The sequence below is a fragment of the Lathyrus oleraceus genome, chromosome 4 (assembly GCF_024323335.1).
Source record: "Lathyrus oleraceus cultivar Zhongwan6 chromosome 4, CAAS_Psat_ZW6_1.0, whole genome shotgun sequence".
Taxonomy (NCBI): Eukaryota; Viridiplantae; Streptophyta; class Magnoliopsida; order Fabales; family Fabaceae; genus Lathyrus; species Lathyrus oleraceus.
In genome coordinates this window covers 61,325,608-61,381,216 of record NC_066582.1, presented here as the reverse complement: position 1 = coordinate 61,381,216, position 55,609 = coordinate 61,325,608, and the positions used below count along the sequence as shown (strand labels likewise).

The 55,609-nt window shown below is 37.8% G+C and overlaps 2 protein-coding genes across 2 annotated transcripts; one reads left to right on the top strand and one right to left on the bottom strand.

Annotated features, from left to right (window-relative positions):
* Positions 1–3,282: 3,282 nt before the first annotated feature.
* On the top strand, positions 3,283–3,627 carry LOC127136022 (ethylene-responsive transcription factor ERF086-like). The gene has a single exon (XM_051062629.1). It carries the CDS (start codon positions 3,283–3,285, stop codon positions 3,625–3,627), a length of 345 nt encoding a protein of 114 aa, XP_050918586.1.
* Positions 3,628–5,645: 2,018 nt separating this feature from the next.
* LOC127136021 (uncharacterized) lies at positions 5,646–43,640 on the bottom strand. Its single transcript, XM_051062628.1, has 2 exons — positions 43,286–43,640; positions 5,646–6,148 (listed from the first exon to the last, which is right to left on the bottom strand). The coding sequence occupies exons 1-2, from the start codon at positions 43,638–43,640 to the stop codon at positions 5,646–5,648; spliced, it is 858 nt and encodes a 285-aa protein (XP_050918585.1).
* Between the last annotated feature and the right edge of the window lie 11,969 nt (positions 43,641–55,609).

The following is a 55,609-nucleotide window of genomic DNA, read 5'->3' as shown; positions in this document are numbered from 1 at the left end:
CTAGTTAGTTACATTTAGGCTAACTAATAACCAGGCCCCACCATTACGTGTGTGTGTGGGAGAATGTAGTTGTCTTCATTTAGAATCTATAATTGGATTTTACACTTTAACTGTCTAATGTTAATAGATGAGTATGATGCTAAGAAAACAGATGTGAGTGATTGTGTCTGCAGCATTTAGACAAAGAATAAGTAGCCCATTTCACAGGTTCTGTTTCAAAACTATTACTAACATCTAGCTCTTTTGAGAACTATTAACATTTGGCTCTTTTCCTAGTGTTTACAAATTTAAAATTTAAGAGTGTCTCACACTTGGACTAGTACAATGCATTTAGAAAACTCAAACAAAGTTTCTAACAATAGTTTAATTTTTTATGATATTCTTTAAATTGGTGTTAGACACCTGTATGACATTCATATGACACGTGCTGTACAATTCTGACAAATATTTCAATTTTTTTCTTCTTTGGTTCGACACACCATATACATTTTGTTTTGGTCTTGAACTAGATTTGATAGGAGAAGATGAATTCCTTTCTAGTGGTTCGCTGTTTTCCATGTGGTCGAGAGGGGCCTGACATGCAAGGTTAACACTATAATGCTAAAGTCAGTAAGAGAATAAGAAATGAAATTTGAATGAAAAAGAATTTGAATACCTGGAAATGGTGCACTCTCTTCTTTAAATAGGAAAATTTGTTACCAATAAAACGCGTGTGATGAGTTGTGCGGTCAGTCGTTGGATAAATCTTTACGGTTAAGATTACACTTGCTTGGGAGATTGTCGGTTTGAAGGGTGAAATTAAAAGGAGTCCACCTTTTCTTCGTTGAACATTAATCTGTTTTATTATTGGGTTTTTGTATCTTTGGGGTTCATGGGTGGCCCATGATAGTTCCCCCAAGCCCTTGTTTTTGCTTTACAGTATGAGGGTTTGCGATGTTAGACAACATGCCTAGATCTAGAGGGGGGTTGAATAGATCACAAGTTACAAAATTTATTCAAAAATTTGATTTAGAAAAGTTTATGTGCGGAAACAAGTTTCAAATATTTCTTGAGTCAAAAATTGTCTAACCGAACCTACTATTGAATAACTTGGATATCCGTAAAGGTGTCAATGTTATGATAATAATCCACAAGTCAATCAACAATAATTAAGCACAACTAATTGAATACTCCACAATAGTAAAAGTCTATCTCCAATGATAATAGCACATAAAAAACTAATTGAAACTATTTGTCGAACATTATGCCTGCGATTAACAAAGTTTGGATATTTGTATAGTGTTTGTAGTTCTTAGAAATCCATTCACTACCTAATGACATGTAATTACTACAACAACACAAATTTCACAATGATTCAAAAATTATTATCCAAACAATGTTGATCAAGAGATCAAAATAATCAACAATTTGCGAACCAAAATAAAAGAAAGAGAGAGAGAGAGAGAGAGAGAGAGAGAGAGAGAGAGAGAGAGAGAGAGAGAGAGAGAGTACAAGGATTTGTTATGGGTAGGTCTTCCCTCAATTGAAATTCGAATTGAGATATTATTATAATAAATCTTACTTTGCAAATGTATGTATATAAGAGATGAGAAATCAAATCCCACAAACTCTAAATTTGTTCTTGAGTCTAGCACCTCCAAAAAACTTGATCAAAGATTGATCAAGACACCTACAATGCCGCTTCAATTCACCTATTGTTGTTACTCCTTGTGTCAAGGCTTTCACCCGGTTGAATTAATCTCAAGCACACACTTGTTGAACCAAATATTTATCAATATGATCCATTGTTTCACGTTACTCCCTTGCACGACACCCCTAGTCCGAAGGCTTTCACTCGATCAAATCCGAATTCTACAATCTTGTCTAAATCCTTCAAACCCTAAAGATCTTGAAGGAAAACCCCATATCGGTTTTCTAATTTGAATCTTTCAAAGATCTCAACACAATATTCTAAGTTAACAAACCTACTTAGACATTATCAATCCTAATCTAGATGGCACATAATCAAAAAATGATTATGTGTAGTTTAATTGTGTGTATGCATAGATTGAATTGAAGATGATGAGATGCTTTAAAATCCTGGATTCATGTAGGTTTTACTCACTCTAGAAACCTTACTAAAGAATGATGCATGTATGATATATATATATATATATATATATATATATATATATATATATATATATATATATATATATATATATATATATATATATATATATATATATATATATATATATATATATATATATATATATATATATATATATATATATATATATATATATATATATATGTATATGCATGGGTGAATGATATCAAAAATGAATGCAATTGACTTTGACAAAATATGAAAATATGTACACAAAAAAATCATCATATAGGTCGACCTGTTGAAGTCATGTGTCAACCTGTTCGAGGCATAGGTCGTTATGGGTAGAAAGTAGATAAAGAAAGATTTTAATTTAAAGTGGGTGGAAAGTAGACTATGGTCTTTCAAACAATGGCATTTTATACAAATATTGTTATTATATTTATTACGCAGTTCGATTCAGCATCTATGTCATATCTGAAGTTATTCGTGAAAGGGTAAGAAATCTCTTCAAACTTAACTAAATATTATGAGTTCGAACGCAATCTAGAATATATTGTAGTGTTAGATTTTCTAGAAGGAGAAATTTATGCACAAAAGATATTTAATTTTTAAGGAAAAAACTACGAAATAATTATAGATTATTATTTTAATGAATTAAGAAAAATTTCAATATTAGAATTGATATGTATAATATTACAATTAAAATTTATATTATAAGAATACTCAAACTCTATCATTCACTTGTTTAGTCGCTCCCCAACAATCAATTGGGCCTAATTCACGTTTGTGGTCAAACGCATGAACGTGAGCCGGGTTGAGCTTTCGACTCCGTATCCTTTACTGGTGACTATGAATCATACTCAACATAAAATTTGTCAGTGGATAATATATAAATATTTTTGTCAGTGTTCTTTAAACTTTGAGGACTTATTGAATTTGTCGAGTACAAAGAAATACCTAACTTGTCCCAACTTTATTTTATATATCAAAATGTAAGAGTCACTGTCTTTAAAAGACCCTTCAAAATGAAATCATCTACCATTCATACATCATAACAGAAACTTATCATCTTCTGCAGCCTCATATCAATCCATATTTTCTTTTCCATTTTGTCAGCCATGTTAACCTCTAAAAAATCAACATCAGATTCATCTTTCAAAGCATATCATGAAACAAATCATATACAAATGTGTCTGTCACTACTTCAAAGAAACACCAACACATTACCTAGTGTTAAAAAAAGAGGTAGAAGAAACCAAACCGAACCAGGAAGGTTTCTTGTTGTTAGAAGAAGACCTTGGGGTAGATACGTTGCTGAAATCAAAGAACCTGCAACCAAAGAAAGACATTGGCTTGGTACTTTTAATACTACTCAAGAAGCTTCTCTTGCTTATGATAGAGCTGCCATTTCCATGAAAGGAAACCAAGCTAGAACAAATTTCATTTACACTGATACTATAAACTTTCACTCTCTTGTTTCTTCTCCTATTGATGTTGATAAAACTGCCTTTTTTTATGATGACAAAACTTGAGACGACGCGTTAGTAATGATAATCTCCCCCCCATGAAGATATGAATCCTTAAACTTTATCTTGCTTCTCCCCCTATGACAAGATCAAAAAGAATCGAAGTAGCTTATGAGAAGTATCATAAAACACGCATAAACGAATATAAACCACACATAGGCAAATTGTAAAGATAAGAGAAACAATACGATAGCACTCACATAGAATCATTTTTATGTTGAATAAGAAAGCCTAACATAAATAAAAGCAAAGAAAGCAAGAATATAATATAATTCTTATATCAAATGCTTAAAAATAAACAAAAAAAAAGCATGAATAATGAAGGATACAAAGTGAACACAAAATACTTGACATGCTACAAAAACCACACGATTATGTGACATATGCCTTTTGTGCTCCCAAAATGCTGCATACGCATATGCTCTAGCAAGGCGATAAATGAAGTACCACCACACAAACAAAAAACAGAGATGAAAACATAATAATGACACACCATCAAGAATATTGTTAACAATGTAATATGTTCAATCATAATTAATGAGAACATAGATATCAAATTGATGCACCAATAACTATATTTCAAGTAAAATAAAGATAATATAAAGTCATTATAAGTATATAAATTGACACACATCAATTAGACATTTTTGGAAGTGAGCATACATGAACTATCTGATATGTCAAGAACATCAATTTTATGGACCATAAACAACACACGAAAGAAAAAGCTTACACAAAAATGGAAAATGAAACGATAGTACCTTGCTTGTGAAATGATGAGGAATGCACTCGTATGAAGTATGCCTTTTAAGGAAGGTTAGATGAACAAGGTATATTCAAAGTGCATTAACATAATATTTAGGCAAGTCTTTAGATGTCAAGAATCCCTAATTCTCGTCGAATGTTTAAGAAGGGTTCGGTCGCAAGTGATTTTGTAAAAATATCGGCAAGTTAATATTTACTATCAACATGCTTAAAAACGGCATCACCTTTTTCATCATGATCATGAAGGAAATGATGATGAATCTCAATATCCTTAGTGCGAGAATGTAGTACCGGTTTTTTAGTTAGGTTAATGACACTAGTGTTGTCACACATAATTGGAATATGGTTTAGTTTTATATCAAAATCAAGTAATTTTTGTTTAAGCCACAAAATTTGAGCAGAACAACCACCAGCCACTACGTATTCTGCCTCGATAGTTGATAACGTAACCGAAACTTGTTTCTTGCTATGTCAACTAACTAGGAATTTGAAAATATGTGACAAGTTCCACTAGTACTTTTCCTATCTGATTTTCAACCGGCAAAATCGGAATCGCTGTAACCAAATAAGCTATAATTACTTCCTTTGGAATACCAAAGCCCATAATTTGAAGTACCATGAAGATACCTAAAAATGCATTTGACGACTTTGAGATGGGATTACTTAGGAGCTGATTGATATCGGGCACACATACAGACACTAAACATGATATCTGGCATAGATGCAGTGAGATATAGAAGAGAACCGATCATACCTCTATATTTCTTTACTTCCACATCCTTACCATTTTCGTTTCTTTCCAAGTTACTATTTATAGCCATCGGAGTGTCAATTGACTTTGCATCAACCATGCCAAATCTCTTTAGCAAGTTCTTGCAATACTTGGTTCGACAAATAAATGTGCCTTCATTAAGTTATTTGATTTGAAGACCTAGGAAGTAATTTAACTCTCCCATGAGGCTCATTTCAAACTCTCCCTGCATAAGCTTAGAAAATTCTTTGGCAAGTTGCATATTAGTAGATCCAAAAATAATGTCATTAACATATGCTTGAACAAGAAGAGTATTATTTCAATGGCGCTTAATAAAAATATTAGTGTCAACCTTTCCCCTTAAGTATCCTTGATTAATAAAAAACTTTCTTAATCGCTCATACCAAGCCTGAGGTGCTTGTTTGAGACCATACAAAACATGTTTTAATTTGAAAACATGATTGGGATACTCGTGATTTTCAAAACTGGGAGGTTGAGCAACATATACCTATTCATTAATGTAACCATTTAGAAACACACTTTTCACGTCCATTTGAAATAATTTGAAAATCTTAGAGCAATCAAAGGCAAGAAGAAGGTGTATGACCTCAAGTCGGGCGACCGGAGCATAAGTTTCCTCATAGTCAACACCCTCATCTTGGTTATACCATTGAGTTACTAGTCGAGCCTTATTTCGGGTTATCACTCCATCTTCATCAAGCTTATTCCTAAAAACCCATCTTGTGCCAATTACTTGATGATATTTTGGACACGGGACAACGTCCCAAACGTCATTCCTTTTAAATTGATTTAGCTCATCTTGCATTTCCACGATCCAATGATCATCAAGTAATGCATCTTTAGCATTTTTAGGCTCAACTTGTGACACAAAAGTGAAGTGATAACAAAAGTTACTTATCTTAAAGCATGTTGTAATGCCTCTTGTGATATCTCCAAGAATATTATCAATAGGGTGATCTTTGGATGTTATCCAAGTCAAAGGAATGTTATCTGTAAGAACAAAAATTGTGATACAAACAGATTCCTTGATTTTGATGATAACAAAGGATGAAACCAAAAATGGCACCCTAACGAAAAGTTTCTAAGTGTGCAGGACTCTGATGACATCATCAGATAGAGTACCAGATCAGAAGTATATTATCAAATGATCAGAAGCTCTGAAGAAGAAACAAGTTCAAGAAAGTCAAACTCTGAACTAAACAACAAGTATCAGAAGCATCTTAACAGGAAGTAAGTCCTAGAACCTCTGACTCTGAACAACGCTTTCTGAAGAATCTATTTAGATCAACATCAGAAGCAAGATTCCAAGGTTCTCCAAAACACAAATACTCTGATTATGGATTTGCTAATCATGAAAGAGTAACGTTGAAGACAAGTAAAGATTTTCAAATGGATTTCCTATTTGAGAAAGAGACGTTAATCTCCAATCTCAATAAAGAAAATACTACTTGTGGTAAGAAGTCATTTCAAGAAGAAAAAGTCATCCTGCATTAGCTAATTATGTGATGGCGTAACTTCATCTCAATATCCACCAGTTTCAACTACTACTTCAACTGATCTATATAAAGGATTGAAAATCAATTTTCAGTAACACAGATACGAGGAAAAATCATACTGAAACATCAACAAGAAAAACACTCTTGCTCTCTATCTTCACGAAGCTTTTGCTTATTACGTGAAAAACTCTTGTTCTTAATTTTGTAATACTTGCTTTCTTAGAAGCACTCTAGTTTACATAAATCCTTCTTCTATTGTTTGTTGATTTCCTCAAGTGACTCTGTGTAGTCTGTATACTTGAGAGGGCTAAGAGATTTTGTATCTTAGACGTTGTTTGTAATCTTTCAAGATTAGTGGATTAAGTCCTTGTTGAAGGCGAAATCACCTTGGCCGGGTGGACTGGAGTAGCTTTGTGTTATAAGCGAACCAATATAAAATCCTTGTGTGATTTTCATTTTGAAAAGCGCTTATTTTTCCAAACAATTCAAACCCCCCCTTTCTTGTTTTTCTCACCTTCAATTGGTATCAGAGCTCCGGCTCTGTTATTGATTTTCTAATCAAACACTTAACCGTGTAGAGAGATCCAGTACGAGAAAAACAATGGCCCACTCAAATGAAAGAGATTCTTACAATGCCAAGCCTCCTGTTTTTGATGGAGAAAAATTTGATTACTGGAAAGATAGAATCGAAAGTTTCTTTCTTGGTTATGACGCTGACCTCTGGGACATTGTCACAGATGGATACACACCTCCAGTCTTAAATGGAGCTGAAGTTCCCAGAAGTAAGATGTCAGAAGATCAGAAACGTGTCTTCAAAAGGCACCACAAGGCCAGAACAATACTTCTAAATGCTATATCATACAACGAATATGAAAAGATCACCAACAGAGAGACAGCCAAAGATATACTTGACTCTCTGAAGATGACCCATGAAGGAAACTCCCAAGTCAAGGAGACGAAGGCTCTGGCGCTTATCCAAAAATATGAAGCCTTCAAAATGGAAGATGACGAAGCTATAGAGGCTATGTTTTCTAGATTTCAAACTCTTATTGCAGGTCTTAAAGTGCTAGACAAAGGATACACGACTGCAGATCATGTTAAGAAGATAGTCAGAAGTCTGCCAAAGAAATGGAGACCTATGGTTACTGCTCTGAAGCTGTCAAAGGATCTGAACAATATCAGCCTTGAAGAACTTGTTAGTTCTCTCAGAAGTCATGAGATAGAACTAGAGGAGGATGAACCTCAGAAAAGGAACAAGTCCGTAGCGCTAAAGTCCAGATCTGAAAGACGGAAACCTGACAGAACCAAAGCTCTCCAGGCAGAAACTGAAGATACTGACGACTCTGAACCTGAAGACTCTGATGATGAAGAAGAGTTGTCCCTACTAACCAGAAGAGTTAAGCAACTCTGGAAAAAGAGGAACAACAACTTCAGAAGACCAAGACCTAGAGGGGATCGATCAGAGTCAACTTCAAAAGGTAAAGCTAACAAAGATATTACCTGTTATGAATGTAAAGAAACAGGTCATTACAGAAATGAATGCCCCAAGTTGAAGAAAGACAACCCTAGGAAAGAAAGCTTCAAGAAAAACACCTTCAGAACAAAGAAAGGACTGATGGCCACCTGGGACGATAGTGAATCTGGATCATCAGAATCTGACTCTGATGAACAGGCCAACGTAGCACTTATGGCTATCACATCCAGCAGCTCAGATGAAGAATCTGAAGAGATATCCTATGCAGCAAAGTTCAGACACCAGTCATGGTACCTGGACTCTGGATGCTCGCGACACATGACGGGAAGAAAGTCTATGTTCCAAAGCCTGGAACTTAAAGATGCTGGATTCGTAGGTTTCGGAGGAGATCAGAAAGGAAGGATCAGAGGCTCCGGAACTATTGGTAATGGTACTCTTCCCTCTATATCTGATGTTCTTTATGTAGAAGGATTAATGCATAACTTGTTATCCATAAGTCAATTAAGTGATAACGGTTATGATGTAATCTTCAATCAAAAAACATGTAAAGCCATTAATCAGAACGATGGCTCTGTCCTTTTCACAGGCAAGAGGAAAAACAACATTTACAAAATAAATCTTTCTGATTTAAAAGATCAAAATGTTAAATGTCTAATGTCAGTTCACGAAGAGCAATGGGTATGGCATAGACGCTTGGGCCACATTAGCATGAGGAAACTTTCTCAGCTAACTAAACTCGAGTTAGTCAGAGGCCTACCTAAACTGAAGTTTTCTTCAGATGCTCTGTGTGAAGCTTGTCAGAAAGGAAAATTTTCAAAAACATCTTTTAAAAAGAAAAATGTTGTTTCTACCTCTAAGCCTCTGGAGCTTCTTCACATTGACTTATTTGGTCCTGTGAAAACAGCATCAGTTAATGGAAAGAAGTATGGACTAGTCATTGTTGATGATTACAGTCGCTGGACATGGGTAAAATTCCTAAAGCACAAGAGTGAGTCTCACTCTGTATTCACCAGTTTCTGTTCCAAAGTGCAAAAAGAATTTGACTCTAAAATTATTAAAGTCAGAAGTGATCATGGTGGAGAATTTGAAAATAAAGATTTTGAAGAATTATTTGATTCTAATGGAATATCCCATGATTTCTCCTGCCCTAGAACTCCACAACAAAATGGAGTTGTAGAGAGGAAGAATAGGACACTCCAAGAGATGGCCAGAACCATGATCAATGAAAATAATGTAGCAAAGCACTTTTGGGCAGAAGCTGTAAATACAGCGTGTTACATTCAGAATAGAATCTCTATAAGACCTATTCTAGAAAAGACTCCCTATGAATTGTGTAAAGGAAGAAAACCCAACATCTCATATTTTCATCCTTTTGGATGCTCTTGTTTTATATTAAATACTAAAGAACATCTGAACAAGTTTGATTCCAAAGCACAGAAAGGTATTATGTTAGGATACTCAGAACGCTCTAAAGGCTATAGAGTATACAACACAGAAACCAAAATTGTGGAGGAATCAATTCATGTCAGATTTGATGATAAGCTTGACCCTGAAAAGTCAAAGCTAGTTGAAAAGTTTGCAGATTTGGAAATCACTCTTGTAGAATCTGAGAAAACTCCAGAAGCAACTGTCACTCAAGACTCTGAAGAAATTAAATCTCCAGAAATTCCAAGGAAAGTTAAAAGTCGTATTAACGTATCTGAAGATTTGATTTTGGGAAACAAAGATGAACCTGTTAGAACCAGATCTACCTTCAGAACTTCTGAAGATATTCCTCTGGGACTAGTGTCTCTGATTGAGCCCACGTCCTGTGATGAAGCTCTTCAAGATAACGATTGGGTGGCAGCCATGCAAGAAGAATTAGATCAATTCTCCAAGAATGATGTCTGGGATCTTGTTCCTAAACCCAGAGGCACTCATGTCATTGGAACCAGATGGGTTTTCAGAAACAAGCTGAACGAGAAAGGAGAAGTTGTCAGAAACAAAGCACGACTGGTAGCTCAAGGTTATAGTCAACAAGAAGGTATTGATTATAATGAAACTTTTGCTCCAGTCGCGAGGTTAGAATCTATTCGTCTTCTTGTATCTTTTGCTATTAATCATTCTATCAAATTATACCAAATGGATGTCAAGAGTGCATTTTTAATGGTTATATTTCAGAAGAAGTGTTTGTCAATCAACCTCCAGGTTTTGAAAATTCAAACTTTCCAGAACATGTTTTTAAACTTAAGAAATCCTTATATGGACTTAAATAAGCTCCCAGAGCTTGGTATGAACGTTTAAGCAATTTTCTTCTGGAACAAAATTTTATCAGAGGGAAAGTTGATTCTACACTCTTCTGTAAAAACCTTAATAATGATCTCATGATATGCCAGATTTATGTTGATGATATTATTTTTGGTTCTGCTAATATCTCTGTTTGCCAAGAATTTTCTAAGTTAGTGCAGGCAGAATTTGAGATGAGTTTAATGCAAGAACTAAAGTTCTTTCTGGGAATTCAAATTAATCAAACTCCAGAAGTCACGTACGTCCATCAAAGTAAATATATTAAAGATGTTCTGAAGAAGTTTGACATGACTGAATGCAACTCTGCAAAAACTCCCATGCACCCAACTTGCATTCTGGAGAAGGAAGAGGTAAGCAACAAGGTTTGTCAGAAGCTCTATCGAGGTATGATAGGCTCTCTCCTCTATCTGACTGCTACTCGTCCTGATATTCTCTTTAGTGTCTGTCTTTGTGCCAGATTCCAATCAGATCCTAGAGAATCTCATTTAACAGCAGTTAAAAGAATTCTTAAGTATCTGAAAGGAACTCCTAACCTGGGCCTGATGTATGAGAAAACATCAGAGTATAGACTCTCGGGTTATTGTGATGCAGATTATGCAGGAGATAGAATAGAACGAAAAAGCACATCTGGGAATTGCCAGCTTCTGGGAAACAATCTAATCTCCTGGGCTAGCAAAAGACAGTCAACTATTGCTCTATCAACTGCAGAAGCAGAATATATCTCAGCGTCACTGTGCACAACTCAGATGCTCTGGATGAAGCATCAGCTAGAAGATCTACAAATCTTTGAGAGTAACATTCCTATCTTTTGTGATAATACTGCTGCTATTTGTTTAAGTAAGAATCCCATTCTACATTCCAGAGCCAAACACATAGAAATAAAACATCATTTTATCAGAGACTATGTTCAGAAAGGGATAGTAACATTGAAGTTCATTGATACAAAACATCAATGGGCAGATATTTTTACTAAGCCTCTAGCTGAAGATAGATTTCTTTTTATCTTAGAACATCTGAACATTAAAAATTGCCCTGAGTGAAATATGGCTCTGAAAATGTAAAATGTGACTCTGATGTAAACATATGTACTTCTGCCTCTGACTCTGATACTTCTACCAAGTTAAGAAGATATCTGAGTTAGAAATCTTCAGAAACCAACCCTTTGGTATTCCTGAAGATCAGATACATCAACACGTGGAACTCCAAACGTCTAACCCTAGAACTTCTAGACAGCTGTCAAAAGAAATCAAAGGTCAGAACGTTTGAAATCTCCTAGAGCAGTGTGCGTACTGTTGGGATTAGACATTCATTTATTAGCTGTAATCATTTTTCCCCCCAAACGTGCTATTTTGATTTTTGTGCTAACGCTGGAATGTGTGTCGTTTTGCATGTGTTTGAACTTAGGGTATAAAAACACTTTCTCTCACTTTTCACACTTATCACTCTCACTCACTCTAAAACCCTAAACCCTCTTTCGAAGCATTCTCTGCAAGTTCTTCTTCAATCTTCATCTTCTTCTTCATGGATGCTCAACAACAAGAAGTTTTTAACTTCTCTCAACAGATGGAATCAAGTTCTAATCCCCAAACCTCAAACACTCAAACACCAACGGTTACTGGCGTCACCATAACCCCTGTTTACAAAGAACCTCACGTTCTTGACCGTGAACGCCACATTAACCTTTCAACCCCCTTTGAAGGTTTGGATGTGTTGTGCGAATCGTTGGTTGATTTCGACAACCTAAGAAGAAATGGCGTTGATGTAACTGGAGAACTGCGTCAACAAGGGTGGGAGAACTATTTCCAAAGGTTGTATGGTCCAATTTACCCACTTCTGGTCAAGGAGTTCTGGAGACATGCAGATGCAGATGACAACTTCATCGTCTCATTTGTTCTGGGAGTGAAGATAGTTATCACAGAAGGATCCATTGCCTCTCTGTTGAATATGGAAAGTAGTGGAGGAAAAAGGATCTACAACATTCCTCCTAGGTCAAAGCGCATAACAGATGTGATAAACCCAACAATCTTCAAACCAAATGTTGAAGGAAACCCATCTAAGAACAAGGAGCTACACCAGAACCTCAGAGTGTGGCTGAAGATTATTCTTGGAACTATCCACCATCGTCCAGCCTCCAACTCTTCTGATTACATTAATGCAGACCAGAAATGCATTTTGTACTGCATCCAGAAAGGTGTGAAGATCAACCTCCCTGCTCTCCTCTTCAGATATCTGAGAGATTCAGTCAGAGAAACCAGGAATAACATGAAGCCCAGATCCTACATTCCTCTGGGAAGATTGCTATCTGACGTCTTCATTGAGCATGGACTGGTAGATGAGCTGGAAAAGACCAAGTTGATGGATGATCTGGCAATTGATGTGGGAACGCCTCTGAATGCCAGAAACCTCAAGAGTATGGGGATAATCAAGAAAATACAAGTCAAGCCAACTCTGGATATATCCTGGGATAGTTTGAAAGATCAGAGGAAGATGCCTCATGGCCTTGCCAGATTCTTCAAGAACGAACCCAGAGACGCTGTTGCCCTCTATCTTCATCGTCTGCTGGAAGAAGGTGTTGATGTCTCTGATTTCAGCCTCGATGACTGTCTGGACTCTGAGGAAGATTTAGTCAGATACAAGAGAGGTATTTCTGAAAAGAAGATAGCACCACCAGCAAAGAAGGCCAGACTTGAAGGAGCTTCTGGAAGCGGATCTTCAGCTCCTCTGCAATTTTCTACTGGTAAGTCTGTTCCTCCTGCTACCTCTGAATTTTTGATGGCTTCCTCTTACCCTCTCTCTTCACAACCCATTTATACCACCTCTGACATTACACCCTCAATCACCAGAACCTCCAAACCTACACCAGTTCTAAATATAGCCCGCACCTTCATACCTCCCTCTAAACCTGCACAAACCCACCAAAGCACTTCATCTTCATCATCCTCAATGCCAGAATCACCACCTTATGTTTCTGTCTCTTCTGACCATGCATTTTCTGACCCTGAATCCCCAACTATAGCCACACTTTACGCTCATAGACTTGCTTCACAACAAACACAAACCACAGAACCTGAAATAACTTCACCACTACAACAAACAACCACCATCCCCTCTGAAACTCAACCCTCTGAAATTCAACCATCTGATCCCCACACCTCTGATATCACCCCACCAAAAATTCCCGCTGCACCTGAAGCAGAATCTGAACCCTTAGACTTAAACCCTCTTTACGCTTCATCCCAATCTTCTGAACCTCAACCTGAACCAGAAATTGAACCAGAACCTCTCACTTTAAATCTCAGCCCTCCAAACTCTCCACCTCACACCTCTGAACCAGAACCTGAACCTGAGCTTTCTAAACCTACCCTTAAGGAAGCCATCTTTATGATTGCAGAGGCTTCAGCTCAAAAGGTTGATTCTCTGGTCACTAACTCTGAAATCAGTGATGATCCTGAATCTGTAAGGACACACTGGAACAGAGTCATTGGCTGGATGACATCTGAGTCCTTTAGGCTGAAGAGCATATCTGAACAAGTCAGAAATGACTACATCAGAAATGCTGAGGCAAGACTCCAGGAGAGACTTGCCAGAGAGGCTGAAGCCAGAAGGCTAGAGGAAGAGCGATTGGCCAAGGAAGCTGAAGAAGAGGCAAAAAGGCTAGAAGAAGAAAGACTTGCTAAGGAAGCTGAAATCCTAAGGGAAAAGGAAGATGAAGCAAAGGCTCTGGCAGATGCAGAAGCACAAGCTGCTGCAGAAGCTGAAGCTCAGCAGGCTCTGACTCTGGGGGAGTCCTCTTCTGTGATTCCTACGGTTCTTCAGACTCTGAAAGAACTCAAGCAAGATCAGAATGAACTCCGGGCCAGAATGGACAAGCAAGATACTGTCAACGAAAACATCCAGAACATGCTTGCTATGCTGCTTCAGAGAATGCCTCCGCCTCCGAACCCTTAGGCACTTAGGATTTATTTTTGCTTGCCTATTGTTTTGCTTTTGTCTTCTTTTGACTCTGATGTTTTTCTTGTTCTTTTGAACCTAATGTTTTGTTTGTTGCCTTTGTGCTTCTATCTATGAATTTTAAGTTTTTCTCTTTATCTATTTTTTTTCTCTTTACTTATTTTTACTATGTCTTTTTGATTGTGACAAAAAGGGGGAGAAAGTAATTATTAGCTCTGATGAAAATATTGTCTAAAACCATCAAGCATTCTGCAACATTTTTTTTTATATATATATAAACAAAATTATCTAACTTGGACTTAAGAAATTGCAGAAAATCTCAGAAACCTCTTTACTTAAGAAACTCTGGTAAGAACTTCAGAACCTCTGAACTCCCTAGTACTATCTCAGGGGGAGCTTCTGTCTATCTGATCTTTTTTTATTCATGTTTCATCTGCTAATTAAAGTTGTTTTGTCATCATCAAAAAGGGGGAGATTGTAAGAACAAAAATTGTGATACAAACAGATTCCTTGATTTTGATGATAACAAAGGATGAAACCAAAAATGGCACCCTAACGAAAAGTTTCTAAGTGTGCAGGACTCTGATGACATCATCAGATAGAGTACCAGATCAGAAGTATATTATCAAATGATCAGAAGCTCTGAAGAAGAAACAAGTTCAAGAAAGTCAAACTCTGAACTAAACAACAAGTATCAGAAGCATCTTAACAGGAAGTAAGTCCTAGAACCTCTGACTCTGAACAACGCTTTCTGAAGAATCTATTTAGATCAACATCAGAAGCAAGATTCCAAGGTTCTCCAAAACACAAATACTCTGATTATGGATTTGCTAATCATGAAAGAGTAACGTTGAAGACAAGTAAAGATTTTCAAATGGATTTCCTATTTGAGAAAGAGACGTTAATCTCCAATCTCAATAAAGAAAATACTACTTGTGGTAAGAAGTCATTTCAAGAAGAAAAAGTCATCCTGCATTAGCTAATTATGTGATGGCGTAACTTCATCTCAATATCCACCAGTTTCAACTACTACTTCAACTGATCTATATAAAGGATTGAAAATCAATTTTCAGTAACACAGATACGAGGAAAAATCATACTGAAACATCAACAAGAAAAACACTCTTGCTCTCTATCTTCACGAAGCTTTTGCTTATTACGTGAAAAACTCTTGTTCTTAATTTTGTAATACTTGCTTTCTTAGAAGCACTCTAGTTTACATAAATCCTTCTTCTATTGTTTGTTGATTTCCTCAAGTGACTCTGTGTAGTCTGTATACTTGAGAGGGCTAAGAGATTTTGTATCTTAGACGTTATTTGTAATCTTTCAAGATTAGTGGATTAAGTCCTTGTTGAAGGCGAAATCACCTTGGCCGGGTGGACTGGAGTAGCTTTGTGTTATAAGCGAACCAGTATAAAATCCTTGTGTGATTTTCATTTTGAAAAGCGCTTATTTTTCCAAACAATTCAAACCCCCCCTTTCTTGTTTTTCTCACCTTCATTATCCACTACAGTCAGACTCTCATTCTTTTCCTCTTCTTGATCATCATCTTCTACTTTCTCATTTTCATCCGTTTGACGTTGATCAATTCCTTTATCGGCTTCCTTGTGAATGTCATGTGAAGACACACCTATATCATGAAAATACATACCTTTCCCAACATTTTTCGGAAAAGACTCATCAAGAGATACATGAACGAGCTCCTCGACAATAGTATCCTCTTGTTATATACCATATATGCCTTACTATATTGTGAGTATCTGAGGAAGATGTAGCGGTGTATTCGTCGCTATATGATCTATTGATTAAATCATAAGCAAGAGATACAATGAAATTTCGAGTCGCCACCGCACTTTTATTTATCCAAAGGATTGGCTAAAAAGCGAACAAAAGCCTAAGAAGTTTTACACGTAGAAAACTAATAAAAAGATCAGAGAGTCTGGGTAAGGGGTAAATTACGCAATGGGAAGGTGTTAGGCACCCACTACGTCCTAGGTACTCCTAGGGAGCCCTTTTCACACTTGTTGTAAAAGATTGTTATTTGTTATGACATAAGGATTGTGCAAACATGATTGGGATGATGAGAAAAGAATATACATTTTTTATTGGGTTTGAACGGATAAACCCGCTGCCTACGTACCTTCCATCAAAGGTAAGGATCAAAACGCCGTAGTTCGGCTAAAAGATTTCCAAAAGTTGGTTGGGTTCAATTTTAAACACAAACCCTAAGGTCTTACGTTATCCATGGGAGAAAACTCAACCTTATACAAACAACAAAGTCCACCATGTGAGAACAGCTTCAACTTGCCAGGGAGGGGTTAACCCTATAATAGGCAAGGAAGACTTACAATTCAATCATTAAAGACAGAAGGTGAGATTAACATCAACCACTAAGATAAATCAAACCTATAGCTCATGTATGAAAAGATTAATAATGGACAAAGCCAAAACAAGTGAATGAGTGAAGTTAATTGATTGTGATTATGAAAATGGAGTCGAAGTATGATTAATATTAATTCAAAGAAGTATTATGAAATGAAGTTTGAAAAAAAGGTCAAGGACTTGAGTCCAGGTTTTTAGATTTGAAAACATGAAGAAGTTTGCACAACACTTATATCAAGTTTGAAAGGTAAAGTGTGAAAAGGTTTAGGACATAATGGGGATGAATGGATGAAGATGGGTAGTAAAACTTCTTAGAAGGTTCACTTCTTGAAATCATATAGAAGATGATTCAAGTGTGTCCTTTGGAATGAGCAATGGATAATAACAAACAAACAAGAAAGAAAAGAAAAGCGGATATCGGATGCCAATCACTGGTCTTATACCAATCTCCTAAAATAAAACTGGATATCAGATGCCACTCAATGGTCTTACACTAATCTCCTCAAAAGAAAACGAAGATGAAATATGGAAGTCAACTGCCAATCTATCTGGACTTAGATTAACTCCACAGATGCTCATAGGAAAAACCAATGCCACATTACTGGGACTTACAATGGATCCTCACATACAAGAACAAAAGCAACACATGATCACAGGAAAGCAAATGCCAACTTACAGGGACTTATAATTGCAACCTCACATAAACAAATCAAACAGATCAAATTATGATCACAGGAAAGCAGATGCCAACTTACAGGGACTTATAACTGCAACCTCACATACAAACAGATAAACCAACTTATGATCACAGGAAAAGCAGATGCCAACTTACAGGGACTTATAATTGCTTCCTCACATACAATCAAACAAACCAAATTGTGATCACAGGACAACAGATGCCAACTTACAGGGACTTATAACTGTATCCTCACAAACAAACAAACAAAGCAACAGAAGATATGAGTGACCAATGAGGTCTTACACTCTATCCTTCCATATCATAGGAGCAAATGCCAAAGCAATGGAGTTACAATTGTCCTCAATGGGTAAGCAACAATGATAGCATCACAAAGACAAATGAGATGATCATGCATTAATGGCAATTGATGATGATAATAAATGTATGAAGCATACAAGCAAACATGTGCATATGAAGCAATCAATCAATCAATGAATATCAAACAGCACACTCTATATCCAAACAAGGAGGCTCATACAAGAGGGTTTGACTATGAAAGTCCACTGTAATAGGTAAATATCGCTCTTAACCTTGCCATTGAGAGGCTAAGGTGAAGCAGATGAAAAGGAGAATGAGGGGTGTGCCTCATTGCTTCTATCCCTGATCAGGGAGAGCATTTAAGAAAGTGTGGGAGCTCAGAAAGATGGAGCTCTTTCCACATTATTGACTCGATAGATCTTGGGTTTTTATCTCAATGCTTCAACCATGTAATGGGAGCAAGGAGAGGACTCACTGAATAGTAGGGGATAGGCTACTTATCCCTTTGATCTACCAATTGCCTTACTTGAAGGACTTTTCCTGCTTGGGACAATTTTAAACACACACAAGCATTGCCTCTTAAGGAGGACTTCAGACAGTTTGCCCGGCCAAATAACAAGTCGGGTCTCCAGACTACATGAAGAAGAAGTAATTATACCTCAAAAGCAATTGCTAAATAGCAAAGCAAGCAAATAAAGCAACTAAAGGGTACCTGAGAAAAATCAAACAAATCAGTTCACAGTTCCACAATTAAATCAGAAAGAAAGGGAACAAACAGTTAACAGTAAACAGATGTGCCAAAGCACAAGACCAAACTCATATGAGTCATATCACCTACAAAACAAAGGTTAGCACATAATATATAACCAAAGCTCAAACAAATTGGCATGGTTTCTTTGAAGCACTATGCTTAACCTGAAACAAATGAACTCAACATAAGTCCAAAAGACCACTAGGGCAAGCCTAGGGTCAAAAACAAATAAGAAATCCAAAACAGCAAACCATATTCAATCAAAATCAAAATCAATCATTTGAGAAGCAAGCACAATTGGATTCAAACTCATATCATGCATCATCATCATTTTATAGACCAAAGAAGGTAAGGCATGGCAAAAGGGAGCACACAAAAGGTCAACAGCAAGACCAACCTCAAAAGCAATCAAAAACAATTCCAAAAATTATGAAATAATTCATACTCAATCACAATCCATAACATAGCATGCATATGAAATTTCAGCTCAATTGGATCATGGGAAGATGGTCAATTAAAATCAGGAAGTCAACACAATTTCAAGTGTGCACAAAGAGGTCAACAAAACATGTGTCATCTTCAAAAAATCATAACAAAATGAAAACAGATGAGAAATGGATGGGATCAACACCATTGCAAAGCTCAAGATGTCTAGTATGCACATGTGAAATTTCATGATCATACAATAAGGCATGAGGATTTACCAAAGGATTTGGCAACATGTATCACATAAAGTCAACAATTGACTAGGCAGGGAAGAAAAATTCCAAACAAATCAGAAATGGCTCAAATAAATCCAGGAAAATTCATACACAAACTAGACATATGAGAGAACAATCATGCAAAATTTCACATTATTTGGAAGCCAGGAAGCATGTGAACAAAAATCATGAATATGCACATCATTGGTGTGACACAAATTGTCACACCCTACTTCAAAAATTCATGTCTCACTAACCACATATGATAAATGCACAAACTTTACATCAAAATGAAGATGGATGAGTGTAGAATAACCACAAAAAATTTCAGAATCATTGGATGCAACATCATTATTTCACAAGGGTTTTGGCAAAAGGTATCAAATAGGCATACATGTTAAGAACCCTAAAGCCAACTAAAATCCAGCCAACCAAAAATTCAATAAAAATCATGATAAAAAAGTAGACATTTAACAGGACACAATGCAAAAAATTCCATGATTTTTGGAGTTGAAACGAGTGAAATATGAATTTGGAAAGATGGTGAACAAATTGTAGCAACATGAGCAACATAACATGAAATGGTGGTCAAACAAGGTTGACCAATGGCAATGTGGTAAATACCCGCCTCATTAAGCAAAACGCAGAGTTTCAGCAAGGGCCACGAAATGTTGTGATTGGCTGTTGCCCAATGGAATAGTGAACAAGCAGAACAAAATAAACCAAGTAACCAATCGTGTTTCTGGAAAAAATGGCTAGGGTTTTGCTTCATCAACAGCATGTGTTCATGGTTTATCAACGTCAAAAATGAATTTCCAACAAACATCACATAAGCAGCATGGCAATAATAGAGGAATGTTCATGCAGCATCAAACATTAGCAAACAACACAGTTCATGCAAATTCTGGAAACTAACTAGGGTTTATCATGTAACAGTATGATCTTCATCATCTTCATATAATCAAAAATTTCGAAATGCCCAGAATCAAAAATCAAACACACCAATGGGATCAGCAAACCTCAGGCATGCATATTCTAACAATAGTTTTCATTGAATCAACAACATCCAAGCAAATCGATGGAAAACAAATTCAAGCATAAAAATGAAATCCATATTTCTCACAGCATAGTTGATCATTTTCAATGGTTCAAGGTTCATTGGAATCAGCATCAAGAAATCTACCCTAAACATAGCATGATTTTTGAAATAGAGAGGGTCGAGATCTTACTTGATTTTGAAGAAAAGTGTGGAGCAGGTGTTGTTTTGATGATGCAGGCAAAAACAGATGAACACAATGCTTTGAGATAATGAATGCTTGAAGTTATTTGGCTCAGCAAAGCTTGGAATTCTTCAAATCTCGTTTCACCATTGTTGGAGCTTGAGGAAAACAGAACAAGAGGCTGCACTTCAGTTGAGGTTTGATGATGCAAAATGCTTCCAAAGGTTGTCCAAGTGATGAAGGAAGCAAGAATGGCTCGTGGTCTTTGAAGCTTTGAGCAGAAAAATTCAAATCGAGCAAAATGCAAAATGAGAGAAAAGAGTTTTTCTGTGCTTGGAGGCTGTGATTCTAGGGTTGGTTTGTGCAGAAAATTCACTTATATACCACTGTTTAGCATCACTTAATGACATGCTAAACTTGCTTAACTTAAAGAAACCAATTTGCATTTTTGCTAACCTTGCACAAGTGGATATGGAGGTGTGGTGTTGTACACGAATTTGGGCTTCAAAACAGGCTGCCAATGACCCTTATTTCTGCTGTTTTGTGTCTGTTCATGAAATGCTAAACATTGTTTTTACTTATGAAGCCATTTGCAAAAAATTACCAAGTTTGCACCTTTGGCCAAAATGGTGGTATGATAGTAGCATGAGCACAAATTTGGGCTTGGAACATGTTGCAAATAGCCTTCCAAACAATTCCCAATTGGCCAAATGTGTTGAAAACCTTTAATTTGAAAAGTCAACATTTGGTCAAACTTGAATTTTAAATGGAACAAGTCAAAAAATGCCATTTTGATTGGCAAGGTTTTGGTTCATGAAATTTATATTTTTGGAAAGAGGAGGTGAAATGTGGTTTGTAGGAAAAAACCCCACCAAATTTGGCCTTGTGGTTCATGAGATATGGCTTGTTGAAGTTCACAAATTTTTGAAATTGAATTGATCATATCTTGACAACCATACATGGGATTTGAGAGTTCTTGGACTTTTTGAAAATGGGAGAACAAGATCTTCAACTTTCATGTTGGGCAAAAATTCATTTGAAGCTTGTATCATGATGTAAGTTTAAGATCAAGAAGTTTCCATTTTTGGCAGTTGAAATTACAGGTCCACTTTCTATTTTGGGAAATTTCTGATTTTACTTCAAATTCTTCCATGATGAGGTTTGACATGATAGATGAGGCTTATATAAGCATGAATGAGCTCCTTCAAATCAATTCTATCCATCAAATCACTGATTAAATCCATAGTTGACCAAGTTTGACTTTTCTAGGGTTTTGGATGATTGAAGCACTTCTGCTGAATTCCAAACCCTGATTCCTTGAGAACTTGACTTCAAATGATGTCCCAAGTCATATGAACTCTTGATTATTGATCATGGTGCCCAAATTCTGCAAGAATGGCCACCATCCACTGCTTTGACTGACTGTTGACTGTCTTTGACCTAATTACTGATGATTGCTTCAACTGCAAGCAACAAGGTTAGAATGACAATATTTTTGTACTTTTTGGTTAGTAAACATATGAAAGGCAAAGATATACAAATGCAAAGTATGCTTGGTGATCAAGAATCAACTCACAAGGCAACCTACCCACTAGGAGGAAAACTAGGGCATGCAGTGATCCTTGAGGCCATGATATGATATGATATGGGCCATGAGGGATCTTAGGGCCCAAAATTGGGGTCTTACAGATGCCCCTATTTAAGGTCATTCTAGCCGGAGAAGTGAAGTTTAGAAATCTTCATCTCGACGCGGTAGAATGGGCTTAAATAACAGTAATGAGACAAATTTTGGTCCCTAAGAGACCTCATGATGTAAATGTATGCATGCAAAAGACACAAATTCTGTGGGGAATATGATTCACACAGAAGAAAAGACGATCCATCGGAGTAATACACTCACCAGGAACAGAGACTCTAACAAGACTCTAGTTGGGGATAAACAAAACTGATACAGCGTGAACAAGACACGACTCTGATTAGGAAATACAGAAAACAGACTGGAGAACTCACTGGGGAGTGAAGGACTCACACTGGGGAAAAGAATTCCAAAGGAAAATAAATCCATTGGAGAGACACAAGCTGACTCCTGGGGAGAAGCAACAGAAAACTTCATTGAGGAAGCGCCAAACAAATAAGATGTTACCAGGCATAAGGGTAACAAAAAAACAGGAAAATCTGACTCCACAGGGGGACCGAGGTCATAATAGGGAGCAGAAAAGAGGGAACACCAAGGATACCGGTTACTGGGTATATAATAGGTGACCGACCAAAGCGTGAATTGGATTTCACTTCCAAAACACTCATCATCCTGAAGAGAGCTAGAAAAGCAAACTTGCTTATAGGATGGATATTCGATTCTACAAAGAATACGAATCTTACCCTGAGGGGAAAGCAACAAAGGATTGACCCAAGAGTGGACGAGACATATTATTCATTACCGGCAGACCGTGAATAATATACTTAAAAGGAAAATTATCCTGAACCGGTTACTGGGTTGTTTATAGGATAAAATCCGAAATCGTGAATTGGTTTTCACTTCCAAAACACTCATCATCCGAAAGGAGGGCTTGAAAAAGCAAATCGACTTACAGGATGGGCATTCGAATCCACAACGGGAAAACGAATCTTACTCAACTGGGGACACAAACCCAAAGAGTGCATGAGATACAATATCCATTACCGGCAGACCGTGGATAAGAATACTCGCATGAGATATATTATCTATTACCGTCAGAACGTAGATAATAAACTCGCATGGTAAGAAGTTAACACCAGAGATACCGGTTACTGGGTATATAATAGGTGATCTACCGAAACGTGAATTGGTTTTCACTTCCAAAACACTCATCATCCAAAACACAAACTGGTTAAAGGATGGATATTCGATTCTACAAAGAATACGAATCTTGCTCAGTTGGGGAAAATCAACAAAGGATTCCAACTAAAGAGCGCATGAGATATATTATTCATTACCGGCAGACCGTGAATAATACACTCGAAAGGAAAAGACACCAGAGATACCGGTTACTGGGTATATAATAGGTGACTAACCACAAAAGAGAGACAATCGATACCAAGCATCCGGGTAAACGAAAGACAACTCAAAGGGATAAATTGCAAGCATCCGGCAATTATCCAACAACAAGAATATTCGACTCCACAAAAGGGAAATAACGAATCTTACTCGACCGGGGAAACGCAAAAGGCTTCGACTGAAGAGTGCATGAGACATATTATTCATTACCGGCAGACCGTGAATAATATACTCGCATGGAAGATTATCCACAACCGGTTACTGGGTTAATAAAGGATAAATCAACCGAAAAGAAAGGTATCGGGATACCAAACTAGGTATATAATGATGACCAATCAAAAGGGAGCAACAGACATTACCAACAAAAGGTAAATGAAAGGCGATCTGCTGAGGATAATTTGCAAGCATCCGACAATTATCCACAGGGACTAGCTGGGGATACATTGGTATACAACCAATGATCCGGGGAACAAATCACTAGCAAACGGTGAAAGGACCCACTGGGGATAAAATTGCTAGCATACGACAATTATCCACAAAAGACTTGCTAGGGATATAAGTGCTGATCTGAGCAACTTATCCAAGCAAAAGGAAAATCAACATCAAAGACTTAGATGAAGATAACCACAAAATTAGGGTTTACATCTACCGAATACGGGGTAGAAGACCAAAAACTCCGCGTGGGGATAGAACAAATCACAAATCCGCACGGGAAACCAAAATAGGGTTTATAACAAACCACAAACTGCTGAAGAGCAAGAAAATAGGGTTTACAACTACCGGGTAGGGTAGAAAACCAAAAGAACTCTGGCTGGAGAATAAAAGGTATATAACCACGAATTTTGTCAAGAAAGCCAGGAAAAGATAGGACTTATAACTACCAATTATGAGGGTAGAGGCCCAAAAACATTCCGCTGGGGAACAACCCACTGGGAAGTACAAGATATTTAACAAATAGCCAATTCGGGAATGATCCGAAAAGACAGACTGAATCAAGACACGTCCTAATGAGGATGTAACTCAAATAGGAAAATCCATCCCAATATATGTGTTGGGAGGAAACGGAAGAAACCGTCATCCACGAGGATATATCTCAGTGGGGAACTGCAGAAGGAAAGACAACATTTTCTGCTTATGGGGTTGACTCTATATGGAGAGATTTAAAACACCTGACATCTGCTTGGGGAGATCTATAAAGAGATCTATATCACCCGAAAGCAGGGAACACGACAAACAAAAGATATATGGCGAAAAATGCAACATGAATATCTGAATGTTTTATGAATATGCATGAATATGCGTGATTTATGTTTGATGAATGCTGACAAAACAGACAATTCTAACACAAACAGGTTCAGGAACCAAACGTCCGGTATTATACTTCCAGGGGAAAAACCAGCTGGAGAGCCAATCTGCGGAGATCTACATGCTGTAAAGCAAAGATCTGCGGGTACTGCTGAAGAAGCAGAGGATCAGAGATATCAGGAAACAACCCAATCAGGGTACAGAAAGTCACAACGGGCGAAGCAGCCACCAAGACGAATCTGTAGGGGAACAAGAGAAGTCCCAAAGTATATCTGCAGGGGATCCCAGTGTCAACTGAGAAACAAAAGTGCATAGCACGAACTGCTGTAGAAGCAAATCCACATAACTCCGCTGGGGAACAACCCACTGAGGGAGAATGATATTATCCGAATAGAATCTAACTGCCTGAGCAACTCTACTGGGGAAAAACCAGCTGGAGAGCCACTCTCTTGGGGAACAAACCACTGAGGGAGGACAGATAAAACAAATAGATTCTGCAACGAACCACTCCACTCGGGGAGAATATACATAGCAAACTGATCACAGCAAGTAGATTCTGCAATATAAGCCACTCTACTGGGGATCACAAACAGTCAGGAAATCAATCCACTCACTGGAGGCCAAAGCCATCATCCAACCATACTGGGGGTTGAAAGGAGTATTCAGCAGGCGAAAACTGCCACAACAAACACTCTGCAGACTAATGCTGAGGAAAAGATGGATGAAACATTGGGATGTTAACCCGAACAATCATCGAGTAGGAAAATAAATCCTGCTCTGCTGAAGAGAAAAACTCTGATGGAGAGATAGCAACAATTCCGCAGACGACTTCGCCGGGGAAAAGGTAAAGTACCGGGTATCAAACCACTGACTTACCGAGTCTTCAAAAAGAAAACAATTGTGCTGAGGAAACAGACGATTCCGCTGGCAACTGCACTGGGAAGAGTGATAACAACTCTGCTTGCGACTCTGGTGGGGATATCAACAACAGCTCTACTCGCGACTCCGAGGGGAGTATCAGTCAATGGTTATACTCATGACTGCGCTGAGGAGACAAATAAAGTCTGGGAATGCGACCCACTGGAGAAAGTGACGGGGCACCAAGGTGACAGACCATCAACCGCCGAAACTTCACAATAAAACACCCATGCTGGGGAAGAACTGCTGCTGGAGAGAACGAAGTCTTCAACAACACTCTATTTGTGACTGTACTGGGGAACAACCCCAACAACAACTCTTTCTGAGGAACAACCTCAACAAAGATCTGGAGAAAGAAGATACCACCAAACCAGGAATATGAACAAATGTCTTACCTGTTGGAGATCATGCCACCCTCGGGAGAGCACTGAGATATTCTTGAGTATCCTTTCAATCTTGTGAATGTTCACTTTGTTTAAAACAAAATTTGAAAAATTTGATTTGTTTAAAACAATGACATTTTATCAATTTAAAACATGCAAAACATTTGTTGAATTGAAACAAATAAGAGTGCAAATAATTGGATAAAAAGCTCAAATTGATTTGATAGAATGGTAGCCTGCAAATGGCAAGACTCCATAGATCTGTACAAATTTGAAATCAGTGATATATATTGGAAGAGGGCTACATTGAACATAATGATCCTTTCTCTACCAATTTGAATCTCGATGTATCCGAAGCTTCGGTTGACGACGAATCGAGAATCTTCTGACGAAATGACGACTGATGAACAGAAAGTCTTGTCAGGATGCAGTTACTTGCCAAATCCCTAATTTTTGCCTAGATTGCCCCAGGGTGAGGTACTTAATCTAGCGGGATGCAAATATTCTTTTTTTTCAAGTCTCTAATTTTTGCCTGGATTACCCTTGCGGGTTCTCCACCGAGACGCTCATTTTTGCCTAAGCCGCCCTTTTGGGTTTTCAACTTAGCGATCTATTCTGTTTTTTCATTATTTTTTCATTTGCATATACTTTTTTTTTCTAGGCAAAGTATCTCTTAACTGCATCTGAATTCACAGGACGAGTGAAATCCTCCCCATCCATTGTTGTAAGCATCAAAGCTCCGCCTGAAAAGGCTCTCTTAACAACATATGGACCCTCGTAGTTTGGAGTCCACTTGCCCCTGGAATCGGGCGCGAAAGACAAAACTTTCTTGAGCACGAGGTCACCTTCTCGGAACACACGAGGCTTGACCTTCTTGTCGAATGCTTTCTTCATTCTCTGCTGATATAACTGACCATGACACATGGCAGTTAATCTCCTCTCTTCAATCAAATTCAATTGGTCATAACGACTCTGAATCCATTCAGCATCAGTTAACTTGGCTTCCATCAAGACTCGCATTGATGGGATCTCCACCTCTACTGGGAGAACGGCTTCCATGCCATAAACAAGAGAGAAAGGGGTTGCCCCTGTTGAAGTGCGTACAGATGTACGATATCCATGCAAAGCGAATGGCAGCATCTCGTGCCAATCTTTGTAGGTGACAGTCATCTTCTGGATAATTCTCTTGATATTCTTGTTAGCAGCTTCAACAGCCCCATTCATCTTGGGTCTGTAGGGAGAGGAATTATGGTGTGCAATCTTGAATTCAGCGCACAACTCATCCATCATCTTGTTATTCAGATTGGATCCATTATCAGTAATGATCCTTTCTGGCACACCATAACGGCAAATCAGCTGGTTCTTGATAAACTTCACAACCACCTGTCTGGTCACATTCGCATACGAAGCGGCTTCAACCCATTTGGTGAAGTAATCAATTGCTACGAGTATAAAGCGATGTCCATTGGACGCTTTCGGCTCAATCATGCCGATCATGTCGATTCCCCACATAGAGAAAGGCCATGGTGATGAAATCACATTCAGGAGTGTCGGAGGAATATGAATCTTATCCGCATAAATTTGACACTTGTGACATTTCTTCACATACTTGCAGCAGTCAGACTCCATTGTCAGCCAATAGTAGCCTGCTCTCAACATCTTCTTAGCCATGGCATGTCCATTGGAATGAGTACCAAATGAACCCTCATGGACCTCAATCATCAATAGGTTTGCTTCGTGTCTATCCACGCATCTGAGCAAAACCATATCAAAATTCCTTTTGTACAACACTTCTCCACTGAGGTAGAAACTGCCTGACAACCTTCTCAAAGTTTTCCTATCTTTCACAGATGCCCCAGGCGGGTAGACCTGGTTCTGGAGGAAATTCTTGATATCAAAATACCAAGGCTTGTCATCTTTTACGTCTTCGATTGCAAATATGTGAGCGGGTCTGTCCAAGCGCATCACAGTAATATTGGGAACATCATTCCACCATCTAACTACAATCATGGAAGCAAGCGTAGCAAGGGCATCTGCCATCCGGTTATCCTCTCGAGGAATATGATAAAATTCAACTTCTGTGAAGAAAGTTGAAATTCTCCTTGCATAATCTCTGTATGGGATGAGACCAGGTTGATTCGTTTCCCATTCACCCTTGATTTGATTGACAACCAAAGCTGAATCACCATAGACATCAAGATACTTGATTCTCAAATCAATGCATTCTTCAAGTCCCATAATACAGGCTTCATACTCCGCCATGTTATTCGTGCATTTGAAAGTTAGCCTTGCTGTGAACGGAATGTGTGAACCTTGGGGATTAATGATCACTGCCCCAATTCCATTTCCATATTGATTAACAGCGCCATCAAACACCATCGTCCATCTGGAACCAGGTTCTGGACCTTCATCAAGTGTAGGCTCATCGCAATCTTTCATCTTCAAATACAGAATTTCCTCGTCCGGGAAGTCAAACTGAACAGACTGATGATCTTCAATTGGCTGGTGCGCTAGATGGTCAGCCAAGATACTACCTTTGATAGCTTTCTGAGCTCGATACTCAATATCATACTCAGACAACAACATCTGCCAACGGGCAATCCTCCCAGTTAAAGCAGGCTTCTCGAAGATATACTTAATTGGATCCATTCTGGATATCAACCAAGTTGTATGATTTATCATGTACTGGCGCAAACGCTTAGCAGCCCAAGCCAAAGCACAGCACGTCTTCTCAAGCATAGAGTACCGAGACTCACAATCAGTAAACTTCTTACTGAGGTAGTATATAACAAACTCCTTCTTCCCTGATTCATCTTGTTGACCGAGTACACAACCCATCGAGTCTTCAAGAACTGTTAAGTACATAATCAGAGGTCTTCCTTCCACAGGCGGAGACAAAATCGGAGGTTCGGACAGATAATCTTTAATACTGTCAAAAGCTTTCTGGCAATCCTCGGTCCAATCATGAGACTGATCTTTCCGGAGGAGCTTGAATATCGGCGCACATGTGGCAGTCATGTGGGATATAAATCTGGAAATGTAATTCAAGCGGCCAAGAAAACCTCGGACTTGCTTCTCAGTTTTGGGTGCGGGCATCTCTTGTATTGCTTTGACCTTTGCAGGATCAACCTCAATACCTCTTTCACTTACCACAAAACCCAACAACTTGCCGGAACGGACTCCAAAAGTACATTTGTTCGGATTCAGGCGAAGTTTGAACTTCCTCAGACGTTGGAAAAGCTTCAACAAATGCTCAATATGCTCAACTTCCGTTCGGGACTTAGCAATCATATCATCAACATAGACTTCTATCTCCTTGTGCATCATATCATGAAACAAGGTAGTCATAGCTCGTTGATACGTGGCTCCGGCGTTCTTCAAACCGAAGGGCATCACTCGATAACAGAATGTTCCCCAAGGTGTGATGAATGTTGTCTTCTCCATATCCTCTGGTGCCATCTTGATTTGATTATATCCAGAAAATCCGTCCATAAAGGAAAAGACTTTGAATTTAGCTGTATTGTCTACCAACATGTCAATGTGTGGTAGAGGAAAATCGTCTTTTGGGCTAGCCTTATTCAAATCTCTATAGTCAACGCACATACGGACTTTTCCGTCCTTCTTAGGGACAGGCACAATATTGGCCACCCATTGAGGATATGTCGAAGTCACCAGAAACCCCGCATCAATTTGCTTCTGAACTTCCTCTTTGATCTTCACTGCCATATCTGGATGAGTTCTTCTGAGCTTCTGCTTCACAGGCACGCACTCAGGCTTTAAAGGCAGGAAATGTTGCACAATATCTGTATCTAAACCCGGCATGTCTTCATAGGACCAAGCAAAGATATCTGAATATTCTCGTAGCAAGCTGATCAAATCTTCCTTAACAGACTCTTCAAGAAGTGCCCCAATCTTCACCAGGCGAACACAATCCTCAGACCCCAAGTTGACTGTTTTCAAGTCTTCGAGATGCGGCTGAATGATCTTCTCTTCGTGCTCAAGGAGACGGGTGATCTCATCAGGAATCTCTTCAACGTCATCTTCTTCTGCCTCAAATACAGGGAATTCAAAATTGGGAGATGGCGTTGGATCATTATGTTCAATGGGTTTTAGGATCAACCTGCATAATGATTTTGGTTAAGAAAAACTTTAGAATTTAAACAAACAAATCATTATGCAGATGAAAAATGTTGCTTTTATTGCTTTTGTTTTTGTTTTTATGGTTTTTTGTGATCACTGATTTCATGAAGAAAAGCAAAAAGTGAAAACAAAGGAAAAACAAATGTTTTGACAATGCGAAAATTGAATGAAAATATCATTGTATATATGCTTTGCCAACAATGTCATCACTTCTCCTTTTGGCATGGGAGAAGGGTTTTAAACAAAATGAACAATTACTCTGATCTATGGATAACTGTAGGAACATCTACAGCGACCCAATTGTGGCAGACACCACCAGGAATAACAAAATTGTTCAAGTCTTCTGCATCTTCTTCTTCAATGATAGCAGCAGCTTCCTCTTCGGCAGGTTGATCAGCATGGATGAATCCTCCACTCGTGAACAAACCTTGCTCGTTGCATGCCCCAGAACCATAGCCAATGCCAGCCCGGGATCGGTTATCTTCAAGTTCAAGCACTTTCCCTAATCCAGCAACTGCACCACATTCAATGGCCAGCTTCGCATCACGGTAGGAAGTGAATGAATGAGACTTCTTCTCGATTGGTTTATCAATAGATAAAGCTTGAAACTGAGTTCCAACTTCATCCTCTGCGTCAATGTACGAGAAAGAAGACAGATGGCTAACCAGGAGAGCCTTTTCTCCCCCTACTACAACCAATTTCTTGTTTTTCACAAACTTCAGCTTTTGGTGTAGGGTGGATGTCACGGCGCCAGCCTCGTGAATCCATGGTCTGCCTAAGAGACAGCTGTATGATGGGTGGATATCCATTACTTGGAAAGTAACTTGGAAATCACTTGGTCCTATCTTGATTGGGAGGTCAACTTCCCCAATCACGGTCTTGCGCGACCCATCAAAAGCTTTCACAACAACCCCACTCTGCCTCATAGGAGGACCTTGATATGACAGACGAGAGAGTGTGGATTTTGGCAATACATTAAGAGAAGATCCAGTGTCCACCAACACATTGGACATTGCATCAGATTTGCAATTCATAGAGATATGTAAAGCCATGTTGTGGTCTCTTCCCTCCTCAGGGAGATCAGCGTCACAAAAGCTCAAAGTGTTGCAAGCGGTAATGTTTGCAACTATACTATCAAATTGTTCCAGGGTGACGTCGTGATCGACATATGCCAGGTCCAAGACTTTCTGCAGAGACTCCCTATGAGGTTCTGAATTCAGCAGCAGAGAAAGAATAGAAATCTTGGAGGGCGTGTGTAGAAGCTGGTCTACAATATTGTACTCACTCTTTCTGATGAGCCTCAGCATCTCATCAGATTCTTCATCAACAATGCCACTTGGGCCAACTGAAGAAACAGGAGTCTTTTGTACAGACGAGGAGGGTTTGGCAACATCAAGTGCCGGATTCTGAACTTTAGCAGCAGTCCCCACAGGGCGTTCAACAGATTCAGAAGCAGTAGCCTTTGGAGGCGCAGAAAATACACGACCGCTTCGGGTCAACCCACTAACATCAGCAATAGTGGTTACGGAAGTTGAAGGCAAAGGCACTTCGATTCCATCCTGGACAGCAACAGGATTGTACCGGAATGGCACAGCTCGATCAGACGGATAAGGCACGGGGCTTGCAGGTTTGACGACCAAAGAAGGTGAAGCCTTAGGCTTGTTGCTATTGTAACGAATAACAACGGGCTCTGGTAATTTGAACACTGGTGATATGACATTCACTTCAGGTTCAACTGTGTCAACATTGCGATTCTGGAGAATCTCAATGGTACCTTCATTTAACAATTGTTGAAGCTCTCGGCGGACCTGGTCACAACCCAAACGGTTGACCGAACAAACGCGGCACTTGTCGTGGTTATGCTCCAAATAGCTGTACTGGCACAGCATCTTATGTAAATCAACCAACGACTTCCTGATGTGGCTGACGTATCTGACCTTGTACTTCCCAAGGTCCTCCTGAATCATGTTCACAGATTTCCCATGCGAAGGCAATGGGTTCCTGGTAACGTTCGGATTTGAGTCTTCAAAACTCAGAATTCCACTTCTCATAAGGTCTTGAACCTTATTCTTCAGCGGGAAACAGTTCTCAACGTTGTGGCCCGGAGCACCGGAATGGTAGATACAATGCTGGTCTGGTTTGTACCACCATTGCGGGTTTGCAGGAATAGCAGGAGGATCCCTGGGAGAAACCAATTTCCTCTCCAACAAGGAGGGATAAAGCTCGGCATATGTCATAGGAATTGGATCGAAGCTGACCCTTTTCCTGTCATAATTCATGTTAGCTTGATTGGTTGTACTTCCACGAGGCTGGTAAGCCTGTTGCTGTTGTTGCTGGTACTGCGGTTGTGGATATTGCTGCTGATGCTGATACTGTTGAGCATTATCCTTGAATACAGGCGCTACATTAGCCACCTGGTGTTGATGTCCGGCACGATGTGCAGGCTTCCTCTGAACAGAGGGTCTTCTATGCTTTGGCTGAGATTGCACAGCATGCGCTTCGCCTTCTTTCCTCTTAAACGCCCCATATCGTTTAGAGGAGGAACCATCATCTTTCGCCAACCGTCCTTCTCGGACACCTTCTTCCAGACGCATCCCCATGTTCACCATCTCGGTGAAATCAGAGGGAGCGCTAGCCACCATTCGTTCATAATAAAATGAACCAAGAGTTTTCAGAAAAATCTTGGTCATCTCTTTCTCTTCCAACGGTGGAGTGATTTGAGCTGCCAGCTCACGCCATCTCTGGGCGTACTCCTTGAACGACTCTTTGTCCTTCTGGGACATGGACCTGAGCTGATCTCTATCAGGCGCCATATCAACATTGTACTTGTATTGCTTGACGAAAGCTTCGCCAAGATCGTTGAAAGACCGGATGTTGACACTGTCCAGGCTCATATACCATCTGAGCGCGGCACCAGACAAACTGTCTTGAAAATAATGAATCAAGAGTTGATCATTATCAGTCTGTGTTGACATCTTCCTGGCGTACATGACCAGGTGAGCAAGTGGACAGGTGTTCCCCTTATATTTTTCAAAGTCTGGGACCTTGAATTTGATCGGTATTTTAACACCGGGAACTAGGCAGAGTTCGGCTGCAGACTTGCCGAAGAGATCCTTGCCACGGAGAGTCCTCAATTCCTTTCTCAGCTCAAGGAATTGATCGTTCATTGCGTCCATCTTTTCATGAACATCTGAGCCCTCAGAAGCCTCAGAGTGATAGATGGTGTCGTCTACCCTAGGCATGGTATGCACGACAGGAGGAGCGGGAACAGGGACCGGGCTAGATGCCGGCATTTGAACAAATGTAGGAGCTGGCAGATCAGGCATGAAGCCTGGAGGCATCCCCCAAGGAAAACCGGGAGGCATAGCATTAGGCTGATGGGCACTGACTGGCACCGTTGAAGTAGCCACTTCTGATATTACCGTCCGCTGAACCGGAGTTGCTGGCTGTTGGGCAGGCTGATTCTGAGCAGCAAGGAGTTGCTCCATCAAAGCGCCAAGTCTGGCGACCTCGTCTCTCAGACTTTGGTTCTCTTGCTCCAACTGCTCCATGATTCTGGCAGAGTTGACTCTTGTATAATACCGGTGAGTCAGCTTGTCTTCAAAATAAATGAAGAGCAAAGGTTAGAACCGGAAGACCAGAGACAAAGGGTACCTGTTTATGCAAGAATGATGCATGAAATGCTTGTGCAAATGCTTTGTTTTCAAGGAACCCTTAGGGTATTATTTGCAATCTTTTGAATTTTTAAACATTTTAATTGCTCATGGAAAATATTTCATTCAAATATATTGAAACAAAGAAGTACAGCATTCTTTTAATTCATTACAAAAAGAAAAGGTAAATGACATCCTATGGATCCCTATCAGCTCGGGATGCTGGAAGACGAGAAGTGCACAACTTCTTGATCTCTCTCTCATAGGCAGCCTCCATATCAGCTTTCTCTTTTGCAAGTCGGTCATACCTCCTCTTCCAGAATTTGGATGACTGAGGAAGCAGAGAAGTCCAAGTGTCGTTCGGATCGTCGATCACTCGGTGCTCGAGAAATTCAATCATAGCATCCTTCTCCTTGAGCTGCTGCAGCAATTCCTCTCTTTCGCGGATCCAAGCACGCGAAAGGTCTTCTTCTCTCAACTCCTCTACACGTTGGGTAGGGAGGGTTGAAGGCCCAGCCACATCCAACAGCGTAGGTCTCGGATGATCGTACGACATCAGGTAGGTGGCAGCTCTTTGTCTGACCCAAGAGGTGTATGGCTCCAAAGCAATGCAGTTCTTCGGACCCAATTCGTTCCTACCTTTCTTGTGAATACTGCGCCATGCACGGACAAATCTGGCTTTCAGACCTTGGGGATCTTTACCCTCCTGAAAGAACACACCTTCTAACAGAATGTTATTGGGTTTATCCTTTAGGGGGAACCCAAGCTGACGACGTGCAAGAATAGGATTGTAGGTAATCCCACCACATGTACCAAGAAGAGGCACATTAGGGAATTCCCCACAATAATCGATGATCTGAACGGTATCATACACGCGATCATACCAGGTGATATCATCATTGGTGAGAGACATGAGTCTCTGAGACCACCGTAGACATCCCTTGTTCTCCTTGAAAGCAACTGTCTGCGGCAAGTGCGAAATAAACCACTTGTACAGCAGGGGTAAACAGCAGACAATAACTCCTCCATTCTTCATATTCCTCAGATGCAAGGAGACATACGCATCGCCCAACAAAGTCGGAACTGGATTAAGGACTGAAAAGATCCTAATGGCGTTCATGTCCACGAACTTGTCGAAGTTGGGAAATAGCACCAATCCATAGATGAGTAACACAAATAGAGCCTCAAAGGCATCCTCACTCATGGCCTTCCCATAAAAGGTAGCTTGGGCAATGAGGAACTCGGAAGGAAAACCCTAAATTCCGCCTTTGGTAGTCAGATTATCTCCAATCAGATCATCATCTATATGCAACAGACTAGCAATCTCTCGAGCAGATGGGATACTCTCTAGGCCACTGAACGACACTTGATCCAGAATCGGAATCCCAATAAGGTGAGAGTATTCTTCCAAAGTCGGCAATAACTGGAAGTCCGGAAATAAGAAGCAATGATGCAACGGATCGTAGAACTGAGCTAGAGTGCTCATCAATCCCTCATCCACTTGAGTAGTCAACAGCGGTAGAAGCTTCCCATAGCGAGCTTTGAAACCCAAGGGATCTAATACATACGATGTCAGATTCCTTAACTCTTTTACATCGGGCTGTTTGAAGCTGTATTTCTTTGTATGCCTTTTTGGTCTTTCCATGTCTGAAAATTTTGCAAATAACCCTTTTTAAGTTCCTTGAAAATTTTCTCTTTTGATGACATGAATGCGGATGAATGCGTGAATGCATGAATGCAACAAACACACTCAAGGATCAAGCAAAGCACACCAAACAAAGGTCGTGGGAAAGCTCTATGTATCCTTAATATCAATCATCCGTTTTGGTGGATTTAGGTTTTCACCTTATCGACACCCAAGTTCCATTGATATTAACGGTACATGAACCGGTTCAGACATTCTTAATATCAACCAGCCGCTTTGATGGATTTTAGGTTTTACACCTGATCCGGGATCCATTGATATTAACAATGTTTGAACGACTCAACCACGAATCACGGGTTTGTTGAGAGTCACGAGCATGGAGTCTCGGTTAAGAACCACCCAAAGGGAGTGTACTAGGGTTTAAACCTGCCAGACATGTTCTATCAGAGGTTCCCATAATCATCGTTCCATCTTTCGAATATTATCGGAGGAACGAATACTCGTATTCCAAGAATATTCTCAAGAGAAACTCTTATGAGTGTAGTATCGCGTGACAATCGTATCAGAACTGACATCTGAACGACCTCCGCACTACGGTCCTAAAAATAGGCCCGGATGGGTTTGGTAGACTACGGTCCTTGGCTTCTGCGGAACATGATTGAAAGAATAATGCCTAACCACAAATAACTTGTGTGACATTATTAGTTCAACATGACCTCCACCAAGTGAATGGGCTCGCAAGTCAACTGGCTAAGGAATACTCCACACCAGTCAACAAGACTATGCCATTCTCCTATCCTAGAGTGCACTCGAGTTCGGGTATAGAACTCATCTCACAGATCACCAAAGCAAACAGCAATTGTATATCAAGCAATTCACACATTACAATCAATACAGTGATCCCAAATTGTACAAAAATATGTCATATAACAGATAATAATATAGCACAACAAGGGTGAAAAGTAGGCAATACCACCAAGGATTCTGGTGTTCTTCCCCAGCAGAGTCGCCACTTTTCTGTAGCGGTGTATTCGTCGCTATATGATCTATCGATTAAATCATAAGCAAGAGATACAATGAAATTTCGAGTCGCCACCGCACTTTTATTTATCCAAAGGATTGGCTAAAAAGCGAACAAAAGCCTAAGAAGTTTTACACGTAGAAAACTAATAAAAAGATCAGAGAGTCTGGGTAAGGGGTAAATTACGCAATGGGAAGGTGTTAGGCACCCACTACGTCCTAGGTACTCCTAGGGAGCCCTTTTCACACTTGTTGTAAAAGATTGTTATTTGTTATGACATAAGGATTGTGCAAACATGATTGGGATGATGAGAAAAGAATATACATTTTTTATTGGGTTTGAACGGATAAACCCGCTGCCTACGTACCTTCCATCAAAGGTAAGGATCAAAACGCCGTAGTTCGGCTAAAAGATTTCCAAAAGTTGGTTGGGTTCAATTTTAAACACAAACCCTAAGGTCTTACGTTATCCATGGGAGAAAACTCAACCTTATACAAACAACAAAGTCCACCATGTGAGAACAGCTTCAACTTGCCAGGGAGGGGTTAACCCTATAATAGGCAAGGAAGACTTACAATTCAATCATTAAAGACAGAAGGTGAGATTAACATCAACCACTAAGATAAATCAAACCTATAGCTCATGTATGAAAAGATTAATAATGGACAAAGCCAAAACAAGTGAATGAGTGAAGTTAATTGATTGTGATTATGAAAATGGAGTCGAAGTATGATTAATATTAATTCAAAGAAGTATTATGAAATGAAGTTTGAAAAAAAGGTCAAGGACTTGAGTCCAGGTTTTTAGATTTGAAAACATGAAGAAGTTTGCACAACACTTATATCAAGTTTGAAAGGTAAAGTGTGAAAAGGTTTAGGACATAATGGGGATGAATGGATGAAGATGGGTAGTAAAACTTCTTAGAAGGTTCACTTCTTGAAATCATATAGAAGATGATTCAAGTGTGTCCTTTGGAATGAGCAATGGATAATAACAAACAAACAAGAAAGAAAAGAAAAGCGGATATCGGATGCCAATCACTGGTCTTATACCAATCTCCTAAAATAAAACTGGATATCAGATGCCACTCAATGGTCTTACACTAATCTCCTCAAAAGAAAACGAAGATGAAATATGGAAGTCAACTGCCAATCTATCTGGACTTAGATTAACTCCACAGATGCTCATAGGAAAAACCAATGCCACATTACTGGGACTTACAATGGATCCTCACATACAAGAACAAAAGCAACACATGATCACAGGAAAGCAAATGCCAACTTACAGGGACTTATAATTGCAACCTCACATAAACAAATCAAACAGATCAAATTATGATCACAGGAAAGCAGATGCCAACTTACAGGGACTTATAACTGCAACCTCACATACAAACAGATAAACCAACTTATGATCACAGGAAAAGCAGATGCCAACTTACAGGGACTTATAATTGCTTCCTCACATACAATCAAACAAACCAAATTGTGATCACAGGACAACAGATGCCAACTTACAGGGACTTATAACTGTATCCTCACAAACAAACAAACAAAGCAACAGAAGATATGAGTGACCAATGAGGTCTTACACTCTATCCTTCCATATCATAGGAGCAAATGCCAAAGCAATGGAGTTACAATTGTCCTCAATGGGTAAGCAACAATGATAGCATCACAAAGACAAATGAGATGATCATGCATTAATGGCAATTGATGATGATAATAAATGTATGAAGCATACAAGCAAACATGTGCATATGAAGCAATCAATCAATCAATGAATATCAAACAGCACACTCTATATCCAAACAAGGAGGCTCATACAAGAGGGTTTGACTATGAAAGTCCACTGTAATAGGTAAATATCGCTCTTAACCTTGCCATTGAGAGGCTAAGGTGAAGCAGATGAAAAGGAGAATGAGGGGTGTGCCTCATTGCTTCTATCCCTGATCAGGGAGAGCATTTAAGAAAGTGTGGGAGCTCAGAAAGATGGAGCTCTTTCCACATTATTGACTCGATAGATCTTGGGTTTTTATCTCAATGCTTCAACCATGTAATGGGAGCAAGGAGAGGACTCACTGAATAGTAGGGGATAGGCTACTTATCCCTTTGATCTACCAATTGCCTTACTTGAAGGACTTTTCCTGCTTGGGACAATTTTAAACACACACAAGCATTGCCTCTTAAGGAGGACTTCAGACAGTTTGCCCGGCCAAATAACAAGCCGGGTCTCCAGACTACATGAAGAAGAAGTAATTATACCTCAAAAGCAATTGCTAAATAGCAAAGCAAGCAAATAAAGCAACTAAAGGGTACCTGAGAAAAATCAAACAAATCAGTTCACAGTTCCACAATTAAATCAGAAAGAAAGGGAACAAACAGTTAACAGTAAACAGATGTGCCAAAGCACAAGACCAAACTCATATGAGTCATATCACCTACAAAACAAAGGTTAGCACATAATATATAACCAAAGCTCAAACAAATTGGCATGGTTTCTTTGAAGCACTATGCTTAACCTGAAACAAATGAACTCAACATAAGTCCAAAAGACCACTAGGGCAAGCCTAGGGTCAAAAACAAATAAGAAATCCAAAACAGCAAACCATATTCAATCAAAATCAAAATCAATCATTTGAGAAGCAAGCACAATTGGATTCAAACTCATATCATGCATCATCATCATTTTATAGACCAAAGAAGGTAAGGCATGGCAAAAGGGAGCACACAAAAGGTCAACAGCAAGACCAACCTCAAAAGCAATCAAAAACAATTCCAAAAATTATGAAATAATTCATACTCAATCACAATCCATAACATAGCATGCATATGAAATTTCAGCTCAATTGGATCATGGGAAGATGGTCAATTAAAATCAGGAAGTCAACACAATTTCAAGTGTGCACAAAGAGGTCAACAAAACATGTGTCATCTTCAAAAAATCATAACAAAATGAAAACAGATGCGAAATGGATGGGATCAACACCAATGCAAAGCTCAAGATGTCTAGTATGCACATGTGAAATTTCATGATCATACAATAAGGCATGAGGATTTCCCAAAGGATTTGGCAACATGTATCACATAAAGTCAACAATTGACTAGGCAGGGAAGAAAAATTCCAAACAAATCAGAAATGGCTCAAATAAATCCAGGAAAATTCATACACAAACTAGACATATGAGAGAACAATCATGCAAAATTTCACATTATTTGGAAGCCAGGAAGCATGTGAACAAAAATCATGAATATGCACATCATTGGTGTGACACAAATTGTCACACCCTACTTCAAAAATTCATATCTCACTAACCACATATGATAAATGCACAAACTTTACATCAAAATGAAGATGGATGAGTGTAGAATAACCATAAAAAATTTCAGAATCATTGGATGCAACATCATTATTTCACAAGGGTTTTGGCAAAAGGTATCACATAGGCATACATGTTAAGAACCCTAAAGCCAACTAAAATCCAGCCCTTCAAAAATTCAATAAAAATCATGATAAAAAAGTAGACATTTAACAGGACACAATGCAAAAAATTCCATGATTTTTGGAGTTGAAACGAGTGAAATATGAATTTGGAAAGATGGTGAACAAATTGTAGCAACATGAGCAACATAACATGAAATGGTGGTCAAACAAGGTTGACCAATGGCAATGTGGTAAATACCTGCCTCATTAAGCAAAACGCAGAGTTTCAGCAAGGGCCACGAAATGTTGTGATTGGCTGTTGCCCAATGGAACAGTGAACAAGCAGAACAAAATAAACCAAGTAACCAATCGTGTTTCTGGAAAAAATGGCTAGGGTTTTGCTTCATCAACAGCATGTGTTCATGGTTTATCAACGTCAAAAATGAATTTCCAACAAACATCACATAAGCAGCATGGCAATAATAGAGGAATGTTCATGCAGCATCAAACATTAGCAAACAACACAGTTCATGCAAATTCTGGAAACTAACTAGGGTTTATCATGTAACAGTATGATCTTCATCATCTTCATATAATCAAAAATTTCGAAATGCCCAGAATCAAAAATCAAACACACCAATGGGATCAGCAAACCTCAGGCATGCATATTCTAACAATAGTTTTCATTGAATCAACAACATCCAAGCAAATCGATGGAAAACAAATTCAAGCATAAAAATGAAATCCATATTTCTCACAACATAGTTGATCATTTTCAATGGTTCAAGGTTCATTGGAATCAGCATCAAGAAATCTACCCTAAACATAGCATGATTTTTGAAATAGAGAGGGTCGAGATCTTACTTGATTTTGAAGAAAAGTGTGGAGCAGGTGTTGTTTTGATGATGCAGGCAAAAACAGATGAACACAATGCTTTGAGATAATGAATGCTTGAAGTTATTTGGCTCAGCAAAGCTTGGAACTCTTCAAATCTCGTTTCACCATTGTTGGAGCTTGAGGAAAACAGAACAAGAGGCTGCACTTCAGTTGAGGTTTGATGATGCAAAATGCTTCCAAAGGTTGTCCAAGTGATGAAGGAAGCAAGAATGGCTCGTGGTCTTTGAAGCTTTGAGCAGAAAAATTCAAATCGAGCAAAATGCAAAATGAGAGAAAAGAGTTTTTCTGTGCTTGGAGGCTGTGATTCTAGGGTTGGTTTGTGCAGAAAATTCACTTATATACCACTGTTTAGCATCACTTAATGACATGCTAAACTTGCTTAACTTAAAGAAACCAATTTGCATTTTTGCTAACCTTGCACAAGTGGATATGGAGGTGTGGTGTTGTACACGAATTTGGGCTTCAAAACAGGCTGCCAATGACCCTTATTTCTGCTGTTTTGTGTCTGTTCATGAAATGCTAAACATTGTTTTTACTTATGAAGCCATTTGCAAAAAATTACCAAGTTTGCACCTTTGGCCAAAATGGTGGTATGATAGTAGCATGAGCACAAATTTGGGCTTGGAACATGTTGCAAATAGCCTTCCAAACAATTCCCAATTGGCCAAATGTGTTGAAAACCTTTAATTTGAAAAGTCAACATTTGGTCAAACTTGAATTTTAAATGGAACAAGTCAAAAAATGCCATTTTGATTGGCAAGGTTTTGGTTCATGAAATTTATATTTTTGGAAAGAGGAGGTGAAATGTGGTTTGTAGGAAAAAACCCCACCAAATTTGGCCTTGTGGTTCATGAGATATGGCTTGTTGAAGTTCACAAATTTTTGAAATTGAATTGATCATATCTTGACAACCATACATGGGATTTGAGAGTTCTTGGACTTTTTGAAAATGGGAGAACAAGATCTTCAACTTTCATGTTGGGCAAAAATTCATTTGAAGCTTGTATCATGATGTAAGTTTAAGATCAAGAAGTTTCCATTTTTGGCAGTTGAAATTACAGGTCCACTTTCTATTTTGGGAAATTTCTGATTTTACTTCAAATTCTTCCATGATGAGGTTTGACATGATAGATGAGGCTTATATAAGCATGAATGAGCTCCTTCAAATCAATTCTATCCATCAAATCACTGATTAAATCCACAGTTGACCAAGTTTGACTTTTCTAGGGTTTTGGATGATTGAAGCACTTCTGCTGAATTCCAAACCCTGATTCCTTGAGAACTTGACTTCAAATGATGTCCCAAGTCATATGAACTCTTGATTATTGATCATGGTGCCCAAATTCTGCAAGAATGGCCACCATCCACTGCTTTGACTGACTGTTGACTGTCTTTGACCTAATTACTGATGATTGCTTCAACTGCAAGCAACAAGGTTAGAATGACAATATTTTTGTACTTTTTGGTTAGTAAACATATGAAAGGCAAAGATATACAAATGCAAAGTATGCTTGGTGATCAAGAATCAACTCACAAGGCAACCTACCCACTAGGAGGGAAACTAGGGCATGCAGTGATCCTTGAGGCCATGATATGATATGATATGGGCCATGAGGGATCTTAGGGCCCAAAATTGGGGTCTTACAGAAGATACCCTCATCGGCTTTAGCATCGAATTTACCTAGATTGTCCTTTCCATTATTCAAAATAAAGCATTTACATCCAAAGACATGAAGGTGAGAAACATTAGGTTTTATACCTCTAAGTAATTCATAGAGGGTTTTATTTAGAATATGACGTATAAAAATCCTATTCAAAACATAACACGTCGTGCTAATAACATTGGTCAAAAAGGAATTTGGTAAATTACCTTCATTAAGCATCGTCCTTGCTAACTCCTCTAAAACACCGTTTTTACGCTCCACAACCCCATTTTGTTGTGGAGTTCTAGGAGCCGAGAAGTTATGCTCAATACCATGTTTTTCACAATACTTTTAAAAGATAATATTTTCAAACTCTCCTCTATGATCACTTTGGAACGAAACTATTTTCAAGTTCATTTTATTTTGGAACAATCTAGAAAATTGTTTGAAAGTCGGGTAGGTCTCATTTTTACTAGACAAAAACATAACCCAACAAAATCTAGAATAATCATCAACTATAACAAAGTCATAATAATTTCCACCTAAGTTTTTGGTCCTATAAGGGCCAAAAAGGTCCATATGAAGGAGGTCTAGATGTTGAAACAACATTTTTTGATTTAAAAGAGACCTTCGTTTGCTTTCCCATTTGACATGTTTCACATAGGTGGTATTTTGTGAACTTCATTTTTGGAAGACCAATTGATAAATCCTTTGAGGTTACCTTGTTTAGTAAGTCAAAGATAATATGAGCTAAGTGCATATGCCACAACCAAGAGTTTTCACTCATGGTAGCAAGGCACTTAGTACCAACCAAGGACACATCATCTAAATTTAGCATATAAGAATTATTGACTCTCAAGCCCTTAAACAAACAATTATTCTTCTCATTATGCTCAAATAAATAATAAGTATTAGTTAAAGTGACTTTAAAGCCCTTGTCAAAAAGTTGGCTAATGCTAAGAAGGTTGTGTTTAAGACCATCAACAAACATTACATCAAAGTTAGTAGTAGATGGGGGATTATCTACACTACCTTTTCCAAGAATAGCTCCTTTTTTGTTATCTCCATAAGTGACGAACCCATTTTTCTTTGGCACAAAGTCAATGAAAAGCGATATGTTACCTGTCATATGCCTTGAACATCCACTATCAAGATACCACATCTTTTCGGTAGATTCAAGACATTCAACTTGTAGATTTAAATAAAGGAAATAGGTACCCAATTTTCATTGGGTCCTTGGAAGTGAGTGAAAACAAGGTTGAATTTAGGTAACCATTGAGAGACTCCTTTAGGATCTAACATCTTCCTAAATTTACACTTTTCAATGGTATGACCCTTTTTGCAACAATAATGACAAGATAGATTACGATGAGATATGCTTTTACCATTCGAATCCTTTTTGAAATTTTTATGCTTTTTGTATGAATGATTCAAAGACCTTTTGTACTTAGAAGAATCAATAGAAAATGCACTCTTAGGTTGTAAGGTATTGTATGATTTGACTTGAAGATCATTTATTTTTTCTTGCCAATAATGACAAGATTCACAACCAATTATAGAAGACTTTTCATACTCAGTCTTGTCCTTTTGAACATCTAGCATGGATAACTTAATTGCTTCCAACTTCCTTTTGGACTCTAAGACCTTAGCTTCTAGTTGTAAACATATCTTTTCATATGAAGATAATTTCTCAAAAGCATTTAATGCTTCTCTATGAAGATTTTCAAAAGCATCTTGTAATTGAGAATAAGATAAGTCACTAGTGAGCTTCCTTCCATTAGCCATAAGACAAATCTGAGTCGATTCTACACTTGAAGAAGAGCTTTCATCACTTGAGGAATCACTTGCACTCTCACAAGCTACATAACCTCTTCTAGATTTACTAGACTTCTTATGATGCCCTCTTTTTTTGTCTTTCTTAATCATGGGACATTCTGGTATATAGTGAACAATTTCACCACAATTATAACAAGAGCTTCTAATTTTACCTTTTATATTTTCACCATCTTTTGAAGACTTGGACTCCCTTCTAAATTTGGCTAAGTTTCCTTCGGAGTGCTTGACTTTATTCTTTTGAATATACCTTTGGTATCTCTTGATAAATAGCTCATCATCATCATCATCACTGGAGTTCTTGTCATCCCTTTCTTCACACTCACTAGGCTCATTGTATGAGGACTTGAAACTAGAAGTATTTAGAGCAATGAAGCTCTTATCTTGCACCTTGCCTTTACCTTCTCTTTCTTCATATTCTTTTCATACTCTTTTCATGTTTTCCCAAGCAAGTGAGTTCTTGCCCATGTTCTTCCAATTTACCTAAAAAAGTAGTAACATCAAGTGCTTTAAGATCATTCGCTTATTTGATCGCGGTGACCTTAGGTTTCCATTCCCTATTAAGACATCTAAAAACCTTGCTAGTAGTAATAACATTGGATATAGGATTATCTAGATAATTCAATCTATTAATAAGATGTGTGAATATCTTTTGCATGTCGGCAATGGTTTCACCATGCTTCATACAAAAGAGTTCAAACTATTGGTTTAATGTGTTGATTCTAGCTTATTTGACTTCATTAATTCCCTCATGGGCAACTTCTAATGTGTCCCACATAGATTTTGTGGTAGCACAATGAGAAACACTATAATACTCATCAACACCTAAAGTGGATATGAGAATATTTTGTTCCTTCCAATCATGTGACCACAACTTTCTATCATTATCATTCCATTGACCTTCCAGTTTTGGTAGGATGACACCTTCACCACTGGTCATTGTAATTTTGTTTGGACCATTGATGATGGCTTCCCATACACCCTTACCAAGGGAGTTGATATGGATATGCATACAAGCTTTCCAATAGCCATAATTTTCGTCGGTGAAAATAGGTGCTCTATTATACGCCCCTTTAGGTTCGGTAGCCATTATCTAATAAGCAAATCTTAATACCGGAAACAACTGAAGCTCATGATACCAATTGTTAGACAATATTCCTAAATTAAGAATAGGGTGAATAGATCCCAAATTAAACAAATTATTCAAAAATTTGATAAAGAAAAATTTATGGCGCGGAAGGAAGTTTCAAATATTTTCCAGATCAAAAATCGTCTAATTGAAACTACTATTAAATAGCTCGGGTATGCGTAAAGGTGTCAATGTTATGATAATAATCCACAAGTCAATCAATAACAATTAAGCATAACTAGTTGAATATTCTACAATAGTAAAAGTCTATCTCCAATGATAATAACACACAAAAAGCTAGCTGAAACAACGTGTCGAACACTTTGCGTGCAATTAACAAAGTTTGGATGTTTGTATAGTGTTTGTAGTTCTTAGAAATCCAATCACTACCTAATGGTATGTGATTACTACATCAACACAAATTTCAATATGATTAAAAAATTATTATCCAAACAATATTGATGAAGAGATCAAAGTAATCGACAATTTGCAAACCGAAAAATAAAAGAGATAGAGAGTGAGTACACACGGATTTGTTTAGGATGTTCCCCAATCGACCTCGCTATGGGTACGTCTGCCATCAATTTTAATTCTAATTGAGATATTATTATAATAAATCTTACTTTGCAAATGTATGTATACAAGAGATGAGAAATAAAATCCCATAAACCCTAAGTTTTTTCTTGACTCTAGCACCTCCAAAAACCTTGATCAAAGATTGATCAAGAAACCAATAATGCCGCTTTAATTCACCTATTGTTGCTACTTCCTTGCACAGACTTCTTGTCTCAAGAATTTCACTCAGCTGAGATAATCCCAAGCGCATACTTGTTGAACCCGAGATTTATCAACAAGACCCACAGTTTCTTGCCACTCCCTTGTACGACACACCTAACCCCAAGGATTTCACTCGATCAGATCCAAATTGCACAATCTTGTCCAAAACCTTCAATCCCTAAAGATCTTGAAGGAAAACCCCACCTCGGTTTTCTGATTTGAATCCCTCAAAGATCTTAACCCAATATTCTCGGTACAACAAACCTAATTGAATGTTGTGAATCCTAATCTAATCGGCACCCAATAAAAAAATTATTATGTGTAGTTTGATTGTGAGTATGCATAGAATGAATTGAATATGATGAGATGATTTGAAATCCTGGATTCATGTAGGGTTTACTCACTATAGAAACCTTACTAGAGAATGATGCATGTATGAAGTATTTATATGCATGAGTGAATGATAGCAAGAAGGAATGCAATTAACTTTGAGAAAATATGAAAATATGCAAAAAAATCATCTTATAGGTCGACCTGTTGAAGTCATGTGTCGACCTGTTGAAGGTCATGTGTCGACCTATCATATGCATGTGTCGACTTGACCCACAATTTTTCATAAAACTTGATTTTTCATGCATGAGACCTTTTCAAAGATGTTCCCAACGACTTGTATGCTTCATAATGCTAAGATGTACATATAGAATAAGAGGATACCGTCCATTATACATAAACGCTACAGAAACCTAGTTTTGACATCATACAAAACACTCATAATGGAACTTATTAGAAGATGCACTCAAATGCGACATGCGTATTTGCAATGCCACAGATCTGAGGATGTGTATGACTTCAATAGAACCTGACTTTCTTGGGAACAAGTGCATTAATTTCTTCTTACGTAAGATGTAACATGATGTTGGAAATGGTGGACATGTCTCCCTATGCTGGTCAGTAATCATGTTTTTCCTTCCTTAGAGTACTCAAGTGTTGTCTAAATCGTTTTCGAGGAGATCTGAATCGTAGGTAATACAGAGTGATCGTATGATCCTTAATTCTAGAAGAAGGTATAAAGGGGTTTTGAAAAGTTATTTTTCCCTTTCAAATATTGTTGATATGCACTAGAGAGTGTTTCAACTTCTTTATCGTTCCTTTCTGGACATTTTTTTATTCAAGTGTTGGATCAAGCTCTAGCGTTTTCAATCTTTAGTTATGGCCTTGCAAGCTTGATTGTTTTTCTCCCTGAGTTCTAACATTTAGCTTCAGATTTTTCTTTCATTTCGTTTCTGTTAGGGTTTATAGAATAGAGAGCATTTGAGCTTGTTTGCTAGTTATACAATATCTGCATTTGTTTTCTATTTCAACATTTTTAATCATGGTTATTGTATCAAATTTGACCAACAATGCCAGTAAAGGTATTTCAAGGGATTGGGTAGACCCAGAGATGTTAGAGATTGTTTTTAATTTTGTCCATGGAGATGTTTTTGACCAAGCGATGACACACGTAGGTCCAACGACAGATTGGGAAGTGTTCTCCCAAGATGAAGATAAGAGGATTTATGGTCAATACGATGGGTATGTGACCCCTTTCCATGAATTTATGTTCTCTCTTATAGGTTATCGCTTTCCCTTCAACGAGTTTGAAGAAGGCATAATAAACCCTTTATTTATAGCACCTTCATAGTTACATGTGGTGAGTTGGCATTCATCAAAGTTTTCCAGCATTGGTGTGAGTACAAGAGGGTAAGCCATTAGTGAAATTGTTCTTCCACCTTTTTAATATTTAAAATAACCTAAATTGTGCGAGTGGTTTTGGTCTACTTCCTATGAGAAAAAGAATTTTATATTTCAAGGCATATTCTGATAATCTGAAAAAAATTCAAAGATCACTTATTCTCAGTCACTCCTCTTAGTTGGGAAGTGCATGTGAAGATATGTCCCTTAGAGCCTAGTCATTCTCTCGTGCGCGTAGCGGTAAATTCATGACCACTGAGCTATTAGTTAACTCAACATCAATAAAACCAGAGCCACCACCGTGCTTTTATTATTTCCAAAGGAAAAGGGAGAAAGTACAAGCAAAACCCAAAGATAAGAAGTTTTCAACTTAAAACTAATAAAATGTCAGAGATTACAGGTAAGGGGGTTGGTTACACAAAGGGAAGGTATTAACACCCAAAGTGTCCAAGGTACTCCTATGGAGCCTTTTTTGTGTGTATTTGTTTTGATTGAAAATACGTTTCTTTTAAAAATAGAATGAGGGGATGAGAAAAGAATTCATTATTTACATTTTGTGTTTGATAAGACTTTTGGTCTTATGCCTACGTACCAACATAAATGAGGGATCAAAACCTCATAGTTCATGGTAAAAATTTCAAAGATGGGTGGATTGATTTTAACAAAAGATTAAAGATATTTTGTTACCAATGGGAGAATACCCCACTAAACATCCACCGATAATGAGGGCTTTACAACATTTAAGAGGGAGGGCTCCAATTCAGATTAAATCAACAAGTATGCCTCTAACCCCTAGTAAATGGAAAGTCTTACACTCAACATATAATGGAATGGGAGAATTAAATCTCAACCAAAGATAACTCAATTCTAAATGCTTTCTTTTTGAAAAGTTTAAAACTAAAAAAAGGCACCAAGTGGCCAAAATGATTAGATGAGGTTATTAGTTCTTTTTGTTTTTTTTGAAAATAAAGTCAATATGATTAAGTCTTCTTACAAATTTTATAATGAAAATAGTTTAAAAATCAATGGCATAAGGCCAAGGTTTCTACTAATTAAAACAAGTCTAAGTTGAAAAACAACAAGCAAATAAGTTTTGAAAATGAGTAGGAGATTTTAAAATTAAAGAAGAAGGAGATGGAGATGAAGAGGCTATCTTAGACAAGATTAAAAGTTTTGAGTTGAAAAGATCTAACCCAAGGTAAGCATCCACAAGATAATAGTGTTAGATAGAAATCCATTTCCTTTGGATTGTCAAGCAAACAACAAAGTCATAATGATCCAAGAAATTAATAAGAAACCCGATGGTATCAAATAAAGATAACCAAACATCCAAGCTAGCACTCCCAAGCAAGCAATCTTCAATGTCTTTTATATGTGTAGAGGTAAATTCATGACCATCAAGCTATGAGTAAGCTTAACGCCAATAAAACCAGAGTCGCGACCACGCTTTTATTGGTTCCAAAGGAAAAGGAAAAAGTACGAACGAAACCCAAAGATAAGAAGTTTCAAATGAAAACTAATAAAATGCCAGATATTACAGGTAAGGGGGTTGGTTACACAGAGGGAATGTGTTAGCACCCAAAGTATCCTAGGTACTCCTAGGAAGCCCTTTTTTATGTCTTATGTGTTTTTGGTATAAAAGATGGAGAAAAAAATAGAGTGTGGGGATGAGAAAATAATTCATCGATTATACTTTTGTGTTTGACAAGACCTTCAGACTTGTGCCTACGTACTAACATAAAAATGAGGGATCAAAACCTCGTAGTTCGTGGTAACAATTTCAAAGTTGGTGAATTGCTTTCAACAAAAGGTTAATAAGAAAGGCACAAAGGGCCAAAAGTTGAGTGAAGTTGTTAGTTCTTTTTGTCTTTTGAAATTTTAAGTCAATATAATTAAGTTTATTTACAAATTTGATTTAAGAAAAGAAGTTCAAAATTCAATGGCATAAGGCCAAAGTTTCAAATTATTAAAATAAAGTCTAAGTTTAAATACACAAGCAAAGAAAGTTTTTGAAAAGGGGGAGAGATTTTAAAATTTAAGAAGTGGGAGAAGATGAAGAGACTACCCTAAGCATAAAATTAAAAGTTAAGAGTTGAAAAGATCTGAGCAATGGGATGCAATCCAACATACAAGAATGTCATATAGAAAACCCATTTTCCCTTTGGACTTCAATCAAGCAATAATCAATAAGCAATGAGCAATATCTAGACATCATGAAGATCAAGGCATCAAATAAAGATGGCCACATGCAAGCAAGAAATCCCCATAGCTAGCAGTCTTCTTTGTCTTCTCATGTATCAGGTGAAATATTCCTTGATCAACTCAAAGCAAAGCATCAGACACAAGGTCAAATTAACAATTAGCACCAAGAATAGAATATGAATTTAGACAAGATCCAATGCTTACATCAGATGAAGACTCATTTCACAATAGCTTGGTCTCAAAATGTTGGCATTGGCCAAGTCCTTTTTGCACAAGGAATGTTGCCTAGTTCTAAGTCCAAGAGTTCAGATCAAGATCAACAGTCCACCATATATATATATGAGGTTTTTTTTGTTATTAAATATTTTAAGGTCCTAAGGCCATAAACAAAATAAAAATGCACGAACAATATATACAATCACAAGGTATGGCTAAAATGAGAAAAGTGAAAATGACATAAACATAAACAAGTTAAATGCAAAGTAAATGACAATGAATGATAAATGAATGAAATTTAAATTGCATAAAGTAAATGACTTGAAAGTAAAGCAATATTAACAAGAGTTAGTCAAATATTAGTCAAGTGTTAGTGGTATTTTTTTTAATTGATTAAGTCATTCTTTGGAGAACACTCAACCATCCTTTCACAAGTATGAATCCTTAAACCAAGACATCTTCCATGGGAAGGACTCCAACTTGGATAATTCAACAAGTATGCCATTAACTCTCATGAAAGGAAAAAAGGTCAAGTTTCCACACAATACCATGAAGAATGGGAGACTTACAATCTCACTTACTAGAACGCTATGCCTTTAGGATCAAATTTAGCTCTATGTTAAGCAATCGTAATTGGACTTATGTAGAAGTCACAACTATATGAGGTCGGGCAATAAAAATTTAGGTGTTAATTCATGTTAGAGATTTGGTATGAAGAACCAAACTCCTGAAACATACCACACACTAAAAGAAAAGATCAAGAGGGATGGACCTATCTCAGTTATACTTGTATTGGTTCATCTGACACAAGGTCATTGGTGAACCAATTAGTCTTAAGACATTAGAGATTTCATTGGTCAAATGAGGGATCGGGAAAGAATAGGGATGAAGATGAAAAGGGAGTGGAAGATAGAAACACAAATTGACCAAGGGATGGTTTTCATAAAATCAAAACCATTCATTCATTTTGGGAAATGAAATGTACATTTCATCGATTCCCTAAATCCAATGACTTTGATCCAACAAAAGTCAAATCGACTTTGACCAAGGCCAAAACAAATAGTCAAACATCATAAGATCATAAAAATGGCTCAACATAATTTTTACACATTTAATCAATTAAAAATCAATTTAAAATGAATTAAAATGCATTTTGATTTGGTCAAAATCTAAAATCTCTTCAAAACACCAAATAAATGACCTTAGACAAAAAATTTCATGATTTTTAAAAAGTCATAAGTATTTTAAACTATTAAAAATATGCACAAAACATTTAATTCATGAAAAATATCAAAATTAATACAAAAAATAATTTTAATTTAGAATATGAAAAAGAAAAATATTTAAAGATTTTTGGTGAAAGTCCCATATTTTTTTGGATTAAGGTCATTTCAATGTTTTTTGGTGAAATATGCACAAAATATTTAAAGATTTTGGTGAAAGTCCCATATTTTTTGAAGATTAAGGTGAAATATGCACAAGGATTTGAATTTTGAGGACCATGAACTGAGTTGCTTCGATTTGACCTCAAAGCAACTCAATCTTGTTGCCTACATTGGTAGGACTTCAGCCAACCAAAAATCACAAAGAATGGTGAAGAATTTAGAGAGAATCGGAGAGATGAAAATTCTAGAAAATCACCTTTGAGGGAGCTTGAAACTTTCTTGATCTTGCTTCCAATTGGCCTTGGCTTGACTTCAAAAGCTTGTAGGAGTTGAATTGGATCAAGGAAAAGCTTGTATTCTTGGAGTTTCAATCTCAAAATAGAAGGAGATTTGAAAATCGATTTTCAAATGAAAACCTTCACGATTATCCTCTAATGGTGAGGGTTTGGATTGCAGGTTCAAAGCTTGGGCAAGGTGTCCTTAATTTTGAGAAATGAGGGTCTTATTTATTGGCAAGGCAATTGCTTTCTACACATTCCTAAAATTGGCCAAAAATAGCTATTCACTTGCATGCTTGCATGGGCGTATGATAGGCCCATGAAATGATGCAATCGGGTCCAAAATACTCATGTGCAATGCCTAAAGCATGTCGTGTGATCATCCAATGGTAATTGAAATATGAATGTGAATTTCATCCAAATGAGCCCTTGAAGAGAAACCATGCGTAAGTCCTCCAATTCTTGGCCAAATGAGATGATCTTGGACTTTTTGGAAAGTGAGGTCAAGGGGAACAACTTTCATGTTGAAAACGTTTCTATTTGAAGCTTGGATCATGAGGAATTTTGAGGTGGAATTTTAGAAAATCAAACATATTTGAAAATTTTCTAAGTATCAAGTCAAATGTTCACTTCTTCCACCTTGAATAATTTTTGCTAGCCGTTTCAAATGGAAAAAGTTCCTTCATAAAAGTTGTATCTCTTTCAAACCTATTCAATTTGGTAACAAATGTGATCTCATTTGGATTTGGCATGAAGGAGTTATGCATTTTAGAAGTTGAGGAAAATCACTTATTCAATGGTAATGACCCAAAATGACCTATAATGTTTTTTCTTGGCATATGCATTTGAAAGATGAATTTGGATTTCTTCCAAGAATAAACATTGTAAAGGACATCTTTAATTTTATCATGAAACTTGAATGGCATTTATCTCATAACAATTGAGCAAGTTATGGCCCTAGGACGTTGACCTCCTAATTAGGGTTCAGACAAAATGACCTATAATATTTCACCATAAAAAATAACTTTCCATGAAAAACTAGATCTTGAATTCAACACTAAAGTTGTTTGTAATGTCATAAGGAGTCATGTTTCTCTTGGAATCATTTTCATTTGACAAAAAGTGTAGGAGATAGGGTCTAGGGAACCCCAGTTTTGACTAGTTGACTTTCTCTGGTCAACCACCATGAAAAAACTTGCAAACTTGAAGTTCTCTTGATATCTTGGACTCATGGGGGATCATATATGTATAAGATGATGTATAATGAAGCATCCCTTGATATGTTTGATCAAATGATGAAGAAACTTGCCGAGTCAGTCTCATGAGACACCTAGATGAATTAAGGCTTCAAAGGCAAACAAGCTTCAAACTCTTGATAATTTCTTGACCAAAATGATATGTGAAGACCATGGGGATCCATATATGATGTCTAGAGTCAATGTGAACCATCTATTGATTAATCTCCTTACATTGAGGGTCTCAAACCCTAGATATGAGCTTGATGGAGCATGGGTGAACACACACTACCTACAAAAGAAGTAAACTATACATTGACATATATTTGGTATTTTGGTTAGTAAATAATGAAAAACAAAGTATGATACAATCAAATGTGCTTGGTGACCTCTCCCAATGCAAATCCAATGAATAAGGGGTAAGGAGGATGCCAAGGTGTGATCCCAAAGCTAATGCATATGATGAGATAGCATGAGGGGTCTTAGGGTCAAAGTTGGGATCTTACAACTGCCTCTATTTAAGGATATTCTGACTGAGGATGTGAAGGTTAAAATCTTTGTATCAACTCATTAGAATGGACTTAAATAACAAAATATAGAAACAAATTTTGGTCCCTAAGAGACATCATGATGCATATGTAATGAATGTTAAAATAATATTTGTGGGGAATATGTTGCCATAAAGGAAAAAACTTGGAGAGACTGAAAGTCCACCAGATCATACTGTATTCCATAAGGAAAACTCACTGGGGAGACAAAGAATCTGGGGGATAAAAGCTATGCGTAGGCCAGGCTGTGACATGAAAATTGCTGGAGACGCGGGGGGAATTTCCATGAAAATAAATCGATGGAAGGACCCAATTGAGGATAAGGGAAAAATCTACATGAGAAACGGGTAGAACAGAACAAAGCTGAAATACATGAATCAAACTCAACTGGGGAAGAATGATCTTAAACACAGGAGTACCAGAAATATATTATCTATTACCGGTTACTGGGTAGGAAGATAGTATACTCTGACAGAGGGACATCATTTACTGATTAGGGTAAACATATTAAGGATGACTCGTTGAGGAAAAAGAGGTGTATTCGTTATCGGTTACTGGGTAAGAATAGCCTGCCAGAAAAATGATCAAATAGGATTTACAACTATCGATCACTGGGTAGAAGACCAAAGAGAGAGTATCCGTCAGTTAATTAAAGTGAACATATCAAGGATAAACTCAAAGGAAGAATATCCGTCATCGGTTAGGATGAACATATAAAGGATAGACTGCCAGGGAGAAAATGGGAATTATATCTACCAGTTACTAAATAGAATACCAAAGAGAGAATATCCGTCATCGGTTAGGATGAACATATAAAGGATAAACTCCACAGGGGGAAGTAGGAATTACAACTACCGGCTACTGGGTAGAAGACCATAAAGAGGAGAAAATCCGTCATCGGTTAAGATGAACATATCAAGGATAAACTCCGCAGGGGGAAGTAGGAATTATAACTACCGGTTACTGAGCAGAAGACCATAAAGAGGAGAAAATCTGTCATCGGTTAAGATGAACATATCAAGGATTGATTCTCTAGGAATAAAAGCAAGGATTACAACTACCATTTTACCGGGTAGAAAACCATAAGGGAAGAATATCTGTCATCAATTAGGATGAACATATCAAGGATATATTGCCTGGGGAAACGTGAAAACGAATCTGCTAGGCAAAACAAAGGAAGTAAATTACGTTTACAGGGTATTGGAGAAAAGTAAAGTACTTAAAAATTGAGAAGAATATTACCAGTTACTGGGTAATAGACTCTCAGGGGACTTAAATATCCATCTAGGTAGTCACTAGAAAGAAATGGTCAAATAAAGACTCAACCCAATGAGGATATAACTCAAGGGGAGTAGTTCCATCCATATAGTTAACATGGGAGGAAACTGAAATAATGATCATCCACGAGGAAATAACTCAGTGGGGAAATGAGAAAGGTTAAACTCTTTCTGCTTAAAGGGCTGACACTCCACAATTGAAGGAGGACAAACACACCAAATCTGCATAAGTAAATGATATTAGTGAAGCAGGGTATCATAAATAAGGAATCAAATGCAATAAAAATGCATAACGAAATATCTGATACTTTGTTTTATGCATGAATATGTATGTATATGATTGATGATTATGTTGACAAAACAATATAAAGGATACAAATATCACATATTTGAATGATCGCTGCAACACTCGGCTAATCTCAACAAGATGGAAACACCAACTGGAGAAAATGCTGGGGATAAACATAAGTCATCTAGCTCTGAATAACTCAACCCTGGTTGGGGAAAGAGAAAAGATCTG

Coding starts and splice junctions, on each gene's coding strand:
- LOC127136022 (XM_051062629.1), top strand. CDS start 3,283: ATGTGTCTGTCACTACTTCAAAGAAACACCAACACATTACCTAGTGTT.
- LOC127136021 (XM_051062628.1), bottom strand. CDS start 43,640: ATGTGGTATCTTGATAGTGGATGTTCAAGGCATATGACAGGTAACATA. Junction 6,149..43,285: donor AGATGATGTGTCCTTGGTTG/GTACTAAGTGCC, acceptor TTGTTCTTACAG/ATAACATTCCTTTGACTTGG.